The sequence below is a fragment of the Caloenas nicobarica genome, chromosome 25 (assembly GCF_036013445.1).
Source record: "Caloenas nicobarica isolate bCalNic1 chromosome 25, bCalNic1.hap1, whole genome shotgun sequence".
In the NCBI taxonomy this organism is placed as follows: domain Eukaryota; kingdom Metazoa; phylum Chordata; class Aves; order Columbiformes; family Columbidae; genus Caloenas; species Caloenas nicobarica.
In genome coordinates, this window is record NC_088269.1 from 3,817,941 (window position 1) to 3,890,029 (window position 72,089).

General features: G+C 45.5%; 1 protein-coding gene across 2 annotated transcripts; it reads right to left on the minus strand.

Moving 5' to 3' along the window:
• Positions 1–10,159: 10,159 nt before the first annotated feature.
• On the minus strand, positions 10,160–58,168 carry DPYSL2 (dihydropyrimidinase like 2). Of its 2 annotated transcripts, XM_065651508.1 has the most exons (15): positions 58,073–58,168; positions 57,181–57,547; positions 45,413–45,501; positions 43,942–44,126; positions 27,300–27,464; positions 26,186–26,247; positions 25,410–25,490; positions 24,479–24,547; positions 21,357–21,477; positions 18,342–18,498; positions 18,043–18,184; positions 17,651–17,821; positions 15,130–15,309; positions 13,617–13,782; positions 10,160–13,008 (listed from the first exon to the last, which is right to left on the minus strand). In XM_065651508.1, exons 2-15 carry the CDS (start codon positions 57,526–57,528, stop codon positions 12,917–12,919), a joined length of 2,028 nt encoding a protein of 675 aa, XP_065507580.1. In that variant the 5' UTR covers positions 57,529–57,547; positions 58,073–58,168; the 3' UTR covers positions 10,160–12,916. The 2 variants fall into 2 exon arrangements, with proteins under 2 accessions (XP_065507580.1, XP_065507579.1); XM_065651507.1 differs by lacking the exons at positions 57,181–57,547; positions 58,073–58,168 and adding an exon at positions 48,552–48,910.
• Between the last annotated feature and the right edge of the window lie 13,921 nt (positions 58,169–72,089).

The window sequence follows — 72,089 nt, forward strand, 5'->3', positions numbered from 1 at the left end:
GGAGGGAGGGAAAACTTCCAGCGAACACTGTGCACTTCAATAGCATCTTTCACCAGAGAACGTGAAAGGGCTTTATAAACATTATCGGGGATATTTTTTTCTAAGCATTTTGCATTGGCCCAAGCTCTTTTCCCACTGAAGGCAACATACAAGCCCTGCTGCCCTTCCCTGGAGGAGCCCGAGGAGCTGGGCAGTTTTTGAGGTGCTGTCTAAGCCCTATGAAAGGCTTTTAATGTCCATTTTTTCAGCTGTAAAATTAGAAAACATGCCTTTGCCCTGAATCGTACAATGGGTCAGCGAGGGATTTAGTGTGTTGAACCCAGGAGCTTTTTATATTTACACTTTTGGAAAATACAGGTTCAGGAGAAAATTTAATCTAGTTCTTCTCATGTGAGGAGATGCGAATTGTGTGGTTGGGGTCACGTCCATCTCTCCCTTGTTCTTGGGACCGGTCATGGGTGCTCTGCAGAGATCTGGGCTCTGGGATTAGGACTGTGGGTTTTCCTCTGGGAAGAAAATCAGGATTTCAAACCTCAGGCTTCATCAATTCCCACTGCAGTGAGCTGGTACCATGCCTATAGCCAAGCACACGCCAACATACTCTGCTGAATTATGGCCTAAATCTGTCTTATAGGCATTTACTTTTCAATGGGAGCATTAACGAGCACTGATAGCCCCATTATGACACCAATACTTCTCAAAGAAGATTTCAAACAAAAGTTGCAGGGTTTTGGATTACATCCCCTCTGTTGCTGTGGCTTGTTCATAACATGGGTATTTAAGACATAAACTTCTTATAAATAAAGAGGACCATTTAACATCCAAGTGACAAGTTACAGTGAAACCCAAAGAGTATAAATGCCAGGGGCTTTTTTCAGTTTATAAAACCTTGTTTCTAAGTTTATATAGAACATCTTGCTGGTTTTGTTGGGGATTTTTTTTAATACTGAAAGAACTCTAGGACCAAATCCAAAGACCACTGAAATGGCTGGAAGTGCCCTCATTGATTTAAGTGAGTTTGGATCAGCCTGGTTTTAATAGGGGATGGCTGCAGGGAGAGGTTTCTGCAGCGCAGGATGGGGGACTCTTGCCCTCTGGCGGCTGTTGCTCCCTCTAGAAACAAACTACCAGGAAAAACCGCTTTAGAGCTGCATTAGGGAAAGAAAAAGAAAGAAGAAAAAAAAAAAAAAGAAAAAAACCCCCACCAAACAGCAGCCTCACTGTGCTGGGAAGGGTGAAGTCTGCAGCAACAGGGAATGAAGGTCTGTTAACACCAGAGTAGCAAAAAACCGTTTTCTAACTTTTCCCCTCTGACGTTTCCAGAGTTTGTTCCGTTCAGCTGCACGAAGCGGGGCCGGAGGAGGATTTTTCAGAGCTGTGCTGACGAGTTCTCCATTGTTCATCACATCGGAAGGCCGTGCCCAATAAAACTCAGCACCATCCATGTGCGTGTGTTTAATCAAGACTCCTTGCCAGCAAACCACAAAGACGGTGGTTGCCCAAAAGACCGTAGGGCCCCTCTTGCCGCCGGGTTCCTCCCACTGCAGCCCTGGGTTTGCTCAGGGATGCTCCGAGGGTTCATAGACCTCGTCAGGGTTAAGGGAACTGCTCGACTCAGTAATTTCTTAATGTTGGAGAAAGGCGGAGCTGTTTGGTGGTGAAGGCTACAGTCTTGGTTGCTGAAATCAACACTGGACTGTCAGAAGAGAGAGGAAAATGGATCTGAGCTGAAAAATTTCGAGCCCAAGGGTTGGTTGGTTTTTTTTTTTTTGCTTCTGAGAATCTGATTTATTGCTCTGGTATAAGAATAAACCTAAGCATATTGAACTTAATAAAACAGTTTCTGTGTGACAGCTTTAATCGGGGGAACTGCAAGCTGCATACAAAGGTGCTCAGAATTGCATTTCTCTTTTACAGGAGGTAAACTGAGGCACGAAGCCAGCCCCAAAACCAGAAGCAGACATAAGCATGGCACCAATTTCAAGCATCTTCAGTGCAGGCATCCCCAACTGAATTACTTCCCACTCGGTACAGGGAAAGAAGGACTCTTAGGCTTGTTGCAGCTTGTCCTGGGAGAGAAACGTTTCCCCCTTGCCCGGTCCACGGAGGAAAAGGCTTTAAACGATGCTTGAACAGACAGAATCACGAATCTGCCCTAGGGTTCTATTTGAGCTCTAAGTAGCACCTTCGGGGCTGTTTTCCTTATTCTTTCTATTGAGGCAAGAGGATGCTGGCTAAGCCATTTGTAAAATAACGTGAATGCCAAAATATATTCTCTCCACTCCTATAAATGGGACCTGAAGTGGTCCCGTGGGCACTGTAAAATCAGTGCATGTAAAGCAACGCACAAGAAAGGAATGGTCCAAAGCCTGATGCGTGGCTGCAGCGCGGGATGAACTGAAAAGGCCCCTCTGCCATGGCACGTTGTTTCCCTTCGATTTTGTAGCCGCAGCCTGGCACGTTTCTACAAGCACCTATGCTGAAGCTAAGAACAGCTCAGCTCCCATCTGGATCCAGTCCTCAGGAAGGCACGACGTTCCCTCTGTCTCAGCTACTGCGTCGCCTCCCGAGCCGCGGGGCTGCCAGGAACGCGTGCTCCCTCGCCCGGGTGGGTCATTGCTGTCCACCAAACAGGTGATGCTCTGGGTGCTAATGTGGGGATGAGTGAAATCTGGAGGAGGGAAAGTGACGGTTTTAGCAGGGAAAAGATCCATTATTATTCATAGGGGTGTCTCTCTCTCTGTCTGCACTGCCTAACTGAAAAAACAAACTGTTCAGAATTATTTCGAGCTGATCTGTTCTAGCTGAAGTTCCCAGCACAATTGTTTAGCCAGAGCTGGAAGGAGAAGATGCTATAAGCCAGAATCTGATCTCAATTACCAGCCTGTGAAGCTCATTCTAACTCTTTCCATGCGGAGGATGATTTATACACCCAAATCTCAGACCCAAACCCAGTGTGGTTATGCAGGAACACTGGAATCAGAATCTGATATGACTCCCAAGTAGCTCTGCTAAAAGAAAACAGAAAGATTTATACAAATTAAATAGATCTGAACGTAGGCCTTTTGGGCCCAGGTTGGTTACAATACGAAACTTTTTGCATCTAAGCAGTTGGTCAAATCCATAGATTACCCAGTCTATGCTGGTGCAGTCTGGTGATGGTGAAAAACACCTTAATGACATCCCAAGGCCTGGAAAATCCATTACCGCTACTGTATGCACAGCTAAAAAAAAAAGAAAAATAAGCCTGCTCCGGGTTTCCCAGCGCGAGTGCTTCCTAAAATCTTGATTCTAGCACTTTGGGGAACGGTGAAGTCATAAGTCATGTCTTGCGAACATAAGAATCAATCTGCAGTCAGACCTGTGCTTTCCCTGAAGGCCCCTGATGGGCCTGGGCTGGGCTTCCCCAGTAAGGACCAGTCCCCCCAAGGCTGAACCCTGAGCGCAGGCTTAACATTACCAGGCCACAAGTGTCAGAGCAGCGCAAGGGGCAGGTCAGAATAAAGTTTATACTTGTAACTGAAGGACAGTTTCCCGCACAGACGCTTTCCCAGTCCCAGTGTGCAGTCTCAGCAGAGACACCGATGCTCTGTCGTCTCTACCTTCACTGAGCGGTAAAGAGACCCGGTATTTCTGCCATAGCGTTCGTGCCGACCCAAATTACCCCACTGGGAGGCACGGTCGCCCTGTAATGGCAAGGGCATGATATATCCCATTATCTGCAAATTAATAGGGTTGAACCTTTAATTCGAGTGTTGATCCAGGTGTCTCTGAGCTAAACGCATCTCCAGAGCTATGGCCAAGCAATGGGGTGACAAGGAAGCCAGCAAGGCAGTGCTCTGGGGACAGCAGCCCTGACCCCGCGGGACTGCGCTCTGCTGGATTGATAGCGCAAGGCTGACAGCATATGCTGCTTTCAAACACGGGGAAGCGACTTGTGCTGAGACCAGGCAGATAATTCAATATTTACCCAGGATTTCAACAGTAAAAGAATGTTGTCGTGCCTTCAAAGCTTTCGGAGGATGAGATCCAAGATGGCACAGCAGGGCCATGGAACAGCTCCAGACTCTATTTCTTTGGGAATTTGTCAAAACGAGGTGTTGACTCTGTATATTGCCCCAGCGAGGAGATGCTGCCCCATCCACAAGGCCAAAGCTCCCCGTAGCCCTCCAGCCTCGGGCTGCCCCGTGTGCCTTTGACCTTGTGCTTCAGGAGACACAGCAGAGGGACCAGGGTTAGGCCAGGTAGTCAGACCTAAATGTTATAGCAGCCACTCGAGCTGTGCTCGGCAGCCCAGCGCTGGGCTGGGATCAGCACATTGGCTCATCTCCTGGTTCTGATTCCTGCAGAACCTGAGGTGGCTCACTTCATCGCTCTGGACCTCTCTTCTCCGGCTTTTAGACAGAGAGCATCATAGGCAATAACACACTTTCTTTATCCACTTTCAGTATGAATGCTCTGCACGGTCGTGTTTGCCTCAGACAATGCAGAGCCCCCGTTTTGGCAGGATGCTCCTCTACTACCACTGTGGCGCAGCAATAGCATGAAATTATAACAACCAAGTTGTGATTCTTTTCTTACACATGCCGCAGGAGCCCCTTTCTTTATTCCAATCATTGAATCCAGAGGCAGCTACACAAAATCAGTGCTGGAAGATGTTGTATGACAGACCTTTGAAATCTGCCATTAAGCTGCTATTATTCTTGCAAATAGGTTTATGGACTTAAAGAGACAAAAACAAGTGAAGGGTTTTAATCAGCAGCCAAAACCATGGGAAGCAACGCCACTGTCTTTACCTGGCTCTGCAAGCTGAACAGGTACACCGCAGCCTCGCTCTTGCCGTGCTGCTTGGCTCACCAGCTGTGTTTGTCCCCTGGCTTTGCTTTCCCCATCCCTCTCCGCTTGAATTTCAATCAGAAGCAGCAGCTGAACAGAAGGTGCCATTTCCATAGCTACGGAAGAGGCAGCGACAGCGAGAGGTGATGGAGAGGCTCTTACCCAGATGCAGTCATCATTAACATTCACCATAATAACCTCGCCTGCAAGCACAGCCCTACTATGGCAATAAGACGCTTGGGCTGTAAATCCTTGGCCGGGCTCGTCTTTCATCACAGAGAACAATACCTTTTGGGGCCACATTTCTAATCTGCCAATTAATCATTTTTATACGTGGCAATGTTTACATATAAGCAGAGACCACTTAAAACCACACCTTGGCTTAGGCTCGGGTGGACAGTAATTGCCCTTTCTGAGGTATTGTGCAGCATCCACCATCTGTGTCTTGCTCCTCCCATTGGGCTTGTTCTCGCCTCTTGAAACAACACTGTTTAACAAAAACAGTCTCTCTGTATTTCTGGCCGTCCCACTGAGTTATTTTGGGACGCTGGGAGGACCTTTCACCTCCATTGTCACTGTTTAGCTCATGTTTTGCTTGTCTTAAACCTTCTGTTTGCCCTTCTCAAGAGTCTCAATCAGAAATATTCCGTCCCTTCAAGATCTTCCCCAAATCAATACATTGTTCAAGGGGAAAAAAACCAAACCTTGTCATGCCATGGGTTTTCTCCATGGAGTATGACACAGGCCTCTTATGGTTTGTGTTTCATTTCAGGTACAAAACATAGAGGGTGAACTGAGAGGTTGTGGCATCTTTGGGGACATATGACGCGAGGTGAGGAGTCTCTGCAGCGCCGGTTTGTGCCTCTTACACTGGAAATCTCCCCAGCTGAGCTCCAGCCTCGTCCGTTTAGAGATTCCTACCCCAGCTTCCCACACGGCACTGCAGGGTGAGGAACAGAATGAATAAAATTGAATTTGAACGTGAGGGAGGGAATGTGGGTAGGAGAAAATAACCCTCGGAGTAATTTATGAGGCACGCTTATGGCTGTTATTTATAGATCTCTATGGGGGATTTATATTGTTCTCTACCATCTGACATTATTTGGCAGTTTAGTGGTGCCTGCAAAAAAAAAAAATACCCCAAACCCAAAAAAACCTCCTCCTCCAATACCACATTTTTGATTAATAATCTTGAAAGCTCAGGGTGTCAGCAAGTCCTGTCTCCGCTCTCCTCTAATAACTTATGGCTTAAAGGTACAAGGGCTTGATTAAAACTCTCATCACAGTAAATCAATGGTAGCTCAGGGAAAAGAGGTCCTTTCCCTGCCCATTTTCAGATAAAGTTTACTCACTTGTGCTTTTCTGGCATTTGATTTTGCGGGCATGCAAAAATACTCAGTCAATGCCACCGGTAAAGGGCTCACTGGGGGTGCTTAGTCCTGTCCGTGGTGAACTGGAAGCACGTTTTTCATGGAATCATAGAATCACAGAATCATTCCGGTTGGAAGAGACCCTCAGGATCATCGAGTCCAACCATGACCTAAATCTAGCACTAAACCATGTCCCTAATGGGCTTCGGGTAAGAACCTGTAGAAAAAGCCTATGACTGACAGGGGTGTCAGGAAATCACCGGTAAAACTATAGTTTGCCTCAAAAATCACTGGGTGAATTAAAAAACGCAGTGAAAAACCGGTGACGCCCTACCACACTTAGAGCAAATTTTGATTTTAAAAAAATATATGTATTAGAATTTAAAATGCAAAAATATGGCAGTTTTTGGTGTTGAAAAGCATGTAATGGATGTACAAATGCCAAACCCTGGGTACTTCATATTTAAGCAGGTCCATGTCTGCCTGTGGAAGAAGCAATGCAAATAGGAGGGAGAAAAAGCTTCACGAAACTAGGAGAAATTCAGCTTAAACGCGGGTGTCTGGTGCCCTCTTGTGGAAAGGAGCAAATCCTCGGTGGTTTTAACGAGCAGAAAAGTCTCTGGGGTAGGGATTTTCTTTTTGGACTTAGAATACGACTAATAATGACAGAAACAAGAGCTCAGTTAGCAATGTAACCAGTCATTTTCAAAAAACCTACCGTATGATTTTCTGGGCTAAGAGCTGAAAGAGTTCTACATATTATTTGAGTAGCTATAATAAGGACACCCCATTTCTGCATCACTTAATCATTAGTAAAACCAGTTTGTATGGAAATGCTCTGCTCTGCTTGCTCCTATTTTAGGGACTGCCGGAGGACGAGATGTGGCTGTTGCACAAAGACTTTTCAGTGCATGAGCTTAAGTAAATTTTCTGAACATTCGTCTCTGAAATCTGAATGAAGCAAAGCAGGGAAAAAAAAAAAAAAAGGAGTAATAATTTTTGGAATTAAAATTCAGCAAGCAGAACAAGCTGCCATCAGACACAGCTGTCTAGGTAACACTGGTTTGTGATCTACATTATGTAGTCTTGCATTTCCAGCACTTTATATCTCAGGAATGTTTTGCATGACAGATATTAAATATAAATGCACTTAATTGCTGTATAGGGTCTGGCTTGCCTATCAAAGCAGGAATTTGGCAGCAAAAGGCAGAGAAGAAACAGAACCCATCCAGAGGAAGAAAAACCCCTGCCATTTCTTCAAATCTACCTCAGCTCTGGTTTTGAATATCATGCTGTTGTGGATAAAAGCCAAAATCTGCCTTTTTTTTTTTTTTAAGAAGAAAAAAAAAAAAAGCAAAAAACAAAGTTTGGGGTTTTTTTCCTGCAACTAAACTGATAAAGTTCATGGCTTGCTCTGTATTTTATTATAGTAGAGTGTCTTGTTAGGCTTAAACTATAACAGAATACACTCAAATGATTCATATCTTTTAAACACTGAAATACTATCCAATATATTAATATAATAGAGAGGCTATATGTATGTGTCATCTCTCTGTCACAGTAATCATAAGCCCTGTGCATGTTCTACATTTATTACATCCTACATCATTCTTAAAATGATCCATGTGCCTCAAGGGACTTTGGCATTTTCATTTTTACATATCCTGCTGCCACCTAATGGCAGAGCGCTCAATCTTCACCTTTTGTGCTAAAAAAAGGGGTGAAAACCGGTTCTGACGCTTCCATCTGTACAGAGCAAGCAGCTAAAAGTAGGAAATGCTTTAATTTTTAGAGTCATATAAATCTTGGGGAATTTAAGTTAATTAAATTTTGTATTAATTAACAGGTTTTTTGCCATGCGTAACCTATCTAGAGTCATATTTAGTACCTTAGTTAGGGGCGTAATACCGTGTTCCCAGCCCATGCGACGGTGGCAGTTCTGGTAACCCACGCTAAGGGTGACCCAAGTGGGTTCTTTTGAAGTGCAAAGCAACTGGGTCCAAATTGCCCAGGAGCCCTGGGGGTCTGTGCACTCAGACGCCCTCAAATTACCGCAGCGGAAGGAATTAAGCTGCAGAAACGCTGGTTTGAGCTTGTGGGAAATGCAAAACGGTGCAAATTAATCCTTGTCTGCTGCAAAACCGGTTGGGTTGGGCAGAGGCACATGTATATGTGCTTATATATATAATGTAAATATAGATATGGATGAGCCATAGGTCAGAGGAGCCTTGGCTTTTAAAATCCTTACACTAAGGAATAAATCGAGACACGTTGTCCTCAGCTGGTAACCCACCTCTACTCACGAGCTGACAGATACTGTTCCAGGTCACCGAGTCAAATTCGTCGTTGACTTTCTTTGCCTTTTAGCCACTAATCGTGTATCAGCATTAGGGTCAGACTAAATCTATACTGAGTCTTAGAAATGTGGCTGCAGACCAGTCAATGGAAGGCCTGCAGAGAACCAAATCAGCGCAGAACCGACGAGCCACGAGCTGGGCCTTATTGCTGCCAGCGTGAGGAATTACCTGGATTAACGGGTTGATGAAATACAGATATTCCTGTGCTCTTCTGTAGCAGCAGAACAGCACTGCCCCACTGACCTGAACATCTTCCTGACATTTCTCGCTGGCTCCGTTCCTCAGTACATGTTAGATTTAGATCTGGCTGTTATTTCTTTCTGATCTCAAAACCTTCTATGTGCTTCAGTTGTTATTTTTTGGCCTGTTCCAGCACGGACCAGGTTCACGGAGTCCCTGGAACTGATTTCCTGGGGAAGAGGTTTCTTTCTTTCCAATTTAGACACTGGAGGAAGAAATAATGATAAAATAAAGATAAACGGAAGCTCTGCAGAGGTGTGTTAACTAAACCCCAGTGCTTTAGGCTGAATGTATCTTTTGCTGTGACATTGTTGGGACAAGCTAATACATCTTATATACAGCGACCCCCTAACCCTGCTCTATGGGGTTTGATTGCATATATACTAATATCTAATTTAAGCTGCCAGTAGCCAAATAACCACATGTCATTGGTGACAGAGCCAGGATCCCCACATTAACCAGAAATCTTTTAATTAGTGGATGACCGTTGCCCCTTCTGAACAGGGAGAAAGGAGACTCTCTCCAAACTTCCCACTGGATGGGGGTGCCAGGTTTAAAGCTGTGTGGGGCAAGCTAATTGCATTTCACCGAGCACCTAAACATTTGGGCTCGTTCAAATGAGCAACAACAGCTTAACATCTTTGCAAAGCCACCTGCAAACTCCAGCTGTGCTCGGATTTGGGGGCAGATCACGACGGGGGATGCTCTGGAGGACGCAGGGACGCAGCAACCAACGGGCTGAGCAGCCAACAGCGACGCTGCCCCTTCCCGAGCCCTTCCCAAGATCCGCTGCCATCTCACCGCGTCCCTTCCACGCAGTAAAACCCAACCAGCACCACCGCAAACTTCACCGGCAGTTTTCCAGCCAGCTCCAACACTCCCCATTCCGTTATCTGTGCGGGGCTTCTATTTGCGGCTGTACTTTCTCTCCCGTTCTGTGTCGCTGTTAGGAGGATCCAAGTGGAAACACATTGGACAGCTGAGGGCTATACCAATAGTTTTACCTTCTTTTGCTCGCATTTCTTCAGCAATGCAGAGCCCGGAGTTTTTGGGCAGATGTCTCTGCTTTGGCAAATACTGTTTTAAACAGACAACTGCCCTGAGAAGCAGCTCGCTTTTCTCTAAAGGAAATTATGCCTGGACCATTGAATCCTCTTTAGCATCACCATCCTCCAAGGAACCGCGGCTCCCGTACATCTCGCTCCTACACGGCACTACCAGCACCTGCATCAGCACCGAGATCCGAGCTCAGGCAGGTTTTATCTGTCGAAGGCACCGGCCCCGGTACGCGGTTACGCAGAACACGTATCGCCTTGAGACACAGATGCACCTAGTGAAACAACAACATTTTGTCTTTATTAGGAGTTCCCATGGTAATATAACACAGAGTTCTTAAGGAATAAAACACAAGACTTGGGGTTGGGGTGGGGTTTTTTTTGCCATTGAGACAATGGTCAAATATCAGTACTTCTTTTTGTCTACACACATGATCAGCTTTAGCACTTACAGCTCCTCCACTCATGGTTCACAATCACAAATCCAAGGGTTAAATCCAGCTAGTATTAAATCCTACTTTTTTTAGTTTTAGAGCTTCAAGTCACTGCGGTTAATTAATTAATTCATCGTCTTTTTTTTTTTCTTTAAGCATTTACATATGACATTCATTAAACAGACACAAAGCGGACGAGCTCTCACAGGAAAAAACATGCTTACATAGCCTGCAAAAATCTTTTTTTGTGATTTTTTTTTTTCCTTTTGAACAAATTAAAACTTAAAAGTCATCATGAGTCAGTGAAGGAAAAAAAAAAAGGAAGACTTAAGTGAATACTGAAGAGCTGCAAGTGTTTCGTAGAATTGAAACGGATCTGCAATTCTTTTTTTTTTCTCCCCAACTCGTTCAAATTGATTTTAACATAGAGGTGAAAAAAAAATGAAAATAGCTGCAATATATATTAAGTTCACGGACTACTTAACAAACAAAGTGCAAACTCTTTTACGCAAAACTAAAAGACCCAAGAGTTAAACCTAAATGCAAAATGCTTGGATGAATATGGCAATGTTTTTCTTAACTTCTGTATTCAAAAGGGCCTAAAGGAATTAGGTGCAGAAGCTGGGAGGGCTTGGGTACCTACAGAGCTTCCAGATCCTTTGCAAATCCCAGCATTGATACTTCATAACAACAAATTTGGTATTTGTTTCTTAAAAGCCTTCATAATATATAGGTGGTTTTTTTCCCTAAAAGAACCTGTAAACACCATTTAAGAAAATACAAATATGGAAAAACAAGGTCGATGGACATGGCAAAGTACAAATAGAAGAGACAGCAGAAGATGCAGCCAAGCAGCAGGGTGTACAGACAGCGGGTAACGCGGGGCAGAACCCCGGGTAGAAAAGCTCTCTGTGCTAAGGACAGGCCGAGTTCTTGGGACCGCCGAGCCCTCCAGCTCCGGCTGAGCGGGAACCTAATGGCGCAGGTTCATTCATCCATGTCCCGAAAATAATGAACCTAAAGGCTAAAAGACCTTCAGTCCTCGAAGACACTTAAATGCCCAGATCCCACTGATGGTCCCAGAAGCTGGGGCTCCTAAATTCATTTAAAGATCACTCGTGGCCTCTGCTTTCTCAAATCTGAGGAGGGTGGGGAACCACCAGGCGTTCTCACGAATATTTGCACAAAGGCAGATTCCTGAAGGAACGAGCGACTGAAATTCGCGCCATGTACAAGAGATTCTCAGCTGCTGTTGACCCGCGGAGCTGCTCTGAGGCTCCCAGTTCCAACAGCTGGGCATCTGGACTCGAGCTGGAATCGCCACAGATGCTCAGGCACACGCTCAATTGACCGGCCTTTCGATGAGAGCTAAAGATAAACCCTCGTAAAGTTTTAAATAACCATTCATCGATAGCCAGGAAGGGGGAACGTGGCTGCTACAGAAACCTTTCAAGCAACATCTCGCTCTTTGCGCTTGGCCCCCAGCTCATCGATTTCCACCTCCAGGAACGAAAGCCGAACTAACTGCTAAAAACTTCTCGAGAGATTCCGTCCCAGCTCCTCAGCTGGTATCCAGCCCTTTGTTTGCACCAGCTCAAGACCTAGTAGTGAAGTGAAGTGAAGATCATAGCTTATGAACCTGCTCCGCGACCTCCTGTTGCAGTTAAGTGGCAAGCGGTGGCTGGAATGATGCAACCCAGGAACACCCCAAGTACCGGGGGGACAGTGACACGAGCAGGAGTCTGTCACTTGGATGAGGTTTGGGAAGGACCAAGAAGAACAGGGAGATCCCCCAGTTCTGAGATAAGGCTTCGTAAACACAATGATACAAACATATTAAAAACACACACACAAACATGAAGGAAAAAAAAAAATTTCCTCAAGGACCTAATTTGCAGCAAAATCCAGAAGGAAATAAAAAAAAAATTAAAAAAAAAAAAAAAAAAAAAAGGAAAAACAAACCAACAGAACCGAAGTCCCCAAGGATTCTAGCTCACCCGGCGGCTTTGTCAGTTCCTAGTGCTGGGTCCTGTTCCTCTCCTGGCAGCACAGCTACTCAGCGACCTCAAAGGCAGCGCTGGGGATGGTGACACCCAGGCCGGGATGGGCGTCCCTCTGCGCTTCTCTAGCTATTCTGCTGGAACACAGAACCCTACGGAATATCCAGTTTTAAACCCTTGAACTACTCTTCTGCTTGACATTTAAAAAAAAAAAAAAAAAAAAAAAAAAAGCTATTTTTAACATTTATTATTTATTTATTCCTTTTTTGTGTGTGTCTTAAAGGCAGCTCCCGGGAAATTCACTTTGTCCTTCCTTTATTAAAAGAAAGATGCTGAATGGGACAGAGGCCACATATCTCAAACATCCTCTTTACATTTACTTTTGCATGTCAGAGGTGTCAAAACGGGGTTTATTTCCTTAAATGTGTAGTGGCTGAGGGGGGAAAGTGAGAGGGGTTGGTGAAGATGAGGAGGGAATCTGAGGGGACTGAAAGAGGCGCCTTACTTCAGCCCCCCCTCACTGGTTGCCCGCAGTAACTGTCACAGGCTCTAAAAGAATCAAAAAAGGGTCTCCCGGTGCCCCCGTCCCCTGGTCCGCTAGGCGGGCACAGAAGGGGTCGGTCCTTAGCCCAAGCTGGTGATGTTGGCACGTCCGCCCGGCGGCGCCACGATGCGCTGGGTCGTGCGGCGGGGGATGTTGTCATCGATCTGTGCCCCTGCGGGAGGGAAAAGCAACGTCAGGTCCGTCCCATACACTGAGAGTTTGACATGAATGAGTCAGGAAGGATGGCTGCACTGAAACCCACCGAGTCCTCTTAGGCCAGGCTTAATGGTGTGCATCAAAATGCAGCGTCTTGGGAGGAAAAGGCCTCGCGGCCCTTCGCAGTGCTTTAATTCTGCTGAAACCTGTTCTGCACGAATAGCTCCGCACCAAACATCTGAGCCACCCAGCCCTGCGCAGACAACAGCTGGCTAAATGGTTTTCCCTTGACGATTCTTTTTATTCTTTTTTTATAGTTCTATTGCACTGAAATGGCACGCTGAGAAATCAAATCTGCCGCATACCAGAGCCACGGCTGGGCTGAGCTGGCAAAGCTCTGCTGAAGCTGGTGCCAGCTGCCCTCTGCAGACACCGGCCCGAGGACTTTATGATAGCTCCTATACTGCTTTTCTTCCTTTCTAAATGGATAACCTCCCAGCTAAAGCACGCACCACAGTCTCTCTCATTGCCTTGCAATTTCGGCAGAATTAATTCAGAGCATGGGAGCATAAACAAGCTATGATTTCAAAGCACTACATAATTTAGCCCCATAAAAATGCGTACCAGACAAGCTGAACCCAGACTGGTGCAGGTTCCTCACGGGCGGCGCCTGCTGTTTGGCAGGAGACGTCTTAGCTGAAGATGCTGGTGTGACCGTCTTGGGTGTCACCGACACTTCGCAGACGGGTCCATCGTAGAGGCCTCGAGGCACACCCCGCAGCTCGGCCAGCTGCAAAACACACACAGGGAGCCTTCAAAACAGGCCAAAACAGCTGGCCAGATGTCGCTAAGCCAAAGAGACTCATTTCTGTGCTGATCCCGGGGCGGTCGCTGCTCTCTGAAGCAGCACGGATAAAAGGAAAGACACTGTGGGCTGCTGCGGATCCAGCTCTTTGCTGGCTGGTGTGAGCAGCCTGGAGAAAACAGACGGTCTGGCCCCTGCACCGCAAGTTCTGTCCTTTAATGATCTCAACCCACTCGTTGTAGACTCCTGACAACTCTCAAATAAACTTATTACTCATCCCCAAAAAGCAAAACAACACCAAGACAGAGGTAGGGCTACTTAAAGTGGAGCCGGGCGAGCTTCACAGCGCCAGCTTGGGAGCTTCAGACTGGGTTAAATGCAATTATTCCAGTTGAGATGCTGCCCAATTGGATTTATAGGTCAGACATATTTCTGTGTTAACACCAGAACACGACAGAAACCACAGATCTGTCCTCCACGGTCCTAAACTATTTGAGGCTGTAATTTTGATAGCTTGCAATTTCTTCAAATGAACAATTGAGGGAAGATCATTTGCAAGGAACGTGAAGATTACCTGTGGCCAGCAGAACCAACACAGCTCTGTTTTTATCTGGGAGAAGGCAGCACTTCAAACATGAAGATGCTTTTCTTCTCAGAAATCTGACTTCATCTAGGAATAAACTTCTTAAAGTCTCAGCAACTAAGTTTCAGCAGAGTTCAGTGTCATCTTCTCTGTCAGTTTTTACCAACTAAAGGCATATCAAAAGGCAGTTTCTGTTTTGCATGGGTGTATTGTACAAAAACACTTTCCCAGCAATTTTAGCCTCTTAAAAATAGAAAATTCTCACTTTTAAGCAGTCAGTAGGCTGTGCCTGTGACTCACCAGTCACCAGACAAGAGCATCTGATCATGTAACAATAAATTAGAAATCTAAACTGTTGCTGGAAGGTTTGATATATAAATGCTATCAATAACTTCTCTTGGTACTCCTGTGACAGGAGAAGCCCGCCGGGTTATTTGCAGACTGACTCGTGTCCAAACTGGACAGTCCTTGGACATACGTCCTGTCTAGGTGTCCCGAAACAGAGAACTAAAGAGCAGAAAAACAAAATTTGCAGAAAATCTAAGCTCAAGCCAAAGCATATTCCTGTAATGACTCAAGTGACGAGCAAAAATGAAAGAGGAATGAGATAACTGTGGCTCCTATCCAGGGAACGCTTGCTGCTGCAGAATTGTGTGTCTGTGAGCCAGGGGACAGCATCTGTTTTCCACCCACTTTAACTCGGGAGGTTCGGTCGGAGAACAAATGTGCATCCAGCCGTTTCTACCCACCCTGCTCCTGGCTTTGATGCGCTTGTAAACGAAGTCAGGGAAGGGTTTCCTGGGGATATACCGTCCGGATCCCTCGGTGACGTGGAGATTCCCGTCCTCCAGCACGATCTTGCCCTGGCTGATCACCACCAGCGGAGACCCACGGCACTCCATGCCTTCAAAGATATTGTACTCCAGAGACTACGACAAACAAAAAGACAATGTGAAGCAAATATTTTCATCCCAGCAACGCCTGCTGGGCTTTAATTAGCTTTTGCTAATTGCCAAAGTTTTCAGGACAGGCGGAAACAAACTCGACAGCATTTACCTGCGTAGTATATGCTGTGGTTTAATAGAAAGGCTGGTCTTTACTATCAATCTAAATTTATTGAGGATTTGAGGAAATACAGTTTCAAATGAGAATATCTCAAAGCCTACCTGCTTAAATGCATTTAGGCACCTCTCTCTTCTGAATTATTTGGCTCTTAAATCCCTCACAAAGTTTTATCTGAGTTTCATACTAAAAGTAATGTTAATTTTGGAAAGCTATATTTCAAACCAGTGTTTTGGTTGATGGGTGAGGGACCAGGGCAATCTTGTTTCACTCTTAATGGGATTGCTCATCCTCAATTAACAGGATTGGAAACATTACACCATGGAAAAAAGACAAGTTTGAAAGGAATTACTGGGAAATGTCCCACCCATGAAACCTCCTGAAACGAGAGGCACTACAACCATGTTATTTGGGGACTGTTACTCTAGTGACCATCTCTGAGACAAATCCAAGTCTTTTTTACCGAGTTGATAACAGAGTTTGCTCCTGAAGTGTGTTATAAGTATGGGTAGGCTTGACTGCAGATGTACAATTAGCTAGAACGGCGGTTAAACCAACACTGAACTGGGTCCAGTCTGAAAAAGAGCCGTGGGGGCAAAGAAGGAGGCTGGTTTAGAAGCTTGTGAATTAGGTTGGTTCCAAGAACAACATCATCTCCCTCTCCAGCTCCTCATGTTTCCTTGCCAGACAGTGGCAAGAGCAGTGTGAATTCTTGGAAAAACATCTGTGTGTTGCTCTAGCATTTAAAAATGTAGCGATCATCTGATGCCACATAATCACTACATCTCCCTGTGTCGCAGCAACTGTTCTGCCTGACTTTCAAAGGGCCTTTTGTTTTATACTTGACCAAACTAGGATGCCTTGGCTCTAAAGGCATCACTCGTATCCACGAGGAAATTTAAAGAGTCCAATTAATTTCCTAAGGACAACAGCCATTAAATGGCAGTAAGTGTCAAATACCCAATCCAGCAAGCTGCTTTCAGCTCTTTGGACACTCATAAGCACAAACTGAGGTTCAGACCACCAAATTCAGCACCTAACAGTGGTACATCCCTGGGGTCCCTGCTCTAAGTCATTCCCCTCCAGACTGGAGGTGTGATGTGTCTGGAAGCACCTCTAAGGCGATTGAAGCGATTGATCCAGACTTCTGAGTCTGGATGCCTCTGTTGGACATCCAAGGAGAGGCAGGATGAATCCAGGCCATCTGTGACCAATTCTGACACAGAGTGAAGTCACGGGGAAGTGAACCAAACCTTTCAAAAAAGTTTCTTTGTGAATGTGCCCAGGGATCCAAGCGTGGAAGAAAATTTTGCTCCTTCAGCTCCAGAGTGAATGAAAGCATTCACGGAAAAAAAGAACAAGGAGTTTTTTTCCAGGGAAACATTCCATAGGTTCATCGCCAGCAGTGAAATAAATCATCAACAAACGCAAACAGTGGTTGCTTTCTCTGAGACAGTGCTCAAATGTCACAGGGAGACTCCAACCAGCCCTTTGCACTGGGACCAGTTCTGCAGTTTCCCACAGGGTGGGACAGCTTTTTCACTGTAGGAGCCAGGTGTAAGATACAGGACACAGCTGTGGGACACGGGTAAACAGTGTCCCTAATGGTGCCACCACAAAGAAACGGGAGGAAGGTTTGGTTAGTCTGGGTGCTACCTTATGCTTCCCTGTGCCAGTTAACATTGGGATGATCCCCAGTAAAATCACGTCTGACTCCACACACATGTGCCAGATCAGTACGTGGTGTAAATCCACTCAGATTCATAGATCTGGATCAGACCTCCAAGCTGTCCACAAGTTGATGAGCTTCACTGACCCCAACTAGAAAAGGGGCAGTTCACATTCCCACTGCTAGCGAGCCAGGTGGTCATAAATGACACACTGTGATAAGAGACCTTTTGATATTTTAGAGGACTTCAAGAGCTTTCTGTGCACTCAGATCCAAGCATCCAGCACTCAGAAAGAGCAGACAATCTCTCTGCTCCAAGGGGAGTCTCTGGGTATTCATGTGATTTCAGATTTGGACTCAGTCATCTTCCCTTCTGCTCACACAACTGAGCTGTACTGGGTGTAAGACAGAGAGGGCTTGGGGCATGGAGAAAAAGCCCTGAGTTGTCATGAGCTCTAGCTCTTGGCAGCACAGTCTGGAGTTACAGGAAGAGAGAAGGAAATGAGCAGCAGAGCTCACATTGTAGAAAATATCCTTACTATGTTATGAGTCTTGGCAGAGATTGTCTTGACGCTGTCAGGATCCCAGATAACCAGATCAGCATCCGAGCCCACTGCAATACGGCCCTTCCGCGGGTACAGGTTGAAGATTTTAGCTGCGTTTGTGCTGGTCACGGCCACAAACTGGTTCTCATCCATCTTGCCAGTCACCTGCGGAAAGACAAAAGGAGTCACTGCATTAGCCAGGTGGGGAATACTTCAAACAGCAAAGAGCTGACAGCACAGCAGGCTCCAAATGATCTCTACAGGGGCAAAAACCTCAAGTGGAAGGACCATAACAAGTGTCTGGGAGGAGATGATAATATAATGCTGCAGCTCTTCCAGCTCTGAATGTCTAGTTGCAGCCTAAGCCTAGGACATGTGTGACATACCACAGCCTTATCCCAGATGATGGACATTCTCTCTTCAGTCCCGTTGGTTCCTTCAGGGATCAGGGTAAAGTTGTCCTTCCCAACAGCTTTCTGAGCAGTGTTGAAGGTGCAGTGGGCACTGCCAGTAACTTGGAGGTCTCCACTGGAAAAGACAATGATAAGTATTTAAGATATTTTATTGTCACAGGTTCACTCCTAAAGGTAAAACAGCCTTTTGCTTGCTGACAAAACCAGCTATTAATCATCCACTTGTCTCGTGATAAAGCACGCGGTGTATGAACACGAAGAGCTCTACTCACCAGGCCAATAGCGAGTTGAGAAAATCAGGAGTGGTTGGGTCAGGACTCAGCGGTGGGGAAGTAACAAAAGCTGCTGCCTTGGCCCAGTTCTTGCTCCAGTAGTGAGATCCATCGGTACCCAAGCTGGCTGTGATGGGCTCTCCATACACCACGGTGCCTACAGGACAGGGATAAAGACAAATCCTGTTCAACACTCCGCAGAAATCGTGTTATGTTACTAGGGGCATGTTTTCACATGCAAGCTCTTAATTTTACGTGCCTATCTAGAGATATCTAAAGAAACACTGAGGATTTTCCAAAAAATCAGTCTCTCAGACTAAGTATCCAAACAACTAAATACCTGATTTAATAATAAAGATATTGTTACTGATAAGAGCTTGGAGCAGCAAAATGTGCACGATGCCTTTTCACAATTGCTGAGGTCAGTGCTGATTAATTGTGTTTGAAAGGGTTACTGTAAAGATTCATTGTATTATATCCTGGGCTAAGAACCTTAGGAAGGACGGTGAGGGGAACTGTAAGAGTAGGAGGAGATCCAGTCTGATCCAGAAGAGATGTCGAAGAAAAAGAACGAAAAAAATAGCGCCTGCAATATTTTTATAGATATGTATGTATTAAAGATCTAACAAGGCTGGGTTTCTTGGAGCAGGCTCTGTGCATAGACCAGATAAGAGAAAACTCCAGTCAGGAAGGTTTCCTGCCAACAGAAAAGCCCATCACAGATCAAGTATTTCTGGTTGACAAATGCAGTGATTCCCCCAAGCGTACACAGCAAATCTGCGGCAGAACTAGGAAATTAAACTGGATCTTCTGCCTCTCTGTCCAGCGCACTAACCACCAGTGCATCCTTCCTCCTCATTGACATTTTTGGAATGACATGAAGGAACAGCAGATCCTTAAGGCCACGATACTTTGCAAGCTGGAATGCACCAGCAACATCTGCACACCAAGCAGATGCAAGATGCTGCGACTTCAAAAGCGCTGCAGGCCGGTAGCCCCACAGATCTGCTCACCAAATGCAACCTTCCCGAAATCTCTGTGCCTATCCATCTGGTTTCCGAGCCCAGACACTTCATGTATTTGTATCTGCCTGCAAAAGATGTGGGTAGCTAAAATATTAACCCTGAACACTTCAGTCAGAAAAGACTGGCAAAGGCAACATGAGAACTGGTCAGAGGGTCTTACGGACCTCACCGTGCAGATTACAAAAAAAATGATATTATTTGAGCTACTGTTACGTCTATAGGCTCTCAAGCTAGCTGGGAAAGAGTGCATTAGCTGAGGCAGAACGACACATTAACTGGGTAAAAGCTGCTTCCAGGACCACACTGGAACAGGGGGTGTAGGAACAGCCTTTGTCGGGGGGATCCACCAGCAGAGGAAGCGGCCGGCTGACATCACTTGCCACAAATAGGGTTACAAAATCAGAACAAGACAAAACACACGCTGGCTATTAATGGGAGGCCTGTTGTGGGCCAATACATTGGGAGGATTGTTCTGCAGGGAGCGATGTTTTGAGCTCCCCGATCTGCCAGCGACAGGGTCTGCAGGGAATCTCCTCCATACAAATGCCACTGGGAACATCTGGCTTTAAATGACATTCGTTCTTTTCCATTTAGCAAATCAATTCTGTTTTGTTTTTGCCTTGGATAGTCTTCAGTTGTGTTTCCTCTGTTGCTTGGGAGGGCAAGGCTAATGCGTGTGGCCCTCCTGGGTTACCCAGTTGGGTAACTGCACATCATTTAAATCGAATTATTTAAATTAAGGAACAGAGAACGGCGTGCCATTTATACCCCAAATTCTCCTTATAAGGAGAAAACGCAATCTCAATGAAAACCGTGTAGGCTGGTTCACTCAGGAGGCCCAGTAAAGTGAGTTCTGTGGATCATTCATTTGGGACAATCCGAGCACCTTTCACACGCAGAGTAACAGCCAGCCAAGTCAGGGTGTGTTTTACAGCTCCTGCAATATAAGCATATGGTTCCTCACCCCAATGCTCCTGTCTACTTGCCAGCTAGTGGTCAAGGGGACAGCGAGCGTGGCAAGAAGGTGGTTTTCTTGCTGTTGCATCTCTCTGGTGTGTATGTCTCCAGTACTTCACCTAGAAAAAGGAAGGGATGCTTCCCTGCCTTATAGGATTGAGTTGGGCAGCCACATCAAGTTGTTTTCTGGGGTAACGCGACATGTAGCCAATTCTGCACGTCAACACATCTTCTCATTTCAGCATCATCTCCACTAATGGAGCTAGAGGAGGAAGGTTCATCCCAAACAGCTGGAGCTGCTTCCATACCACGAACAGGAAGAGATGCCTTGAAAATCAGTCCTCCTCACCAACTCTGAACTCATTTAACAAGAATCACGGGACCAAAACACTTCTGAGCCAATACACAAATCTGTTTGCTGCGGTAGGAAATTAGCTCTTCTCGCACCGAACGCCCAGATGGAAAGTGATGTCATTTGTATATCCATTCAGGTTTATTTAGACTGCATAGAATTAAATCCAACCAGGAAAGAAGGAGGAAAATCATCCCTCCTGCTTATTCATCCACCCAGAACCGCTTTAAATAGAAATGAAGGGTTTAGTCACAGAATAAAGCAGGGAGCCAGGCGCTTGTAACCCTTGCTCCTTGGGGGCAAGATAGCAGGGTGAGGAGTCGGCAGAAGCTACCGCATCTCTGAGAGTAGCTCGGTTCCCTCACAGACCTCAGATTAATTAAACGGAGACAGCATGGAATTACTCTGTGATAACATGAAGGCATGTGGTTTAATGTGGTAGGATAAGTGTGGAGAAAGAGGCTCCAGGCTGAACAGAAGAAACATCTTCTGGCACTGATACGACCCCTGAATACTTGTCTGCAGGAGATGAGATACTAGCAGTTGCTTGGGACATTTTAAAAAAGAGCCTGGACAATAACACTGGAAAAAGAACCTTTCCTGTAGAGATGAAGCTGATGCTGGCAAGGAGTTGAACTGCATGAGCTAATAGGGTGCTGCTATCCAAGGGAAATAACTTACCCTTTTTCCTGGCTTGAGCAATGACATCAGCGGCACTTTTACTCATCACCTTGGTGATATACAGGGGGCAGTTGGTTTGGTTGGCGATGGTTATTGCCCGGTTCACAGCCTCTGCCTCCACCTGAGAAATAAAGTCAGCAGCAAGTTAGTACAGTAACATCCCCGTGTGCCAGCATATCCCGTTCACCTTTGGAGGGTCGCAGCCTCTGCTTTCACAGCAAAACAGGCTGTGCAGGGACAACATAAGAGACTTTCCACCTCTCCGATTGTGAGCCAGAAAAATGCACACCGTAATCATGATAATTAAAACGTCATCAAGCTGTAGCCTCCTCTCGTTACGACGTTTTCTCCTAGGCTGCTTCAAAGTTTCTCTGCAAGTAGACTAAGTCCTGAAATAACACTCCAGGTGCTCAAGGTCAGAGTGATTAAGCCCCTCCTTTAACCTAGACAAAAATAACCAACTAAACGTTGACTCAACAAAACTATTCATGTTCCAGCCCACGCAGAAGAGAGATGCTGAAGCCACATACCCTGGTAAGCCACGTTTGCAAAGCATCCTCCTAAATTGTACCCTCCACTACAATATCTGGCTTGGGATCTGACAGAGCGTGAACCACCCCAGAAATCAAGTACTTTTTCTTGCATGCGTGGAGAGAGAACCTCAGCAAGACGAAGGGTCACTTTATCACGACAGCCTTAGGATGAACATCATCACTCTGCAGACTTTTACAGATCACACATCTTTATCAAAGCCGTCCAGATGACAGATATAACAACAGGGCAATGCTCACAGTGCCTACCACGCTGTACCTGAGCTTTCCCACTTGCAAAGCAGGGATAAAACAACACATATCACCAGATTTTTGACCAAAACACCTTCGAGCAACTGCTAAGCAGGAGGAGAATATTTTCTGCACAAGGCTGCTGAATTCCTGCCTTGTGTCCAGATGCTATGGTGACAGGCACATAACAATAACCCAACGACTAGTCCAAAGGGGAATGTTTGCAATTACCAGTATGTATTAGAAGCCCTAGCACAGCAGTTCTCTTGGAAAAAAATAAGACAGACATTTCCTGGAGCACTTGGACTGCTCGTGCTTTTGGCGTTTTTGTGGCTAAAAGAAAAACAAAAAGTGATGGATTGCTCTGAAAAGTCATCACAGAATGATCTGAGCTGTGAGGGGGAGCTTTCTAGAAAGTGATGGGTGATGCTGACTTGGCATGGCGGTGTCTTAATTAAGGATCCCTTTGTTGGCTGGAACAACATGCTGAATAGCATCACCTTGGCTTAGCCCAGGTTATTGAGGTTAACAAGTTAAAGCCACAAGTCAGCGGTGAAATTCATGCCTTCTGCTCAGCCTGGGAATTGAGAAGACATGGATGCTCTGAGCAAGACACAAATGCACATGGCCAGACCCTGAATGCTTCACTCTGAGGCACGTCTCACTGAATTGAGTGGGAGCTCTGATTTAACAAATATTTTAGCCTTGTCCAACAACTCCTGTTAGTCTGTTGTAGATGGAGGTCTGAATTAAGCGGCTCTTCAGTAAGATGACAACCATCGTAAGTCCTTAGGGCAGGTTTTACACTCTGTAAGGGGCTGTGTGAAAAGCCAGTTTTAGTGTTAACAGCACCCCAGAGGGACACCAAGAAACATCCACTCCTACTGAATTCAACAGAGGTTACAGATCTGCCGCCCCGCTCCGAATCTGGCCTTTGTCATCAGCCAGCTCAAAGGGAGTTGTGTGTTTTTAAAAACACTAAGTTACTCCCGCGCTGGAGAAAAGGAGGGGAGGGAACCAGATGACACCGTTTCCTGCTCTGTTTCCTATGACTTTCAGGGAGGAAAATTTTGGACCAAATGCTTCCGCCTCAGGCAGACAGCACAGCTGAGCTCAGCTGCACGAAGGCTGCCCAGCGGCGCTGGGAAAAGGCTTCACTGGTCCCCATTTGAGTCAGGCACGTGTCCTCAGGCAGCCTTCCTTGCTGTACTGAGAAAGACCACATTTCTGCACGGATGTAACAAACCACCCAAGCCAGGGAGCCACGGAGTTCACACTTTAAAGCTGCTGCTCCACTAAGGCTGAGCTTTGAAGTAGCCAGACAAGACTTGGCCAGTTTGACGGCCAGACCCTTCGAGGTAAGGAGCAGCCTTCCTTTGAAGGCAACACAAGTTTAGAGGTGCTCCGCAGATGAGCCCCAAGTGTCATGTCGGCATCTGTTCCCGCTCTCCTGATGCAAGCCAAAAAATATGTACAAAAAACCCAAAAATGCAGGAGTGAGTGGGCGGAAAGCTCAGTGCAAGTGTTTGCTCACAACTTGCAGGAAGCAAAAAATCCCAGCTCCCGGAGCCAAACACAAATTCTGCGAGGATTCACATACTGCCCAAGTCAAGCATTTTGTTTTCCCCTTCTGGATTAAGCAACTGAGTGATTTATGTTCCTACTGAAATGTCTCTGGATGCTGCTTGTCTGAACCAAGGGGAGGAAACAGAGAGGGAGCGCGAGGAGCACGTGTGGATGATCTCACACCCCCAGCTCCCAGCTGCCACATCTGGCAGTCAGCAAAGCCCCAATATCTTTCTTGCAGGAACAAAAAGAACGGCTTGTACGTAACGGATGGACTTCTCGAACCCAGAACGCCATGGTGAGATGTCCAGCGTACAGACGCTGAAAGACTGGAAATGAAGAATGCAATGGGAACCAACCTGAAAAGCAAAATTTTAAGGTTCTTTCTTTAGATTCTCACTTTAGATATCTGATATTTGGGCAGAGACTTGATAGACTAACTCGGATAATCAACAGAAAGAGATGAACTTTATCAGAGGGCGAATCAAGTCTTAGGCTGGGTTAATTAGTCTCTGGAGATGTCCCCTTCTCCAGTACAGAAGATGAGGGGGCTCCTCAATTCCTCATAAGTACCCATAGCAGTTAGTTTCTAGAAGGGACTAGTTACTAGTTAGTTCCTAGAAGCGTCTTAGCCTCTTCCCATGCAGCAATAATGTTTTGAGCCAGGATGAAATCGCGTTTCTGGCCACATTCATCCCAATATGAAAGTACTTGATGGCAACACAGAAACGTTATAAACTGGGGGACTAAATGCAGAAGCAGTAAAGTCCTCACCTCTTCGGGTCTGCTCAACACATGCCCTTCAGGACCCGTGATCCCCAGTTCCAGGATCCTTTGCTGCTCCTAAGGCCGAGAGAATAAAAGAGCAGGAAAAGGATTTAAAGCAACATGCATTTTTCTTGCAAACACAGCTGTTTGAAAGAGGTACAAGTGAGATCCTAGGCATCCATGCAAGCTAATCATCACACGGGGCTTTACAGAAGGGCCCTACAACCAGAGTCCCGTCCAACATCCTCTGCTGAGAATAACCAGAGCTCACAAAACCCTTGCTGATTTGTTCACAGGAGGTCAGGGAAACTTTTCATTTTGATTTGCTTCCCACTAGGTTCATAACCCCTCAACATTCACTACTCGTTCGTGTCTATAAAATCATCTCTAAGATGTGGCAAAAGGGTATCTCATGAAAAAAACATCCTGCAACTGCAGCCAACTGGGCTCAAAGACTCAGGTGGGCTCTTCCCCAGTCAGGCAATGCAGAAATCCACTGCAATGCCAAGTTTTGCATGTATAAAGAGAGCTGGAGATGAGATTAAATCCCAATACTTTATTATTTCTTCTTTGTTGCTGTTTAAAGGATGTACAGATCCCAAACGTCAGCATCCCAAGTACTGTATGAAGCGATTTCCTTTCCTTTCCCTGCTCTCAAGTTATCACTGAACATTTTACTGGACACAGTGACAGTCCTACCCAGACACAGTCTTATGGGGAAAAAGGCAAAGATGGCCATGAAAGCCACCACGAAAACCTGCTTTATCAGTGGCAATGAAGGGGATAAGATTTGACGTACAAGTCTGCTTGCGTCCTTGATACAGCTATGCCATACTTGTAAAACTCTTGGTGATTTTCTGTTTGCAGTGAAGGAATTAGTGTTGAAATCCCTCCCAGCATTTTGAAGTTAATAATCCACAGAATAAACATAACATACCTCAGCAATAATGTCACCATTTTCAGCGTGCACTTGAGCTGTCGCGCCAATATCCCGGATTACGCTCAGGACCTCGTATATCTGGAAGACAGAAAACACACGTTACAACATACCCTGAGTGGACACTCAGGTACACACACCTATTATATAGTATATGCTCCGGTCTCCTTCAGCACCCAGAATTTTGCAGAATGGCGATAACTGCCATACGCCACTGCCTCCCACACTGTTCCAAATGACTCCCAGGCATTCCTCTCCTCCCACCACATACAAACCGCCCATCCCAACAATTAAATGTACCCAAACATCTCCACCAGAATAGCAAATGGGAGGGCAATTCCTTTTTAAGGTCCCAAAGCCAGAAACCCACTTCTGGATCAGGATCCGCTTGAGCTGATGAACACAGAGAAGAGTTATGCCAGAGATCTCACTGCCCTGCCCTAAGCAGAAAGTGGCAATTTATAAAACTGCCACTGCTTCCACACCAAAGGAGCTGGAATAAAACCTTAGATCTCTCAAAATGAGGGCTTTGCCACTGCTTTCCCCAGCCAAGCATTTCAGGGTTTGTTGTTGGTTGTTGTTTTTTTTTTTTTTTTAATTTAAAAAAAATATCTTCAGAGCTCTGGATACTGTTGCAGATCTTGGGTACTGTTACACATAAAAAGATTGAAACCAGAAGAGAATGTCAGATCCAAGCATATTAAAATTAAACCCTTACAAGAGACTAACACACAGCTTGCAGTGACAAAAGCACGTGAACAATCAAGCCTTCCTACCTGAGAATCAGTTAGCTGAAAGCGATCTTTGAAAGCCATGTAAACCAAGAAGGAGTTCACACCTGGCAGAAAGAAAGCAAAGGGATTATCTTTGACATACCAACTGCACGCACAGACAAAGCTACGAAACACACCGTTCCTCATAGAGAGATATCCCCCTCAATCAGCCCCCCAGCACTAACGACGGGTGGACACATAAATTACTTTAATCTGCTGTGAAATGTGTACACGCAAGTGCGTGCACACGGGCACACGCACTTTCTACAGACCACAGCGTAAAGCCGGGATCTCCTCAGCCATGTGGCATTTATTAACACAACTGACGAGAACGGAGGAGCCCGCGCTCCAGCCGTGGGGACAGCTAAAGCCCTCGGCTCCCACTTCACAGTGAAATTAAGAATAATTCTGTGGATTCAGCACGGCAGGAGGTTGAGTGAAAAAATAAGCAAAATGCATCACACACAAAAGCAGAGACTGGGCCTGGCTGCCCGATCCTCGCTCCCTCCTGCGAGGGCGATGGGAAATCTGTGTCTGTCTGCGTGTCCTCCTGCACCGTGTCTGTACTGACCAAGACACAGGGAGGTCTCCTAACTCAGCCTTCCCTCTCCTGCCTTCTGAACTAACTACCCAGCACGTACAGGAAAACACTCATTAGGATGTAAAAGGTTGGGTTTTTAACATTACAAACAGGATGGAAAACTGCTCTAGTTTAAGGATGAAACGTCAAGGAAATTAAAAGCGGGGAAAAACCTATGAGTTCATTTTATTCAGCTCGTCTCCACTTTTAGCAACTAGTGCTGCATTGTTTCTTCTAGGTCCGATTCTTCCCTTGTTTGCAACAGTATAATGGTCAAATCTACCACCTACCTGCACTAATAAAAATAAAAGGACCTCCGCTGAACCTCACACATTGCAACGACATCAGTGACACCGTCCCCCTGAGCCCTCTACAACAGCGACTGGCCAAACCTCCGCAAGAAGCCAGAATGGACCAAGTTAATGTCAGCAACAAGAACAGCTTTATTGAGATGTAAAAGTAAAAATTTCCACAAGAGCCAGCCCTAAAAAATAAAGAGGGGAAAGGCTTCTTTGAGTTTTCACTAACTGAACTTACCATGGTCTTTAACCAGAGCTTCCATCTCCTCCTGGACACCTTTATGCCACTCGGTGATATCCACGTGCAGAGAGTAGTCGCAGCAGGATTTGCTGTCTGCCCATTCTCGCCACTGGTCGAACGCAGTCAGCAAACTGGTCCCTGGCTCAGGAACTACGTGATCAACTGGGAAAGACAACCAAAGCATTGGTCAATGGTTAGCGCTGTAGCTTTCCTGGATGTCCAAGACAGAAAGCACGTTTTGCAGGGGCTGCCGCAAAAATAAGACATCACCTTCTCCTTAAAATATTTGGGTTTGAAAGACCTGGCTTCTGAAGCCCCACATCTGATTACGGAGCAGAAGCTGAAGGAAATACTTCAATTACTACAGCAGGTTTACCGCAATTGTTTGCGAACGAAGCAAATGCAATTCCTGGAGCAGCAAAACCAAACCACTGCAGAGAGCTCTATAAACACCGCCCTCCTGTTTGGTGACAAATAAACAACATCACAGGCAGGATCCCCTGGGAGCATCAGTCCGCAGCTTTCAGTGCTCAGCACCTCGTGCCTTTGTGCCTCTGGACACGCTAGAAATGTGTCCAAAGAGTGTAAAGACGTTATTACTGCTGGCACGTACGCGGTGACAACCAAGCACTCCGTGCATGGATCAGAGCTGCTTTGTGCTGCACATCCCAACCAAGAGAACCCTCCAGAGACATCTGCTCAGTCTGATCCTCCTCCTAACCTAACGCGTTAGGTCCAGCAGCAACTGGGTTCCCAGGCAGCTACAGGACATTCCACCAGTGCTGGAGATGCAGAACAGCCTCAAAGGGTAACAGAGAGATTTGGATCTGAAGGTCTAGCGTTCCTCTCAGCAATCTGAATAGCATTCCATTTTTTATTTGAACGCGCGGCATCTCTAAGATCTTCGCTAGGCACACTGAAATTAAAGAAGCAAGCCAGCATCTCAGAAACCGAACTGGTGCTGAGAGAGCAGGAAAAGCCTGTGGGACTTCAGGGGTCACAAACTCGGCAGGCACTGTTGGGGAGGAGGAGAGAGCCATGGCTTGATCTTACATCAGATCACACACACACACAAAAGTTGCTTCAATTATCAGCAGATAAATTCAAGCGGTTTATTTTTAACTTCGCTGGTGAGTATCTGGGCTGCCATCAGCTCAGCAGTGAGCTCTAAATCACAGCTGGGATAAGAGACAAAGTCCTTGGGCCCGACTCACTCTCAGTGAAGTACAAAGCTTTGCTTCACCCCCCCAGACACAGCAGCCTAGATTTACTGCTTTTGCACTGCCTTAAGAACTAGATTTACACCAGCAGCTCTCGACCCGCTGCAAAAGCAATACTGCTCTCCTGAACAACACCCGAGTCAGCAATGACATCCCCAACGTCTGAGATGTGCAAACGCTGCAAAAAGCCAAGAGGTTTTACCCAAAACGACGTCGTTTCTGCAAAGCTGTGCTCACCCCCTCTCCCTTCGGCAAAGGTGGCTATGGGATAGATACCAAAACGGCAGTTAAAATGTTTGTACTTTTCCAAAAGGTTTGTGTTTGCCCCTCAAAGGATGAGGCCAGCAGAGGCTGTGGGGCTCAGGAGGGGCTGGTGGCTGCTCCGATTGCCGTGTCCTGCCCACGAGAGCAATCCACACTATGAGAGAAAGCTCTGAAATCTGCCCAGTGGCTGGAGTCTGAGCAAGGACCTGCTTTTCACCACCCTCGGGAAAGGCAACCCAAACTTCATCAGCTGAAAAACTGCCCTGTTTTTTCAAAAAAATCATCCAATTTCTGTTCCACGAGTGGTCAGCAACCTACCACTAATTTCCAGACTGAATTGTTTCTTGGCCAGTACGTAGTCCCGTGTCACTCTGCCAAAGTGAATCTTTAGCTTAAGTAGTATGAACAACAAGGAGGAAAATAACATTCTCTCTGCATTACCAATGGGATACGGAGGTTTTCACAAATGGCCAGCGCCTTAACACAAGAGTTGTCTTCCTCAGCCTACTAATTAAAAAGCCAAATAAGCCCATTTAATCTCTTACACATCACCGTAATAAATCCATCTCTACTTAGACCAAAGGTGCCCTAAGAGCTCTACCCACCCTGAGATGATACGTGGCTTACGGGCATTAGGAAATTCTGCCTGGAGGCACCAAGGAGTTAACACAGCAGAGTGTTCGCAGCCCAGCACGGAGCCCCCAGCAATGACTCTGGTGTCTCGGATCGGAGCTTTATCACCACCTTATTTCACACGCTGCCCAAGTCTGACTAATGGAGTTTGTGGAGGGAGTGGGAGAGGGGGCAAGGGAGCTCGATCAGATCATTGACAAAGCCAAACCACAGCTGGTTGCAATAAGGATGAGGGATGGAGGTAGCGGTGCATATGCGCATGAAAATCAGCTCTGGAGATTAGGGTTCTCTCACATGGAAGCTGTGCTGCTGACACATCTCGTAGCAGCTCCCCTGAGCTCACCTACAGCCAAATCGCCCATCACCCCCACCAAAACAGAACAGCTTGTTTCCATAGCAGCGCTCTGCCAGGCAAATATTCCTGACCACCGACTTTGTTATATTCACGTGGAAGAAGACGGCAAGTAGGCGGTGTCAATGTGCAAGGCAAGCCAAAAGCCTTCAAAAGCTGGTGATTTAACCATTCCAAAGAGAATCAGTGAAGGAGCAACATGGCAGAACATCCCATGGGATGCCTGACATGTGGCATCCCGGAGTGGGTAGGAAGCTGTGCAGCCACAGCTGAGGCAGCAGAAGCAGTAGATGCTGCACATAAGGAAGGTGGATGTAACCCTAAGTGCTAGTCTAGAGGTAATTCAGACACAAATGCAAATGTCTCTTCAATTCTACAATCCCTTGTTACAATGGAAGGGGCCAACTACATGGCAAGATCACGGCCTACATCCCTACCTGCTAGGGCTCATGAAAGTGTTGGGGTTTCTGGTTGTTATTGCAGTGTTTTAAGTAAAAACATAAGTGAGAAGGAGCCTAGATCCTTTAAAGGAGAAGATCCAAGATTGATTCTTTGCCTGATGTTAGAAAAACTGAGCATTGCAACTACTGCCTATTGCTATGGACAGGAATTGCCCACACGCAGCTCCAGAGAAGTTCTTCCAGCCCTCTGGCACAGCTCAAGAGCTCAGAATAAAACAACGAGCTCTTTCTTTAAGGTCCCTGTGCTTCAGAGCGGCCCAAAGCAGCTGATGAAAGCTCCAGCCGCTGCGTTCCCACAGCCCTGGCTTCCCAAGATGACCCTTGGGTATGATGTGCCGCAGGACCGCAGACACAAGGTCTTCTGACCCACCGGAGCACGCAGCAAAGCCAACCGTGGAGGCTTCCCACGCGAAAAGCAGCGTCCTGACCTCAATGAACCACGGCTCTCTAGGGAACCCGACAGCTTACGGCTCCATCTTCCGTTCCTTCATCTCAGAAATCAGGAATGTTCGGTTCCTGCAGCCGCTGGAGCGGCCTCACGCCCACAGGACGCGCTCAGGACAAACTGTTGCAATGCCGACTGTTGTCACCCCTTCGTTCTCTAGACCACGACAGCCTTGATCTCTTTGTGCTTCCAAGCCTAGATGTTTTCTTCCTGCTGCTGATCACTGCTGTAGAAATCATGTCAGCTGCTGAGGTCTGCAAAGGAAGTTGCCAGCTCAATTTAAGCTCAAAGCTTGCTCCAAAAACAGAAACAAAAGGAAAAGGAAAAAATCATTAAAGTATCACTTCATCAGTACTGAAACCTTCAAAGGAGGAATTAAATAGCTTGTGGTCCTTGTAGTGGCTCCCTGAATCAGAGTGAATTTCAGGCCTAATCCTAATGTTTCTCTTTATTTAATACACACTCTCAGCAAGTTCCACGGCAAAGCCAAGGTTAGGATTACAGTGGTTTCTCAGTTATGAGCAGAAAACATTCTGTAGATTTATCTGTCAACCTTCTGAGATGCAGAACCCAAAAACATAGCAGCCTATGGCTTAGAAGCAAGCAAGCTGCTTTACAATAGCCAAGTAGCTGCTTTTTAAAAAGAAATATTTTAAAAGGATTTTGTATGATACAAATCATCTAATTTTTCCCTTGATAAAATACTGATGAGATTCCAAAATGACTGGATAGTCTGCTTGTCTTTTTCCCAGACAAACGGAGCGTTCACCTCCCTCAGGAGGGCAGTCGGATTGCAGCACCTGCGCACCCACATGCCACGAGTGTTCCAGCCACCACCACTAAGACTCTCGCTTACCCCTCCGACGTGCCTGCTTCTGCTCTCCCGTCATTACACGCAGTTTTACGTCGCTTACAAGGTGCATCTGCTCTTTCTTCCGAGTATTTCGGCTCCCTCCTACCCACCGGCCAGGGCTGGTTTTCTGCCTGTCTCGTTTGTGATCCTTCGCTCCTCCTTGGACAGATTAATCGGCTCAAGATTAAAGGCAGACAATAAGCCGGAGTGAGACAACAACACTAACCACTGTGAGCTTATCTGTGCGGCTTTAATATAACAGAGCTGGCCCTCGGCCACCCTGAAATGTTACGTGTCCTGTTAGCTGAGATGGTTGAATGCTGCGGGGGAGAGATACCACCCATCAGTGCATCAGCGTTAAACGAAAGGGGAAGGCAAAAACTTAGAGGAATTGATTTTAAGGCAACTTTCCAAGTATGGAGGAAGATAAAGTAGTATTGTTTTAACACAAGCATGAAAAATATCTAAGCAGGGCAGGAGAAGTGACAGCACCAGCTTATAAAGCACCAGCATTTACCTATCACGTTGCTGATCAGTGCATATATTAAGGGTTGGCTTTGAGCATCTCTTGGTTCTCCGTTCAGCCGCTCTATCTTCTCCCATATTTCAAATGCACACGGACCTGCTGGCTGCACAGTCCACTCGAAATGGTGCCAATCTCAGCTCTAAACAGCGGCTTGGTAAAGCCTTGTATCACATCTTGGCTCCCTCTTAAAACCCAGCCACGCCGTGCCCTTCTGGTCCTCAGGAGCTTTTCTGCAGCCGGGTGATATCTGCAGCTCTCGCTCAGGCTCTGAACAAGTGCCCGGTTTGAGAAGGGAGCAAGTTATTCTGCATGGGCACGAGGGAACACACGCAGGAGGCTGGGGAATTTAACTTTGAGACTGAAACCATAAAAAATCCCATCTAATCTCTCCCTGGCACTTCGAAGTTCTCAAAAAAATGCACTTGAAGAGCCATGCCTTCATATTTTTGACCTCTCACTAAGCTCAAGAGAAATTATTGCTGCAGTGGGAGAGCTGAATTCAGCTCTCGGCCTTGCCTTGAAAACAAAACTTGGCTTTTTGGATGGATGTCCTCGTGGGTGGGGATTAATGGGTTTTATAGCTTCCCGGTATTGTGGCATGTTCCATTTTTTTCTTTTTTGCATCCTGCCTCCTTTGAGCAGGCTCTGCCTTGCTAACAACCCCTTCCTGGCTTTTCTAGAAATAGCCCTTGGTTCCAGCTTTCCTCTGTATAGGTTTAATTACGTATTGCCTAAAGCACGAATTTTTTCTTGGTCTTCAGCTGATGAACACCACTAGCAGGAAAGAGAAAAACTATTTGGTATGGACAATACAAACGTGAATTGGGGTCAGATGTTACCAAAATTGTGTATGTAATAAAACCATGGATGAAGGGTTCCAGTTGCTATTACAAACTGCAGTTTTAGACATTATTTCCTGCTCCTACGAGCATTAAATGTGCCTATTGTTTGAGTTTATAAGGTGAAAATCCTTAACGTTTTGGCTTAACTGCTAGCAGGCAGATCTCTCCTACCCCAAACTTTAAATAGCAGCTCGATCACTATAAACACATCTGCCTTTTTAACACTACTTAATCTTCACAGCAACTGCACGTGATGAAATCTGGTGAATTTATTGAGTTGTACATTCTGTCACAAGCCATTTTATTGAAAGGTTGTAATTAAATTCAGCCCTGGTAATTGCACAGCTCCCTCCTTAGAAGGCTGGAGTTGCTGCTGGTCTATGGCTGCAGCAGGATTCTCCGGGCACTGGTCTGAACTGGGAGTAATGCTGGGAAAGTGAGTGGAATAAAATCGATATACGTGAACTGAAAGTCAGGCCCTTGACTCACCCAAGAAGTTTCACAGCAGATTATCCCATAGTCACAGCCCTTATTTCATCCAGAACCTTCAAACTCTCAGCTAGTAAAATACCACAATCCCTTTTACTATTGGTTATATCTCATTATGACCCTTTTACGTGTCAAGAAATTAAACTACCAAAAGCTGCCTTGCCCAGTAACAAAGTTTTGCAAAAGTCAGGCCTTCCAGCAACAAGATTTCTCCTTGAATATTGAATCACAACTGCCAGCTCACTGGCTCTGCAGCAATTTAGGCAAGAAAGGGACCTCGGCAATTCTTCTGACCTCAATAATCCCAAATCAAGTCACCTAAAAGAGGCTCACACCTCCCATGTTCCGATTTCATACCCAGTTCTTCCTCTAAACCACACTCCAGGTCATGTTTTTGATCTAGGACAAGAAAGGATAATGACAAGATGGCTTTTAAGGTCACCGTTTCATATATATCAGCTTAGGTATGTCAGATACTTGAAGGTAACGAAAAGTCAAATGAAGAATTTTCTTAACAGTCTGGATCCAGCCATCAAATTTTAGCTTTGCGTATTTGTGGGAATTCATTCCCACATTGTTTTATCATTGTTTGTGTTTCTCCTCCAAGATACCGAAATAAAGAGATTATTCTGACGAGTAACAACATTTTGCACAGAATAGTATTTACAGAGCTAATACAACTACGCAAGGACTGTTTGCTTGCCTGTGGCTGCCAAACCAGCGGAAGAAAAGGCTGAACGACACCGCATGTTGTTTAGACCCAGCTTATTGGACTCTGTGCAGAGAATCAGAAGTTGGACCAGGCTCAGAAGAATTAGCCACATCCATGCTCCACTGATTACATTTGCAGCCTGCAATGTTCTGTTATTTCCCCACTGATGTCATACAGATATTTCACTTGTCTTTTGAGCCGATTACATCCAAAATATGATTAATAATTTCATGCCAGCTGGACACAAATGTAAAGAATAGCGATCTGTATGTCCAAATTAATTAATAACCCCCTTCAACAGCTGGAATGGCTACATGTTTAGATCAGATCAAAAGAGGCTCAATTTCTTTACAGAACAGGTTTATTGTACATCCAAGCTGCGCTTGTGTCTCAGGTCACCATGATAGAGGAGGTAGGAGCCAAGTTCAAAAGAGATATTTGAGCGATTCCAAGATTTATTCTTCCTTTTAGGCATACTCCACACTTGAAGCCCGTGAGGAAAGTACACAGGACTTCAAAGACTTCCATATAAATTGACCTGTAAACCTTGAGGGAATAGGGCTGGGAAAAATCTCAACTCGTAGCCATGGATTTCAAGTCAAAGCAAAACACAACTACAACAACAAGTCCAAGGGGCAAAAGTTTGATCAGAATCAAGAGGACAAAAGATGAAGCACCGTAAGCCGGTTGTGTCCCTCTCGGGTCAGTGGAGATGTCCCCTGCCTGTCAGGCTTTTTCCACTAGCCGGGAAGCTGGAACAATTCTAGATTTGCATCATTGTCGCCAAGACCAGACTTTGGCTTCTCAGCCTCACTTCGTTGCCCATGGTCATCTCAGGGGGGAGCTGGAGATGAAGAAGAACAGAACTGCAGAACGGGAACTTTTACGATGGAAATTTGTGATGGTTCTGGGAGGGCTTTATGTTTTCAGGACCCGAAAGATGAATTTTTCATCTGTGTATTTGCCATACAACCATCTCTCCTCGCTGGACAAGGACCAGAGGCTTTGAGGAAGACGTTTCCATCAATCACCGTCATCCCACTTCCACTCTGCTAAGACTAAGAGTCCCCATTCTGCTCTCAGTTAAACCACTGGCTTTGACGACTGTCAGACAGAACTACAGACAAGGAAGCAAGGACTAAATCTGACCCAAATGTGCACGTGTCCACAGAGAAAACTGTGGTGGGATCTGATGCGAAGGTGCAGCAAAACCGATTTTCTAACAAACCTATTGCAGGACAGAGATCAAGCAGCACATGTCCATTTTCTGACTACACTGATCCTTCTGCTAGTTTTCCATCAACTTTGTAAGGCTAATATTGCCTGCAAAAATAGCTATTGAAATTGCTGCAATAATAACCTGTAGCAGGTCCTAACTGGATTAGTTTAAAAAAGAATTCTGTGGCACAAACCCCACGGTGCTGAATTTCCTTCCTCCAGGTCTGAAATAGCTCTGGTCCAGCCTCCCGAGCGCTCTGGTATCTCCTCAGGCCCATGAGACCCCACAAAGCACCACGTTTGAGGGAGAAAAGGATGCGCTCCTAGGCATCACTTGATCTGGCCAACCCAAAGATGGACACTAAGCCTGGGGCTCTTCCAACCCAGGAATTGCTTAGGAAAACTCGTACATACAAGACACCGCCTTTTACAAAGATTTTACAAAACTTTTTCAGTTCCCAGTGGATAACGAGTCTCTGCACATCAGTCTGAAAAGTCCTTTGTACCCCATCAGTTGCTGAACTCTTCAAACACTGACACAAATCTTATCCGAAATAAAGAAAAGTCTGTTGGGGAGGTATCGTTAACTGACAGGTATTTCTGGAATGAGATTTTTGATGCAATATTGGGTTACATTATCTCTTGCTGTGCAACGCTTTGGGAACTTTCCTCCTTCTCCTCTGCACAAAAGCAGCGCTGTGTAATAATACAGGACGGTTCTCAAGGAACTCCTGTACCCGCTCACGTTGCCTGCAGGCTGCGCCAGGGAATTTCATTCATATGTAAAACAACACAGAGTCCCCCAGATTCCAAAAATACACACACTGCACATATGTAACTGCTTCCAGGAACAAAGCAATCTGGAAAAAATCTGCCCTGCAAGCGGTCAGGAAGGGAAACTTCCAAAAGCGTGGCCCTTTTTGATGGGCTTTGAAAATTCACCGAGAGATCTCCCAGTTAACATTTGCATGCTAAAGTCTAACAGTTCCTCCTGTTACTTAAAATCGCCTTCAGGATCCAGGAAGCCAAAATCACTTTACGCACAGAGGGCTCACCTCTTCCTCCATCATGCAGGGTTTTTCCTTTTATTCCTGTCCTGGCAGTAACCAGAGCATTGTGAGCTGTAGGGACGAGCATCCGTGGCACCCCATGTTCCACTTATGAGGGTCTAGGTGAACTTAACTAATTCAAATTAAAGCTCACAACCCCTCAGCAACAAAGTCACCCCCCATTATGGACAGCTAGCAACTAGCATGGAGAAATTAAATGACATATCTATTGCGACAGAGGTAGTCCTGACACTAACTGCCGTGTATCAAGGGAAGAAAAGAGTTTTAGGAGAAGCCGTAACTCTGAAGTGCCCATCGCCGCGTTCCCTTCAATGGGAGTTGGGGTTGTGCAAAGACACAGGCACAGCCCCAAGCTGGTAACAACTGGCAATTTATAAGCATGATTAAAGTATGCTAGACAGGAGGGGCTAATTGGTATTCCTTAAACACTTCTCCCTCTCACCAGAAAGATTAAAAAAAAAAAATCCTGTTTCTAAGGAACAGATGGGATCTAGGAGCTGAAGGCATAGTGGCTGAGGGAAAGATGAAAAAGCCTCCACTGACCCAAGACGCCAACAGACGGCACTCACCGGAATCCAGAGCGGGAAATACTGCGTTTAGTTTTAGCCGTCACTTCTTTCAGGCACCACTTGCTTCCTTCCCCTGACACGCAACGCTAATTCCCAACGTGGAAAGTTAAGGGTTCCTGTCTGACAAGGATGCTTTTGCTGTGTCAAGCTCATGGGAAGGTAAAAGAAGCCAAGCGACTGAACACTGGTAGGAAGACAAAAATCCATGCCCAGAAAAATAAGCCAAGAAAAGAGCTGGAGGCATCATTTCCTGCTGGTTCTTTTAAGACCTTGTCTCAACTTGAAGGTGATTAAGACAGGTTATCTAGCAAGACTTAACACACATGCCCTGAAAACCTATCACAGGCAGCAAGCGATATTACATTAACAGAGCTTGATAATTGTGTTTTATTTGTTAAGAGTGCTTTCCAATCTACAGCAGACAGGCTTTAGCTGGAGGAACCAACTTTTATATCTGCACACTTCAAAGCATCCCATGCATTTTCCATTGATGCAAGGGGCTGTGTAAGACACAACATATTGGTGATATTTGTTAGCTCTTTACTTCTGTGTGTCATCCATAAGGCAGGGGATTGGGGCACATGAAAGTAAGAAAAGCATTTAAAAGCCGCTCTTCAAACAAAAGAACATGAACTCTCCTCCATTCAGCGGGAAAGCAGCACTACTGATCCCAACCATTACATGGAACAAGAGGGATTAAGTGCTATTGCCTAAACTGACAACATTGCTTATTTCTCCTGAGCGGGTGCCAAATCCCTCTTTTTGGATGCATGGAAAAATCTAGGTCAGCCACATCTGCAGGAAGACGGCTGCTCTGTCGGTGGCGTTGCCGTTTCAACATCCATTTGTTCACAACTAAATCAGAGTCTCCAGGCTCCATCCGCTCCTTCCTCGCAGTGATGGGGTGGAACGGGTCCAGAGCAGAGCTGGGCAAAACAGAAACGGAGCAAGGGCCCCGCTCACCTGCTCTTTATTTAATCAGTGCTGCCAAGGAGGCAGAAGAGCGAGGGCCGGGATCCAGAGCAGCTCTGGGGAAGGCAGAAGATGGGAAAATAGGGAAGAAAAAAAATAATCTACTGACTTACAAACAAGCCGCAGTGGACTGCAGCAGTTTCACAAGGCTCCAGCCCAAAACCAGACACTGCGGATTCCACCTTTCGGCACTAAGGAGGAAAAATGGTCCATCTGGTAGGCAGTCATTAGCCTGAATATCTGACAGCCAGGGTTAAAGACACTATCACACCACCGGCCTCCTGCATAACCTCAGGCAAAGCTACACAACCCCTCATTTGCTCCTCACAGGAGCCTCTTGCCTCAGCAGCAAAGGGATGAGAAACAATAGTCACAGCCCAAAGGGGAAAAAAAAAAATAAAATAAAACACACACAATAAAACACAACGTGTGCTGAGGACTGAACAGCTGTTTCCTTCTGTGCTAACTGGCAAGAGACACGGAGGGCTTGGCAGATCCGCTGCGTTCGCTTCCAAGGAGACCCCTTTGGAAACGCCATCAGAACAATAGCGGGGATCCCGTCCAGCAGAACGTCGGCATCGTGAGGACGGCTGGAAGCGCAGCGAGGCTGCCGTCCCCGCGGTAGCTGCAGACACCACCGCAGGGAGAGATTCCTAATGGACTTAGAGGGGTTTAAAAGCTTGAGAAGAGTCGCTCGCAACGGGGGAGTGCCCATCGCTGTTTACGGACCGACTTTCTCATTAAGGATTTTAAGCCCGCTCTGAATGAAAGCAACAAACACATCAGCAGGAAGCTGGGAGTCAGTGAAGCGAACAAGATTTAGCGTGAATCGGTGCAGAGGCTGAAGAGAGATGGGGTATAAAAGGCACCGAGGGGAGCTGGGGAGAGGAGAGAAGGGGCCGGAGGGACTCGGCACTCCTGTGTGGTAATGTCATTATCTTCAGAACACAGTTCAAGGAAGCCTCTGCCCATATAAATCACCCATAATCTTTTATACAAGCAGGCGGACATTTTTATTACATTTCTAGAGAATTAAACATTTCTTTGCTGCAGAAGCATCACCGCCAGCTGCCAGAAAGCGAAACAAGCCCTAGAGCCCAGCGCAGGCTCTCTGAAGTGCCGGTGCCCAGCTGCACAGCTCTTCTTTCATCTCTGCGACTGGGTGCAGAAAGAAACCAAATCCAGGCTGGTGTCTGCGGAACAATGCAGAGCTGTGTACACACAGCCACGGAGACTTGGTGAGACACTGCAGCTCTGTGCTCACTGCCCTCGGACTCACTACGCTTGGGTTTATCCTTCTAGCTCCGCCACGAGTTACTGCGTGACCAGTGCTGTCACCTCCTTCCTTGGCTCCCTTTCCAGCCTCCTCCTTTGCTCACCATGTAGACTCTTGCTAACCTAGAGGGCTAAACCTTGGAATACAAAATAGCAGCACCCAGGAGGGTAGAATGTGATGTTGTCTTCGCTGCTGGGTCTAAATATCACCCCATGCCCCACAACACTGCCTGGCCTTTTCTAAACCTCACTCTAAGCTCACGCTGTTGTGGTTTTGACTCTGGTCACCTTTGGGGCAGCTCCATTTTCTCAAGACACGCTTGCTTCAAAAACTGAGAAGGAAGCATGCTAGACTGGAAACATTTCCTTCTAGCACGGTGGTGATCTCCAGGATGATCTGGGAGACCCGGTGTCAACGCATTACAAATTTCGGTGTAGCTGAGCAGCTAACGCACTCCCAAAAAGCCCTGCCAGCCTGCACACAAGCTCTTTAATGGCAGGGAAAGCATTAGGAAGCAGACTGCAGCCCATGGGAAGCTCCCTTTTATTTTCTGAACCTCCCAAGATCCCCAGCGTACACTCTCCATGTTATTAGGATAACTGCTAGTCAAGTTCAAAAGGCAGCTAGCTTCCAAGTCACCAAAGAGCTATAATTTCTCTCACTGTAATTTCTCTCTATGATTATAACCGTGGTTAACTGAGTCAACACAGTCAATATCCACAAGCCATCTCACTCCAGGACAGCAGATACCCAGGAAGAAGCAGAGTCTTTGGGAGGGGGGGTTAAATGTGTGTGGGAGCTGGTCCGGATAGACGTTAAAACAGGCTAGAGGATCAGAGAGCCAGTAAATATTAATATACACAGCTTAGCTTTGTCTTTTCTGAAGGGTTAGGAGCAGAGAAAGGTTATCCTGCCTCTACTGAAATCAGGAGGAGTTTTACCATTGATTTTGATGGGGATTTCACCCATCACAGTTAATAAGAGACCAAAACATCGCCAGACTTGGAGAGACCACCCTGTTCTTAGCAGCGATGTCTTCCCTCTCTAATAGCTCCAGGGACTGTTCGAGGGCATCAGACTGCCTCAAGCTGGGCAACAGGGGTGCAAAAATGCCATCTGTAGCTCAACAAAACTGTGGCTCCATAGGTGAGAAAACGCCCCTCGTAAAGGGCAACTTCACACCAAGTCCTTTTCCGAAACTCCGGAAGGACTGTTTTCTTTCCGTGGGGTACAGGGGATTTTAAGGAAGCTAAACTGAACGAGCTGGAGCCGACCTAATACTCCTCTCTCCTCCAAAGTCTTCTGCGGATCATCCCAGAATCCTCCCTTCAACTTAATGCCCAAACACTGCATTCTGACATTTTCAAAGGGCGATAATCCAAGTTTTTTCCAGAGCGATGTTATCATCAAACATGTGCAGCGCTGTCTGCCCTTGGCTGACATACCCACACTAATATTGTTTTGAGGTAGGGACAGAGAAAGGATCATTTCAGAAAAACGATCACATCACAACCCCTCATTTCACCTCTCAGTTCTGCGCTGCAAAACCAACCACATTTTTGTCATACGTTCGCAGAGTCAGCTGGAGTCTTGCCTTTGGCACTGGAGAAGGTAGAGACAGAAGGATCATAGCTGGAATTCCTGTCCCGATGGCCTCTGAGGAACAAATAGCTAGAAAAAGAAATCAGCCCTAACTCCTGGGTGTAGGAACCCAGAGGAAAGCTTGGGAAAGCAAGGGCTGGAGAGCCGTGTGGGTGATGCAAAGCAGAAAGGGGCTAATTCAGATCATCACCGCTCTCCCTCATTCCAGCTGGCCAGGGGATAAACTGGGAAGCACTGGACTGGAGCCACATCTGCTTCCCACCAGGATAAATCATTGTGCCCGCACAGAAAAGAGGCTGCTGCATTTGGTACCAGTTGAGAGCCGGATTCTCCTCTCCCTGATGCTGCAGTCACGAATTTAACTTTAAAGAGGAACGGAAATAAATGAGAACAGGGCTTGGAAACAATAGGTTACATTCTTGAACTCCTGTGTGCTTCCCTTGGATGGGTTTGCCATGAGAATTAAAGGAACAACATTGAATTTGAGCTGAGCTGAAAATGAAGTTCGCTGAAACCAAACCAGACATACAGGGTGAATTCCTGGCACTGCTGAGGTCAAAGGCAAAACCCTCCGTTCCTTTGCCAAAGCCAGGATTTCATCTACTGTTTTTATAAAACCAACAATCAATAGAAACCTATGCAAGATTTTTGTTTTAATTTCACTGAAGAATGTACATAAACCAAATATTTCCCTACAATGATTGTAAAGTGAACAGCCTTAAAGTGCCATCCTGCATGAAAATACGAACAAATTGAAGTACGAAGCAAACTAAACCATTTCTTGCCCCAAATGAGGGCTATGTATAAAAGAAAAAAAACCAGATGAAGGTATTTGTAAATATATAATGCAAAGCTTAAAGCACAGATGAAGAAACATGTTTTTTTCCACAAACTCCCATCCATGAGGCTAGCTTTTCCAAAGAAGCCTGAAGAATGGAGGCACATAGCTAGGCACATTTTTCAAAAAGTCCCAGGCACAGTATTCAAAAAATATGGCTACAAACATGACTGTGTCATTTTCAGGCTGCAATTTGTTTGTGATATTATTAATCTAGTTCACCAAACGTTGTCCTATTTATCATAAAAGAAAAAAATGCTGCAATCAACCACGACTCCCACCTGCTTAGGGAAAAACCAAAGGCCACCCACCAAGCATATGTTCCTGAGGGCAGTTTTGCACGCTTCCTTGTGGAAAAACATCTTCGCAAACAGTATAATTTTGCTAAGAGAACAGCTGAGCTGACACAGAGCAGAGTCTCCAAAGCTTTGAAGTCTAGTTGGATTATTTATCCTGCTTTCCACCGTTCAGTTGCTGATAGCCGCCCATCAGAAACGTCTCTCCATCATCCTAAGCAGTTTACTTACTGTCCTTGCTGCTGCGCATTAGGAAGACGGTTTTTGTTCAAAGATGATAGTGTATTTTTATCCTAACATGAGACACTCGGGAAGGCAGTAACGTCAAGTTCAGCCATTGGCCTCCTCTACATGGTTTGCCCACATTGTGCCATTTTTTCACATCTGTAAAATGAGATGTTATAAAATGGGGGACTCTCCAGTTTTCCTAACTCAAAGGTGTGTTATGAACACCATTAGTGAGATATTCAGGTACTAGAGTCATAAAGGCCATATACATCTACAAACATACAGAGAGGTCGAAGCGCTTCTAAGTATAAGGCTCTGCATAGGTAGAATTCGGCAACTATGGTAAAGAGCCACCTTAGAAAATGTTGCCTTAGCAATCTCCACTTAAAATGTTTTGAAAAGTGTCATTGGGGGAAATAAAGCTGCTAAAAGCTCAGTGCAGATGACAAAGAACGTTATTTTCATCTAATTCAACAAGCAAGAACAAACTGGTAATTCAAGTGTGAACTAGGTGTACTAGTAACAAAGGAACAACCAATGAAACAAAGTCAATGAACGGAAGCTGAAAAGAAAATACTGTTTCAGTGTAACTAATTTAAATTGAAGCAAAGACTGGAAGAAAAACTGGATATTAGTACACACAATGAGACCATCCACAGTTACTTTACATTCTCTACACGTGTGAGGTTATCTTCATACTGTAAAGTGATAACATGATGAAAAATAATTTCCCAGGTTATTTATTTGAAGCATTAGACCAAGTTCATAGGCCAGACCCAACGTCTTGGCAAGGTCCAGACCCAGAAAAAGATTTGTTTCAGAAACGCTGGCTCCTAGTCCCAACCTCCATGTCAATGAGTCCACCAGGCCAGGGATCAAAGCCAGCTCAGAACCAGCCTCTAAGAGACGAGGATGTTCCAGTCTGGAAGCAGCAGCTTCGAACTGAGGTTGATTCCTGGCTGTGCCTAAGATCTCTTTATATCCATGGATGGGACAATAGACACCAGTACCTGTTCTGAACCACGCTCTTTATTTCTCTGTACTTATGTCCCCTCCTGTGAAATGGCAGCACCTCGCAGTACATGAAAGAATGTAAGATGCTCAGAGACTGTATCACCTGACACCTTTCTCCTTGATTCCCACATGCGGCAACAGACTCCAGGACTAGTTTACACGTGATCAGCTGCACCGCAACTGAGGTTTTTATTTTTTCTCTCTAGCTCAAACCAGGTTAACAACGAGGAATCACAGATTTTTAAGGTCCTGGCTCTGACAAGCCCAGCATCTGTAGCCAACATAAGCAGACACAGATAGCTGGAAGTCATTCATGAGGCTTTTCAGAGCCTGAGGGGAACACCATGAGTGTCTAATCCTGGTGTCAGCACAACAGTCAGTCCGTCTGCCTTTTTATTTTGAGATATTTTCATTTCCCGATTTCTCTCTTCCTCCAAAAGAGGATGTGAGTACAAAACGAACAACGCTAATAAAAACCCTGGTGCTAAAGCTGCGCACGTAAGTGGGCATGCGCAAATCCTTCAGTTTAAGTGGCCCAGTTTTCAAAGACACGTAGTACACTGGCACCAAGCTTCTGGGTGCCTGTTCCCACCCCTGCACAAGCTTTTCTCAGCAACCCAGGCAGACATCAGAAATCCCCCACTGCTGGTACCTGGTCCAAAATACCAGTGGTGTGACTTACACAGCCCACAGTTTCTGTACTTATCTGAGAAAGAGAAAAGCAAAACTTTCTTGGAAGAGAAAAACCAGGCAGCTTACTGATCATGGTGGTGCCCCCAGCCAGCGCAGCCTTGGTCCCTTGGAAGAAGTCGTCTGCAGATGTCATCCCCTGCTCCGGCATCTGGAAGCGGGTGTGAACGTCAATCCCTCCCGGAATCACCATCCTGCCGTGGGCTTCAATAGTTTTCACTCCCCCTGGCACAATCAGATTCTCTCCTATTTGCCTGGGTAAAGGGGTTTCAAACAGCAAGTCAGACACAAGTAACAGACAAGGCAAACAGCCTGTAAACACACGCCCTTGTGCCATTTAACCTGGCTAGCGTGTTCTTTTTCCATAGAAAGCAACGTATAGGATCAGCGCACACAGCTGGTAATATTTTATGCTTCCCCTCGAAGCAGTAGCGCAATCGAGAACAAAGTGTGCAATTGCTTCAGGGCGATATTAGGCTGAAGAGGAAGGAAACGAAGGAGCCACGGTGGCAGACAGATGGAGAAGGGACCGGCCGATCATCAGATGGTGGATGCAGCAAACAGTAAGAGCCTTGTGAGCAGCGGTACTGGGACTGGACCGGGGCTGCCAAGCGGCAGTGCAACACTAACAGCGTTTTTTGCCTCTACATTGTCTACTTTCCTTTCATACATAAATTTTATGTAGTCCCTGCACAAATAGAAGCCTAAGCAGATCGTGGTTACCAAATTCCTGGTGAGACCCTCCAAGGTCTGTCCAGTCCAGCTCTTCACAGGCATATTTTTAGAAGCGCAATAGTGGCTGACACATTGCAATTAATTAGCTGTCTTTGGCTGACTCCTTTAACTTTTAACCTTGATTAACAAAGCACATGTGCTGAATGTTTAGCCAGAACAGGAAGATTCCTTGTTTGTAATCTCTGGCTTGTTCATTTTTTCCTAAGAGTAATTTTCCGAAGAAATCTTTAATATATTTAACATGCCAGAAATGCGCATTTCAGGACCGAAAACACAAAAAAGTGCTGGAAAGAGGGGTGAACCCCAATCCTTAAATGACAGGATCATTATTAACTTTAAGTGGGTTTAGACTGGTCCTTGCATCACAGAATCATAGCAGACAGTGCTGCAAGAGACCTCAAGAGGTCACTTAAGTCCAGCCTCCCATCCTAGACCAGAATTAACTGTATTAGAATGCTGAACTCTGGATTCAAAGTATCTTAAGTCATGACTCAGTAAGACGTTACAACACTGATAACTTCAAACATATGTGTCATCTCAGCATGGGGCTGTTCACATGGCTAAAATTAAGCACATGTAAGTACCTCCCTTGACCAATGCTTTAATAACAATGGGGTTTTGGCCCACTTGTTTATCTAATTTAACATCTTGTTTTTAAAGCTCCTCCATCAAACACCAAGATATACAAGAAATATTCATTTTTTCATTGCAATCGAATACAGCTCACTGATCAAGTTATTCCTTGCTAATCTGCAGTACTTTTCTGCACATTTCCAATCGTAACATGGTATCAGGTTTCACTTACTTTATCAACCCATCTTCCATATAAATGTCTGCATAGAAAGACTGGTCGTCATTAACTATTTTACCACCTTTGATCAAGAGACGATCACTCTGCAAGAAAGAAGGATACAACGCCACATCATTATTCAGAAAGCTGACAGTCTGCAGTGTCACTTCGGAGATAAAAGAGACCGAAACAACCTCTGCATTATTCAAAAGCGCGCATCAAAACACAAGTCAATCGCCGCACTTTCAACTGGAAAGATAAAGTATTTTATTTCATCTGCAAGTCCTTTCATCACGCTAATGATCCAAAAAAATCAGAAGTTGAGTTCCAGCGGGCTTGTCTACTTGGCAGCTTCACTCATACCTGCCATCCGCCACCATCACCTACAACAAAAGCATTAAATAATACTTTGATGGATGCGTAATAGCCACAACTTTATTTTTTTCTGCCTTGGCCGTATGTAAAATTTCCTACGTGCGCCCACGCACTGGAGCCACGACTTGGCCAAGCGTGAGTCAACTGCTGTCAGGGAAATGGAGCAAAAGTCTGTTGCCAGGGGCTACACAACACAAACAAACTCATTTTGTCCAACTTAGCGATGTTTTGATGCAGTGGATACTTCTACCGCCTTTCCAGAGCACTACCGCATAATCAGATGGAAATTAGCACGTATTAGCAAATTAAGTTTAAGAGAAGGATTTAAAAACGGTTATTAAAATTTCTTCAAATTAGAAGACACTTTGGCAGGAACAGAACAGTAATTATAACAAGGCAGCTATCAGGCCACGTGTTTTTATCGCAGACCAGGTTACATTTTGTTTTTGTGAGATTTTTAGGCCAAATTTATCTTTTTTTTGCAGTAGCCATAAATGAGTGAAACACACTGCAGTGCTCTAGATTGGAAGTTAAAAGTGACTACATTCCTCTGGTTTCTTCATTCCCTACATTACAGATACGTATATTTAAAGCAAAGCACACGCACGTTATGCAGCGTTCAGTTTAAAATACACCTTGGCCCTTATGTCTGCGCTTGTACTCACCCCGATTCTCTTTCCCCCTCCCCAAATTGTCTTTGTAAGAGAACAAAGCACAGCCAAGGACTGGCGAAACCAAAAGCCACCTTCAAGAAGGGGTAGAAAACAGGACTTGAACTTGGTGGTGCCTTGAAGTTACAGTAAAGACATAAAAGCCAGAAACAGTGATGCTCAGGGCCCTTATTTCCAGCTGGAGCTTCACTGGTCAAACCGAAGAACAGAATCAGGCATTTTCCCAAAGGGCTTATAGTCAAACTGAAGATTCTCAACTGACACAAGCTGACATGGCTCTTTCAACACCAAACCAGCTACATTAATTGCATCAGCCACTGATTTATACCATTATATCCATCTTTTATATAACTGCTAAAGATCTACGAGATGTTAAGTGTCTCTCATTCCCCCTCCTTTTTTCCTTCTCCTTCCTCCTACTGCTGCAATGGAGAGTTTCCCCGAACAACGCCACCAATTTAAAAAACAAAGAAAGAAAACCCCAAGATTTAAATTTAGGATCTGCTGTGAATGCCAATAAGCCTGGATGAATTAACCTGGGGCATGAAAAACCCACTTGTCTTCCAATGCCGGGCTCTACAGCAAACTGTCCTACATGTTTACCGTGTCCAGAAACACTGCGGTATTTATGGCCACCTCTAGTGCAGACGCCTTGTGCTATTAAAAAGGCCGGCGACTACTGAAATCCGCTAGTTTGGCCATCGATGCCACTGACAGCCCAAGTCCAAACGCGTTGGGCATCAATTAGGAAAGAAGGAAAAAAAAATATACATATAGCGACCAACAAAAATGCAGCCTGGACCATTTTAATGATGCTCTGAACGCTTTGAGAATCCTTCTGCTGATTTCAACCACCTTGAAGACAAAAGCACACACAGTTTGCAGCCGTGCGGGGGCCTGCCACTAAATCTGGATATATTTACCCTACTAATGCAGACAAAACAGGACAGCTAGACATTGATCATCTTTTTTTTCAAGCGTTCGTCTCAGTAGATCAATTCTGGGTTTATACAACAGCAAATAAGACCAGGAACTGATTTGTTCTATTCCTTTACAGGAGAATTGCATTGGATGCAGACAATATAAATCAGAGCATTCAGTCATAAGAAAAATGCGTCATCCTACTTTCAGCCCATGACAGCGGTTCAGCAGTAACCTGAATCGTTATTAAATCGTAGGTATGTTTTTAAACTCTCTACCACTGGACTCTTAGAGGGCAACTGTTCCCCCCGCCAAAAAACCGGAGGATGCTCCATTTATCACATACCAATTTTGTGCATCCCCTGCATTTCCTAAATATCTTTTAAAACGTAACTGTACAGCCCAGCGGCTCCTGCACAAATGGCACAGTTCAAAGCTCCATTGCAGAGCACACTTTTCTGCCTCCGAGGCTGAGGAAAGACTAGGATGGGTGTGTCCGTGGGGCTGGGAGAAAGAGCCGCTGCCAATAATGAAAAACTGTGTCAAAAAAAATTAAATAAATGGCTAGAACAGTCCGTTAGATGCGAATATCTTGCCTTACGTAACGAAAAGTTAGAATCCTCGGATCTGCAATACCTGCCCTAAATCGGCTCCCACAAGAACGACATCAAGGGAGGGGTTTATATAACGGCTCCTTCCCTTTTCCCCCAGGATCGCATCGAGGAGCGGGGACCGAAACGTGCGCGTTGCGAGAAGCTTCTCGGGGAAGAAAAGGAACCACTGCTCCATCCCCAGCCCGCCGGGCAGGGGGCTCCGGCCGATCCCCGAGCCGGGCCGGGGCAGGAGGGCGGCGGGGGCTCCATCCCCAGCCCCCCCGGGCGGAGGTACCGCTGTCCCCGCTGCTCTGCCGGGGTTGGGGGGGTGACACCGCGGCTCCGCTCCCCGAACGATGCTGCTGGAACCCGCGCAGCATCCCGCAGATCTCCGACCCCGCTTAAACCACCGCGCACCCCCCCCGTAGCCCCCCCCGGGCGTCCAGCCGCGCTGCAGCGCAGGAAGCGCCGCATTAGACCCTGATCTTATTATCCTGCCACAACCCCCGGCCATCGCTCTCCCAGCACACAAAGGGCTTAATCCCCGCGCACCCCGCCCCCTTCCCCGCTTTTATTCCCGTGCACTCCACTCACCGTGATCCGTGGAATATTTTTCTTCCCCTGATAAGACATCTTGGGAAATCACTCCCCAATTTATTTATATAATAATGTATTTAAAAAAAAAAAAAAAAAAAAAAAAGAGAAGCGGTGCGGCTGCTGTATCGCTATTGTCTCCCGTGCAGCAACTGCTCCCCGACCTCCCCTCCACCGGAAAAAAAAAATAATAAACCAGAATATAAATAAATCCCCCAAGCCCAAATCAATGCGATCACTAGGAGGGACGGCCAAGGGGGGGGTCCGCCGGGGAGGGCGCGGCGGGGAGGCGAGCCCTGCTCTCCGCAATGGCAGGAAAAGGAGAAGCAGCCACCCCTGCGCGTTTCCCTTTCTTCCCTCTGCCCGGAGCCCAGCCCAGCCCGGCGCAGCCCAGCCCAGCCTAAGCCTAAACCCAGCCCAGCCCAACCCCGGCCGCGCAGGGGAGGGGGGGCGAGCGCCGCCAGCAACAGCGGCCGGACACAGCGGCGCATGCGCCCCGGGCTGCTCCCGTCCCTCCCCCCGGCGGGGGGCCGCGCAAGTCGGGGCGCCATTGGCTGAGCGCCTGGCGGGGATGCAAATGAGCCGCGGCCGCCGCCCAATGGGGAGAGGGGAAGGGACTGATATGCAAAGTGGCGCAATGGGGACGTCAGTGCGCGCTCCCGGAGGCGGGAGGGACGGGGCGCCGCCCCCGGCCCGTCGCACCCGCCCGGGTTTTGCCCCCCCGGTTGTTCCCGAACCGCCGCCCGTTCCCCCCCGGGCCAGGCTGCTGCAAAGCGGCGGGTTAGCGGAGCTGCTGCAGCGGCCGGGAGCGGGGACGCGGCGGGCGCCGCCCAGCACCTGCGGGGCGCTGCGAAACGAGCCCCGGCGGGGGCTGCGGTCACCCGTCTGTCGCCCAGGGGAGGGGAGGAGGCTGCCCAGGAGCCGGTGCGGCAGAAAACGCTTCGCCGCCCTCCATCTTTGTCCCACCCCGCCCTTCTTGGCGCTACCGGAGCGGAAAGCTGTTGGGAAGCATTAGCAAATTGGGGGAGAAAAAAAAAAGAAAAAAAAAAAAATCAGGTTGAAGCCACTCCCGGCCCTTTGCATGCCCAGCATGTCTGCTGTGCTTTCCGCATGCCTTCTCCCACACCTCGGCTGGAAAATCCAGCCCGGGTTCAAGCCCCCCCTCCTGCGGCCACTAACCTGGAGCTTTAGTGCGATCTGGAATCAGAGCAACGCGCTCAGCCAGGGTTGTCCTCTCCAGCCACTCTGGCCATTCCTCACTACTCCAGTGTTGCAAACTCCATGTTCAATGCTTCAGTCACAATTGGAGACTTAAATTTCTCAGTCCCTGAACTCCATAAGCTGGTACTTCAAGGGAAGAAATGTATTAAATGGCATAAATATTTCCTCGTTATTTAGAGCGCACTTGCCCCAGTGCAATGCGGAGATTCGCGGCCAGAGTATAGATGACCATCCAAAATAATCTGTTTAGACCAGTTCCTCTTACACATCAGTTGCTCTGGGGGAAGGTACAAGACACCTTTTGGACAACTCAAAATACCACAAGTCCACTTCCACTTGAAGGTTGTAACAGACAATTAACAACCGACAACGACTTACCTCCTTCTCTAAGTCACCAGTGAATCCTGCGTCACACAAAGCCAACTACAAGCTTCTCCTATCACAAAATATATAGGGAAATATTTACATACCCAAGTAGTTCGTGAAACGCAATGTGCCCAACCCCTGAGAAATTAAAACCTTCAGTATTTTACTGCAGTAAATCATTATAAAGGCAACTTCTGTTCAAACAGGTGACTACGAGGACCTTTTATGTACATTAGTTCACAGGAGGCGATAAGGAAAGAGTAAAAGAGCTTTTCCTGGGTATTGGTAGGGCATCAGGCAACATTTAAGTGATTAATATGCCCATCAGTTAATATCCAATTAGTAACAAATGGAAAAGTGGCTGATTATGACAGTAGCAAAATGATTAATTTGTTAGCCTGTAGGGTTTTATTTTGATTTCATGATTAAAATAGGCAATACCAAATGAGTTATCCTGCCCCTCTCTGATCTGGGCTGGAAGAAGTTTTGAAACCTCAGCATATTTTTGCTCAGAACATGGAAGAAAGCATCTACACCGGATTTCTAAATTTAGACAGCGCCACTGTTCCTTTTTTTCTCTCTAATGCCAGCTTTCCTGCTCAATTGTAGATCTGAATAGTTTCTTGCCTTTGCTTGCCAGGTAAAAGAGTGCCTGGAGCTACCAAAGGGGAAAGAAGCAAACACAGCCTAAGGGTTTGGGAGACGCGTCAGGCCCTGGGGCAGCTGATCTGATCTGTGCTTAGGCCAGTCACCATTTCAAGATCCTGCCCTGGCAACAGCAACGCAATTAAGGAGGAAAGACGACAAACAGGGGCGTGGGAAACCATCTCCAGCACTGACTCGCCTCCCTGACCTTGGGCAGGTCGTTTCTCCACATTAGCATCAACGCTGTGGAACAGCAGTGTTGGTATAGAAGAAATAGAAGCACCTTTAATGAGGTGGTGTCATCAGCACACTCATATTTTTAAAGCTATTCTCACCTGCTCAAAGATAGCTATTTAAAATATTTTTTAAAAGGCAATCCTTACTGCACATGGGCCTAACTCAGAACAGCAGTTCTTGAACTTGGAATACATTCCATAACTTGAATCCGATAGTGACTAGGTTCAGAAAGTAAGAACGAATCTTCAGACGACACTTAGCTTTTCCTTCCCATCATCATGTTGCAAGAACCTGAGTAGTACAGAATAAAATAAATGAAGAGATTAAAGGGTTGAAAAGCACGGTCGTTCAATATTCAACATCTATAGAGCACCAAATTTTAAAAACTTCCGTATGATTTAGCGCATATCCTAAGGACCAGAACTGAGCTCCCGGGTGTAGCTCCCTTATAACAACTGCTAATACGGCCCAATTTTCTTTTCTTGTAATGATGAGCTAAAAACTTGTCCAAAGAAATAATTTAAAAATGATTAATGTAGTTGCAAACTGGCTTATTTAGCCTTGCTAAACAAAGGCAAGGAATGGCTATTATCTGTTGTACAAACACACATGAGGGGAAGTGATCAGGAGGGAAGGAGAAGAGCTATTGAAGCTAAAGGACAATGTTGGGATGAGAACAAGTGGGGAACAGAGCCAGAAAATACTGAGATGTACACCTGCATGTTTGCGTTTTTTTACAAAACCTGGTTCATTCCCCAGTTAAAGCTACAGTTTACGTATAAATTTCCCCTTTAAGTTAAATGAAGAAAGACAACTCAGGGGCAGGAGTCAGGTCACAGGTTAAAAGAAGCGAGTCGAACGTGCTTCTTAAATCCTTGCAGGTTTGTCCCCAGTCCAGGTGTCGTACAGCGGTGCCGTTACCTGCCAAGGGATTGCGGGAAGTGATGGGATTTCTAGATCGTGTCGATGCACTTTGTCTTCCACAGGTCTAGTAATGCACGCAGCAGGCTGAGCCAGCTAAAATTAGAAGGTGCTATAGAGAACGAGCACTGCCAAGGCTTCCTTGCCAAACGTTAACGAAGGGAAGTGATGAAGGACGGGTTGGCCAGCGCAGCCCAGCACCCGACCGCAGTGACTACGGCAGGACCAGCGAGGTTGCTGCGGCCGAGTCACATCGGTGGTAGAGGGACAGCAAAACAACAGAAATATCTTCAATTATGCTACAACAGCACTTCTCAGGGCCTTGACGACATTCCCCAAATGGCAAAATGGGAGGAAATGCACAAAACTGAGAATTACACCCATATTTGCACACACGCAGAGCTGGCCAGGGGATACACAGAGTTACCGTGAGCCGCTCCTGCACAGGTATCAGCTGCTCTAGGACATCTTGTGCAGGCTCTTTGCAGCAGAAACACATTTCACGTTAAAGGGATGTCTATGTCTAAATTTGTCTTTCGGAAAGGTCTAGAGGGAAAATGGCACAAGAATATGAGAATCTGTGTACAGCGATAAGCTGTGCTAAAATAAATCATCACAGGCATCAGTGGAAATCCGTTTACATCAGCTCAGAATTGTAACTTTACAGATTCTGTGGACTACCACAATGCACTTAGCAAGGAATTTTATTCCCACTGTGGAGTTACTGGATGGTTGGGAAAAAAAAAACTATTAAAAGAGTCTCTTTCTCTGTGGAATTTTAGTTTAATTGAAGCAAACCCCACAGAATTTCTACAACACCCAATTGATTTTACTCCTACTGAATTCTTAAAGGTTTATCCACAAGGACATCCGGCTATGAAATTATAAAACCTGCAAATGGAAATATACATTTTAAAATGCAATGAAAAGAGGGATCAGAGATGAAGTTCTGTCACGATTCTGCTCATGGCAATTGCTGCATTGGCTCCGAGTCTCAATGAGTCGAGTTTCCCATGGATTCAGCAAGCCCCTGCACCTTATGGAGCGTTGGGAGGATTAAATACAAGCTGATACATGGCAGAAGGAATTCATCTGTCCTTCCCAAAAGGTGATGAAAGAACTGTTCATTATTAATCACTATAAATTAAATTACAGAGGGGAACTGTACCTGCCAAAGGGCATCTTTGGTTTGTTTTCTTATCTTACAGGAGAAAATTAAAATTAAGTGTCATTATATGGAAATGACCATGGAGGTCAAATGTGAGGAAGTAAAATCATAGAACTTCTCTGAGAAGTAGCCTAAGTTCTGAACACAGACTGAGATCATGAAGGAGGAGAGTGACTTTCTAGCCGCACAAACAGGTCGATAAAAATGTACGTTTGATCTGCAAATTAAAATTAACCTTCCAATTGATTTTGTTTCCTTTAAAATCTCAGGAAACCTTTATTACATTCAGAAATAACCTTCTAAGACGACTGTTACTCTTGTAGTGTGTTTCTCAGAGGAAATGTCCTGACCATTTCAGGTGCATCACAATCTTAACTGTCCTTCAACAAGCCCAAGCTGCTGTTCCACTGTTAATTTACTATCGTGGCATTTTATCAGGAAAGAGACAGCCTCCTTCAGGGTTCTAGACAGGGATCACTCTGTCATGGGCAGTACAATACACAGCAAAAATGTGCTCTCCTCTCTTAACAGCTTACAGCCTCCACTGTGACCTTCACTACAGTCAAACACAGCATTTCTGGAACACAGACAAGGGACATTTGGGCATCCTTATCATTGCTCCTCCCTTTCATCCAGTGGAGAGAGTTTAGCATCTCATAGGAACCATGGGTAGGGTCTAAGAAATGGCTGCTTTCAGCGATTTGCACTGTTTCTTAATATTATAATCCCTGTTCCTTCCCAAGAACCTACAGGGCAAAGCGTCGGGCTCTCAGCAATCGTCCAGCTTCGTTGTTTTAGACCAGTAGTTCACACTTAGTGCTCTGCGCTTTCCAAAGGCCCATGAATTGTTTCTAAGGGATGCAAAAGAGGTATATAAAGGTGAGTGCTTGTTGCACAGGTGGAGGAACCACCTGAATCACTGGAGCAATGACAAGAATAGCAATGGGAACTGAACTTGTCGGTCCACAGCGACGGCCCAGCGGTGGTCAGGGCCTCCAAGCACTAAGCCGTGCTCAGACATCGAACAAGGAGCTCCAGGACCAGGCAATCCACAGTCTAAACAGGGAAGATGACAAAGTTTAAGATGGGAAATTTAATTCTCCAAGGCCTGGCAGCTGGGAAGCAGCAGAGCTTGCCTTAAATCTGCTGAGTTGCAGACCTGTTGAATAGGTCATGCTGCCTCCAGAGGCTTCGCTGTAAAGAGCTGCTTAAACGGAGACAGAGAACCTTCCTGGTGCCTCTAGAGATGATCTTAACCCTGAATTATGAGGCAGCATGGCCCAGAGGCAATAAAGCAAGGCCATGATAAATGCCTATAGAATACCCTAGACAGGACAGACACAAAGAGATTTGATTACCCTCATCTTTGCCTGCAGAACAATATATTGCAATTTAATGTGGAATAATTACATGCCTTTTTTATCCTCTGGACAGTGAAGACCTCAGAAAAATAAAAAAGAGCTTGTCCATCTTGGTTTTTTAATTATTTCAGTGGAGATTAATACAAGATCTTTCTATACAGTGACAGAAAGGACGAGTGTTTTAAAGCCACTTTGGAGACAGTCACTGGCTAAAATACTTCCACCTATCTCCATTTCTGCAGTTGACGGGCACCCATTCCCACCAGCTCACCATACGGTCCTTTGATTGCTGAAACAGAGCATGGACCGTGCTGTACATTGTTACACCTTTTGATAAAAGTTGCAACTATTCTCAGCCTCAAGCTAAAGAAAAAGAAGCAGCAAGACTTCTGGCCTATCGTGAAATAATTTATGCAACTTATAAATTCGAGATCATATAAATTAGCGTACTGTTCCTTTGCACTATAATTTAGATTCCTCTCACATGGAAACAGTGTACGGTCTATCCAGGGAAAACCTATTTCAGATGTGTTACTAAGGCAGAGGTTTGAAAATAATGGGCCAAATTCAGTTGCAAAACATCAGAAGCCTTTTAACTCGTATCTGGAATTATTTTAATGCACTGTTTCCTTTAATGCCACTTCCTGCAACATTCTTTTTCTTTACCTTTTTTTTTTTTTTTAAATACATTGAGCTTTGATTATCATCATAAATGCATTTCTATTAACTACACTGAAGTAAAGCCACTTTTACCTGCTGAGGATCTAACCATTGATCCAAGCTATAGACGCAGTCAGCCGGAAAACCATCAAAGCTGAAACACTCCCACAATAAAGTGCCAATCCATAGCAAGACATTTATAATAAAAGACTGCACTTACCGAAATGCTCACAACCCCTTACAACACAATCCATTGGCACCAGTGTTATGTAAAGCTAATGAGAAATAACTCAAATGGTTTGCACTATCCCATTATTTCATACCCTCAGTTAACATTTATATAAGAACCTTTAAAAATAGAATGAAAAACCACACCCTTTAAAAAATGTGATTACTATTCAGTGTGGACTTCTGATTTTTCACCAATTGTACTTACGTTTTTTTATTATATTGGTACCCTGCAAACACAAAATAATTCATCTTTTCAGAATTACTATATCCCCCATTTATACTTGTCTTCTGCAGGACATCACCACATCAAAGTGTCTGAAATTAGTCCAGAAAATGTCTTGAATTGCAAAGCCTTTGCCTCCCCAAGCTGAAAAGCTGTGTGCTCTTTACTCTTGAGATGCACCTTAGTTAGTACAACAAGACTAATCAGTCACAGAATGCTACTCAATTAGTAGGCACTTCAACATGGTCAAATCAAACCACAGGCATTTGTAGTGGCAAACTTTTGTTTGGGTTTGGCAAATGAGGTTTGAAGCAGCGTGGAGCATATCCCACTCCTAATTAAAGGCTGGTGTGTAGCACTTCCAAAAATCAGGGCCTACCTTTGTGTTCTCACCATAAACAGCAGTTGTTCTCATGTGTAAGTACGGCTGGATGGAGCTCTTAGGTTACTGTCGTAGGAAAAAGCCGAGTAAGGTCTGATTTGGGGAGGATGAGCCCCCAGTAACACTCCTAGTAATATTTCACATTTCTCAAAGCAGGAGAAAGTAGTGAGTAAGCCCATATTATAAATTCCAAGCAGACTTCTGCCTCGTATATGCAATTCATACCACTGGTAAAGATCAGGAGGCACATCCTAGAAACAGCTTCCCAAAGCAAGGATTGCTCTGTAAACTCGCTGGGGGATTACTCGCAGGAACTCCTTCCCAGTATCCTAGAAGTTTATCAGTTTGCTGGTTGGTGCTTCACTCATTTCTGCTCTTCCAGCCTACACATAGGAGCCAGCATTGTCAGACGAGCACCCAGAGCATTCTGTGGCTCAGATCTGAATAAAGTTTGCTTAAATCTATTTATCGAGGGAAGTAAATGTGCATGGTCAGCTAGACCTATGGGTTGAATGGGTTTTGCCTCAGGAAGAGGATAGGCTTTATTACACCGTGACACATACAGAGAGTAAACAGCTTAGAAGACTGGGAGCAGTTCAGTGGGTTTTTAAGAGAATGCCACATTTCTGTGAAAGTCCTAGATCTTCCTGAGGCAAAAATTCCCGCTGTAGCCAAAGGCCTTGATCCAAATTGGTATTAATACAGCTCCCGGGGCACTCTGGTCTGTCCTCCCCTGGGAGGAGCGGGTAGGAATTTCTCCTAGAAGAAGCCTGCAGGGATTTGATCCCTGTAGGTGGAGGCTCATTGATGCTCTTTTGCTAACAATTGCATTTCTGTTCCCGTGAGCTGCATTCACGAACTGGGTGGGGCATTTTGCTACGGTTGTGCTGGGGGGAATCGTCTAAGAAACAAAAAAGTCTCTATCACCAAACAGGAAGGCAGGGTGGGGAAAGGGAGGGTGTTTGTGGGTGCGGGGGCTCCTTTCTTCTTCTGCCCTCCCTGTGCACATACATACACCTGCAGAGAGCACGCAGATAACATCAGAGGTCTGGCAAGAAGGCTCTAGCAGAGATGCTGCTGCTTAGAGGAAGACAGTGTCTGCCACATACATGCAAGTGACATAAAAGCAAGAAACTGCTGGGTGGAAAGGATACATCCCTTCTGCAGCCTGTTCACGCTGGATCTCTCAGACACACACATAGATATGCACCCACCTTGTCATTCAGATTCTGCAGCGCCTCCTTCCCAGTGGCAGTCCTGATCTCCACCTTTCTCCCGAAATCAACAGATGGTTCCCCTCCCTTTGCGCTCTGCCTGGAATAGACGGATTGAGCATCCGGACCCAGGTGGGCAACATCCTTCTGCTTTGCCACGACTTTGTTAGATCCGCGGCCCACTGAGAGGGAGTCGAAGTCGATGGTCTTGTTCTCCAGGGAGCCTTCCACCGGGCAGAACATGCCACAGAATTTCTGCCGGGGTTTGGGACTGCCCGAGCCCAGGTTTTTGAAGAAGGCTGGCACTTCTTCCTCGCCTTGCTGGCCAGACTGCTTCCTCTCAGCCATGGCTTGTGTGGTCTCCCTGCTAAGGGAAAATAACAGCGGTAACCAGGAGGACCCTTCACACACTCACACACACACAAAAAGAGAGAGGGGAAAAAAAAAAAAGAAAAAAAAAAAAAAAAGGAGAGATTGCTCTGGGTCCTAGAGATACGGCAACATCAGTTGCAAAGGGCTGTGCCTGGCAAAGCCCCTGCCCCCATCGGTACAATATAGCCTGTGGCTCGCTCTGTTTTCTTTGATGCAGTGCAAAGTTGAGGGAAGGTTGGGGCAGATCCTGCTGCAACCAAGGGAGGAGGTTTCAAGTTCCCAGCATCCAGATGGGGAGGGAGGGAAAAGGACAGAAAAAAAAAAAAAAAAATCCTCACTCTGCAGCAGAAACTGAGGACTGATCCGGAAGTGATGTGAGTGGTGAATTGGCAAATGGACTCGATCAGGTTGGAGCAACAGCCCCCATCACACACACACCCTTTCCCCCCTCCCCTTCCCCAGCATGCTGCTATTGCTACAAGTTGCAGAGAGGCTGATGGGGACCAAGCACCCTCCTCACCTCCGGCTGCTCTGGAGGCGCGTTCCGAAGGCAGGGCAGAAAGGATCCTTCCTCCCCTAGCCCCGCAATGGTGGAGTCAGGGAGTGCTCTGGGAATCCTATTGTTCCTCACTTTTCTCCAAGCAGCAGAGACGGAGGGCGGAGAGCAGATGAGATCGCGGTTGGGTTAGTGGGGCAAGTGGGTGGCAAAATGCTGACTCATGTTTCTGGGTTTTAGGGCATCGCTGGTGCCGTGACTCGGGTAGACCCTCTTCAGGGGGGGAAAGGGTTGATAGATGGCACTGGAGAGAGAATGAGAAAGAGAGACAGATGGGAGAGGGGTGTGGGAACCAAGGGAGAGTGGAAAATGAGCCGTTCACCAGGACTTACCTCCAGGAGCCGAAATTAGTGACCTTGCTAGTCAATTAAGCCTGTGCAATGCCAGAAGCCCCCAGTCTCTCCCTGCGGGGGATCAGGGAGGCAGCCAAAGGCGGCTCCGGCTGAATGCGGGTTTCTAGAGGAGGAGACAGAGCAGCAGCCCTTCGTCTCTCCGCTCTTCCCCGTGCTCACAGCGTACCTGCGCTGGCAGATGAGACAAGGCGGCAGAGAGTGAGGGGCTGGGGGATCCCCCGGGGTGGGATGGAGGAGCCGGGACCGGGAACCCCCCCGGGCTGGGACAGAGGAGCCGGGGACCCCCCCGGGTTGGGACAGAGGAGCCGGCGCTGTCCCTTCAGCACCACCCGCCGCCCGGCCCGGGGGGTCACAGCAAACCCCAGGGGGGTCAGAGCCAACCCCGAGTGGGGTCAGAGCCACATCCAGGCACTCACACCCCACCCCGACCCCCCGCTTCCGCCAGCCAGGTCCTTGCAAGAGCTGCTGTGCTCTAACACACCCTCCTGCTCCTCGTGGCTGGTATGGCTGCGGCAGGGATCCTTTCTACTGATTCTCTTGGGTTTGTACCTAAAAAAATCCACTCCAGCAGGGCAGAGGGAGGGTTGCCTTGCTCATTCCCCAAGGGCTTGTTTCTGCGAGTCTGGCTGAGGCTGCGTACATGGGAGGAGAGACATTTTTATCACAAAGGTAAGCGGTGCAGCACACAATAGGTGTAGCTTGGCTGTCTCCACCTGATACACGTTATTACCACCATTGATCTGGGTCCTTAAGGCTAATCCATATGCAATATCGCTCTGAACCAAACCAAATCACCAAGCTGTTTATTGCCATGCATTATTCATTGATGCGCATCTTTGCGCACGCATACATTAAATGTTAATTTGGCGGCATCTGTGTCTGAATGGCTACCAAGCACCTTCATAAGACTCAGGCCAAAAAAACCCAAACCAAAACAAAAAAGCCCCATTAAAAGCAATAAGTGATAATAATAATAATAATAATAATTATTATTATTTTAAAAATCTCAGAGCTGTCTCTCCCTGCAAACCACACCCAAATCAATGCATTTTCACTCAAAGGTGGAAAACAACCAAACCCAAGGTCACAGCCAAGCAAATCCCTGTAATAAATGCACAGCGCAGTGATAAAAGACTCCAGACTAAAAAGAAAAGAAATAAGCCTGCGGCTTGGCCCTGAAGGATGAAGATGATGTGCTCTGGTAACTAATGAAGGAGAAACAAACCCAAAGAGAGGTTCTCCAGGGGAAAAGCTCCACCTCCTTCCCCTTCTGGGACCGTAAGGGTGGATCAGCCAGGGCTGTAGCCACACTGATCTCAGGTGCTTTCTTGGGGGTTGGAGGCCAACATACCGTCTCCCAGGTACACTGAAGTCCTGTATTATTAAAGGTTTATAAATATTAATAGTCATTGCTGATCAGGCAGCCCACAGAAGCTGCAGAGCGCTGACGGAGGCTCCAGCAAGCTGAAAGCCTCAAAACGATTGCGTTGACACATTCTGCAGTTTGCCGGAGTGTAATGCAGTGGCTTTCAGGGATAGCCTTAAATAAAGCTCATTCGTCACTTGGCAGGAAGATGCTCAGATGGCCACGGACACAGGCCTCTGTGGAGGGATGGAAAGAGAACAATCTGCCAATACGCTAGTGTAGAGTCTGTGACCTGAGTGAGACAAGAATGAAATCCTGCAGACAAGAATGCAACTCCAAATATTTCACACCTGCTAAAGGGCACTCCCAAAGGATGAGGTTTCCTACCATACGGATCTGACTCTCTCTTCCAATAAACCCTCAAAACAGAGACACCAAACACGTATTGAACAGCCATCTCCAAGTATCTCCCCTTCCCACAGGCACTTGAGGACATGCTCGGCATCGTCTTCAGTTGTTTTGTGTTTGTATTTCCAGTTGTGCTCACGGGAAGTCTATTAAAGACACTGACCACAGGCTGAGCTGTTGAGTGTCTGACTGGCCTCATGTATCAAATCAAAGATAATTCCAATCACCCATGCGGAAATTCAGCCACTCCAAAAGAATCACGGAACTACTAACTGGCATCATCCTTTGACTATATTCTCCTTTTTGGATATTTCACAGGGTGTTTGTATAGTAGTCCCTCTGTCTTTATGGTCCTTTTATAGGCACTGAAAAGAAATGGGGTCATTTCAAAAGTTTTTATTCCCACCTGTGGAACTCAAGTATGAGATCTTGAGAAATGCCCACACTGTAGCAAATTCTAGTAATTCTTTTTTGTTATACTTGCGCTGAAACATTTTTACGAGCCTACCTAACTCCACAGCTTTATTCCTAAGATACTCATGTTCCTACAGAAAGAGTACGATCATGAATAAAGCTCAACCAGCCACTGCACTGGGAATTTAGGCCTCCCAAATCACTCTGACTTTGGGACCAGGCATAGAAACTTATTGTCTACACGAGTCCACTTGGGCCTCTATATCTGACACACAGGTCTTGTTTAAGATCCCAGAATTCCCAGCCAGCCAGATCAGATTCCTTACCAACTTCATCATAAAAAGAGTAAAAGCTGATGCAACTTACATTTCAGTTTCAGTTTGATATTCCCTTGCTTTAAGCATGGAAATAACCAAATTTTGGTCAAAAATCACTGGGAGCTGATAATCCGTGTGCTTAATAATCCCATAGGGTATCTATTTTCACTTAGAACCACATAAATTACTTTGAAAATGACAATGACCCTCACCTGAATTTCATAAACCTGGCATCAATAAGAAGAATTCCTCAGATAACAGCTCATATTTAGCCTTACCAACAACAGAGGTGGAGAAACACAGAACAGTGACATAAACACAACCTGAGAAAGGAATCAGGGCAGTGGGAGTTACACGGGCAGCCTTCAATCTCCACACAGCACGTTTCATATTCTGATCCTTTAATGAGTGTTAACTGGTCCTTGCAAGAGCACAGGGATACAGGTGGGCAGGCGAGAATAACTAAATTGAACACTTATTTGCAGATAGACTATTTAGCAATACATGAAAAAAACAGTTAATTTTATCAGTTAATATTATCCACACACCATGTAATAAAAGGAACGAAAGAGGGAAACTGAGTGGAATCAAACCATTAGGTTTTCTTAACATCATAATGCTCTGGACACTTCTGGGTGAGTGACTTTAGTAATAATATCTCAACACTGCAAAGAAGTCTAGTGATGAATAGAGAGCTTGCACAGCCTGCCAGAATCTGCAGAGGAAAGCAGTGGCAGAACTGGCTTAATTTAAGATTTCTTTTATGCTAGTGGACAAAAGTCCTAAGCGACATCAGTACTCACTACCTTAAGCACTGCAGCACCACAAGACAAAAGACAATCCCTGCCGGGGGATTTGCCCTGGCAAAGACAAGAAAAAAGGCCGCATGAAGAGCATGAGGATTTCACAGGGATCCTTTTGCAAAAAAAAAAAAAAAAAAAAAAAAAAAAGTGACAATAATCTAGAGGGGAAAATGTGAGCACAAAGATATGAAGTAGGCAGGTTCCTCGTCAAACAAGTGGAAAATTTGGTCTTTTTAGTTACATACTAAAACTCCCTCTGGGCTACAGTGCTCTGGTATCCGTGGCCTGCCTAGAAAAACTCGGGAGCACAGGACTCCTCTGTAAACGGTAAGGCTGAACGATCAAACTTAAATTGCATTATTTCTAACTCAAATCAAGCTCTGTGTTGCTTTATTTGCCCACCATCCTTAGGTGAGACAATTGCTGCAAAGCTACAGTTTTCTTCTTTATTTCAAGATAAGAACCCAGCCAGAAATTACAGCGGTATGTTCCGCCATTAAAATGCCATTATTAAAATAAATGACAGCAACTACTTCCAAATCTGAAGCTCTTCCTATTGCAAATAATTAATTATTAATACTTCCAGTGGGTGCAAAATTTATCACCCAAGGCAGGATCCCACTCAAATGTGGATATTTGCAAAAATAGAACTCCACAACACCTACATTCTCTAGTGAAAATGAGCAAAGCAAGAGATCGGTATGAGGCACCGTGCCATCTTAAGGCCTGGCTTACAGAGCTCTAGCCTGAATCCTCCACAGGACCCCGTCATTGTCATTTTCTGAGGTGCAGGCTCAGTATCAAGAGGTGGCAGTGAATAACTGTATTTCCAGAATATTCCTCGAACATTAGGAATCAAACCAAATCCTAAGATGTTTTGTTGGGTTGGAACTGTTCTGGCATAGCACAAAAACTAAAAGACCAAGTTGTCTACAGAGAAATCATTAACCAGCTCCCCTTGGGGATATGATAATTGCTGGAGTGGTTGACAGCTTTTCTTGGCATTGAGCACTCAAAGACGAGACACATTATTTCAGAAACATTAAAGACCAGAAGGAAGTCTTTTGATAAATGAGTGAAGTCCATTCAAATGCTGAAACAAAGCTCATTTATTTCCATGGACCTTTTTATTTCTCCTTATCCTATGCCTCTCTTTTCCTTTCTGGTTTTGTCCTCAGCAACCTCAACTCATGTAAACCAGCCCTGGCAACTTTCTGCCAGTCGAGGTTTATTGCCAGTGGGTTTTAGTCCATGAAAACAGATGGTTTGAAAGCCACATTGTGCCACCCTGCCCACAGCCAATAGTACAAATATTTAGTCAATTAGAAGGGGATTTTCCAAAGGCACAAATGGAAATCATGCACACAACTCCCATGGACTTCCAGAGGGAGCGGAGAGCCTCACTGCCCTCCAAATCTCTGCTTACTAATTCAGTCTTCATAAAATAAATGGATGTGAAAGGTACCCGCCTGTTCTGAAATCAGACATTCTTCAGCTATTCCCAGGATGCTAATCATGGAGAGAAGCAATAGGAATCTCTCAGAAGTGTTCAGACAAAAGTTCCAGCAAACCTGCTGATTTCATTAAGGTCTGTAAATGTCCTGTGACATTTTGAAGGCCTGCAATAGGTTGTGTGGATTGATTACGGCTGAGGACTGAGGTGTGCTTCTTCCAGACAGTGTCATTAAGAGAACTCACCCATCTTAACCACAAAAAGGCATCATTAAATATTAACATTTCCTCTGAACACCTCTCTAAGAATATGACAGCTACTTGCTTACCACCGTTCAAAATCTGTACGGAACTGGGACTCAACAGGAAATAGTTATTGATTTTTGAACTGGAAGTTATTGAAAATTTTGCCAGCATTTTCCCAAAAGGACCCAAAATGGACAATGACAATCTTTACTATTGCAACATGGCTTAAAATAGAGACCTTGCAAGTCAGGGAGCTCTGGTCAAAAAGCAAAAGAGAAGAACGGGTGAATATTACCGTTAATGTCCTGTCACTGGGATCTCTCGCACTGCTCTCCATCTCTCCAGGTAAGATCTTTCCATTGCAAACATGCCGGAGCTGTGATCCACACTGCTTCACACACCTTCTAAGCACTGTGCTAATAAATAACGATGACAACAATAACAGTAAGGTCATAAAGCATATCGTGCTCTATGAATGATTCACTCATTTGACTTTGAGTGTTACAGCTCTCTGGCTTATTTTAAGACAGGACACAGCAGCACTAAAAATAACAGTCAGCAGTAAACTTGACATGAGAATTATCTCAGACTCACGATAAACAAATACTTCTTGGCCTAACATGCTGCTATAATATCAAAAGATGCAGTCCAGCTTCACCTTCCCTTTCGACTGCTCTAGAATTGCACTCTCCTGTCCTTGCTATTTCATGGCAATTCCTGCAGCACTTCCCGCTAAGTGCAACTGTCTCCCCTTGGAGATTGGAATGGAAACAATTCTACAGAATGTCCTGGGACATCATCTGCTTTGTTGCACTCATAATATAGGACAATGGGCTCAGAAAAGGCTTCCTTGGACAATGAAACCAGTTTTCTGCACTCACAGGCAGTGATGTAACCAACGCTTGGATCAGAACTGTGCTTAGAATATTCATCATGCATCCACACACGCATGTCCCGCGAGCACAGAAATGTTTCCCCTGTCCCTTACCAGAGACTCAAGACTGTTCACTAGAGAGATCTGAGCTTTGCAAGTGAAAAGAGAAGAGAGGGAGGGCACATCCAGGGTCCTGGTAAAGAAGAGAAGCTGAAGGAAAATGTCCAGGCGAGTTTAGAAGAAAATGTTACTTATGCTGATGGTTCTGTTTAGCAACATCACGGGATGAAAGCTCTGCCTGCTCATAGCACAAAAGCATCTTACCCTTAAGCTGCACTAAGCAGCTTCACCTCATGGGCTCTGTGTTTGGTGATGGCTTTGGAGCCTATTTTAAACACATCGCACCAGTTTGCATAGGTAGGCATTCAGAATACAGCTCTGAAGACACTGTTAATCATGTTTACACACACACAATGACTTACTTGGCGAACCCACAGAGAGAGAAAAGGGAAAGTATCTTGACTCCATTGGTAAAGGTAAATTATTCTGCAATAAAAATGCCAACCAGAGGCAATAATACAGAAAAGACAATCACTACACTGGAGAGCTAATGAACATTATGGCTTAGCTGGGCCATCGTACCAGATGGATACCATTTCCAGCTGCAAAACCAGGGAAGAACCCTACTAAAGCAAACAGATTTCCAATTAGTACAACACTTCAAATGCAACAGATAGAACTAAAGCTTTCCAATATGTTCCATGTTACTGTTGCAGCATGTCACGTGCTATATTATAAACATACGTAAAAGACACAGTCTTTTCCAAAGGTCTCAAGCAAAGATTTTCTTGATGGCCAGTGTTTGCAGGGATATGCTGAACTGGGATTTGGTTCAATAACAGAAAGAAGAATGTGAAAGACAAATAGTTGAATAAAAATTTCATGCTGGAAATTTCAAAGCAAAAATCAAATAATTAAACCCCATAATCTGGAAAGCAAGAAAAAGAGAAACCACTTTTCTTCCTTATTTTTACAAGCGTTTCTCTTCTCTCCAAGCTTAATGTCTAGGAGAACAAATCTAACTGTTAAGACACATTGGTGTTGCTGAATTTAGAAGTGAAGCTAAGAAGAAAAAGCTTCAAGCAGAAACCTGCACTGGACTGTCTCTGTACTGCTCAGTTTCTTCTTTTTGCTGACACAGCTTGAAAACCTCACCAGGCCACACCGCCCAGCAGGAGAGTTCAGTCACATCTGAAGACGCCTTCAGCTCAGTGCTCATACGAGGCACCGAAAAACATTTGTCATTTTTGAAAATCTCGTCTCATTACATTATAAATAGACAGGACAGACAAAGGCAGCATTATTAGCCTCACCGTACACATGGGAAATGAGGCATAGAAATTCAAACAGCCCACCTCACACCGCAGAAGCAGCCTGTCACACGGGGCGATGGCAAGACGCTGGACCAGGCTCTTGTCTGTCTGTAGTCAGCCTCATTGGGGGATCCTCCAACCACCCCCACTGCTCTGTTCGCTCTGTCTCCAGAGTTTTCAGCCCTTCTTTCTAGGCAGGGACAGAAGCAGGCAAAAATAACTGTAGTAGTAAGAAAGAAGCAATGGCAAAACCAGAGTTCTTTGTGCTGCTCTGTAGAACCCATTAAGCGTGGGGGCATTGCAGCTGCTGCTAACATGAACTAACATCCTCATGTTGCACTTATTAAATAAATCTAATCTCATTAAACTGCATTACAAGCTTTTATTTCATAAATCTGCGTGCCTCCCAGATCACCCAGAGAATTAACTCCTGAGTGGACGATGCCTTTCCTCCCCACAGCTTGCAGAACGCACTCCTGACCAAACCGTCATCCCTGCCCATCACATCACTCCCGAGGGCCAGAGCCGGCTCTGATCTCTTTGCAGGTATCACAGCCTCAAGCCCTACACACGGCTCTTTGATTTGCAGCTGCAACTGTCAGGACGGGGAAACCCCAGCAAGCAGCAGTGGGTTCCCCTGAATCAGGGAGGTAACAGCATGGAGGGTGCTCTGGTGAGGGGACACGAGAGCCCTTTGCCTCTTCTGCCATCTGTAGCATAATCGGAGGGCTGCCAGCTGCTGCTTTTGGAAGGAACAGTGATGTGTCACCAGCACAGACCCCTCATCCTGTGCCAGGGTACCCCTGCACAGCCAGGGACTTGTGCCAGTGTCACACCTCCCTTGCCCTGGGCAGGATGAGGAGTGACACACAGGGCGATTGTTTTCCCCACCAGTGAAATATATACTCAATTTTAAACAGTAAGGGAGGATGGGAGCATCTAAGATGCTGCTGCAACATCCACGTAAATTTAGTATCAGCGTTTCAGAAAGAGTACAAGTTGCATACCTTTCAATATGGGCTGTGTACATGGGAATTTTTGTTTTAAATAACCCAAAGAGCCAGTTGTGATTGAGAGAAAATGCAGGGTATTCCTAACTCTTCCAGAAGAGCAGTACAAGAGGTCAGGCCCTGTGCTACATTCTGTGCAAAACAGCCTTTCCTCCCCCTTGTAGGCTGGGAGTTTGTTTTAATGATCTGAGGTCAACACGAAACAATTTGTTAAACAAACTTCAGTGAATCAAAATGTAACATTTCAGACTGACCTGCCTTCCATCTGATACGAAATATCTCATTTAGGGGCTACAATTTTTTTTTAAGACTTAGTGGTACTTTCGGCAGGATCAAAGCAAATGTTTGCATAGAAAGACATTCTAACTTCAAAAAGAAGCGGCTCAGTTTTTCAAGAACTAGCATGAGTATTTTAACCCTTTAAAGAGGAAAAGACAAAAATAGGAAAGAAATTCTCTCTCAAACAATTTGATGCAATATTTGAATCCACATGGCTCAACAGATTTGATAAGGCAGAGCTCCCCGCAGGTCCAACAGTGCCCAATTAGTTTTTAATCTGGATCAGTTTTTCCAGTCTTACAGAGGAAAAACAAACAAACAATCTCCCTCAAATTACTCACCATTTTCTTTCCTAAACAGAAGCCAACAAATTAGCATTACAGTGGGAAATATGCACTGGCTGCTCTACAGTTTCCTATTTGCTTTGCTAATGTGTGCAAATGTAGGAGTGAGGCAGAGGACTCTAATCTGCAAGGCTTCTTCTGCGAGGTACCCAGTGAAATAAATACACATATGTGAGTCTTTACAAGCAAACCAGCCTACTTTAGCAGGGTTACTTCTCTGTTCTACACCGTGTACCAAAACCTGCATTGCCAGTTACCTGCTAGGCCAAGGGAAAATGAAAACTCAGGCTCCTCACTTGGCTCTGCAGCTGCCTCACTTTGTAACCTTCGGCATGTCACTGCATTCACCTGGCTCTGGGAAGTGGCAATAATACTAATTATCTGCAAAGATGATAGATTAGTTCTTCGGTGAGTAGAAAATTCTTTCAGTAACAAAAATAAATTACCTAAGAGGTCCACTATATTATATACTAATTAACTAGCATCTCAAAAATCAGGTTTGAGAAATGTTAGTGTTCAAGTAAGCAATTATTTTCTAATGAGAATATCTGCACAACTCAACACCAACAGTATACCCATCACCTGAACATCCATGAAAGTCCTGTCATTTTGGAGGAGCAGGATTTTAAGGCACATCATTTTTCAAAGGATCTCTCTCTTTCAATTCAAAGTAGGACAGACTCTGTGAGCCTAAAATATATTCGCACTCTATAACATCAGCAAGCAGCAGCAAAATTCAAGTTAAGGCAAATCTTGAAAACTGTTTCAACAGCATCGTGGGCAGCATAAGGGGATAAACTTCTTGGTCATGCAGAAAAGACACTCTAACTGAAGATAAATTGCAGGGTGCTGGGAGGAAATGCTTACCACTATCTCTAAGAACAATAAATAAGTTGGAAACTGGGTTTGATTCCTGTATGAGAACACAAGGAACTCTCCCTCTAGAAACCTGGCTCCTCGTTGGAGATAATGATTCAGTCTTTCATCTATGCCTGTGTCCTGCATCATCCTTTTCTTGGTAGCCACCTGTACTTGTACAGTCTCTAGCACTAGGCCATTTTCAAGGTCACATCATTTCAGTACTGTTCTTAAAAAAAAAAAAAAGTTAATGTGCCAGAAAAACCAAATTCCTGAACTCTTTCCCCAGGTCTGATGTTCATTCTTTTGACCTGAGCAAGCCACATCCCTTCTGTGGGATTCATCTACACATTAGTTATTTGGCAGTGATAATACTGACCTGCTGCTCACAACTGGTTAAATAATAGAGTCACCCGTGCTTTATGCTGTTTGCCATGGTAGCAGCAGGTCTCAGAGGGAGAGCGTGCTGGCAGGGGGAAAAGAGCTGCATTGTGTCTGGAAAGGGGATGCCTGGATCGTGATAAAGACAAAAATCAGCCTTCAGAACTCAGCACTGGTAGCTGCTGCACCCAACTGGCTCTTGTTCATCTGCAAGAATACCACTATAAACCACCATCTCCCAAAAATGCCCACCACGCACTCCTCCAAATATCTAGCCTGTATAAAGCTGCTCACTCCAAATTTCGCCTCTTTATGTGCAATGGACATATGGCGTGTTGTTGAATGCACAGAGACAAAAGGAAGAAAACGCAGGCTCACAAAGGAACCGCCAGCTAAAAAGCACCATCCGTTCACGGGTTAAAAACGAAAGCAAGCCTTGAGGATGTCTGAAACAGCAGGGTATCAGCTGGAGCTTGCATGGAGGCTTTTCCCATTGCCATTCATAACAAAATCAGGAGGCAGAAAGTTACTATAGCAATGGCAACAGAATGCAGAACGGGTGCTCTTCAGAGGGCAGAAGAGCTCCCAAAGAAACACACAGGTCTGTTCCTCTTCATGCTGCAGGGCTGCCCAACACAGATCAGCTCCATTTCACCAATACAGCCCCCTCTCTATATAATGTTTATTGTAGATCACTGAATTTTAGCTTCAACAGCTTAAACAACACTGGACTCGGTGACTGCCTGAAACCCTACAACAGGATTGAACACAACTATGGCTTAAGCAGCACATGAGTCCTGGATGTGGCTCATCAGAAATGAAGATAATATTGTTGGTTCAGCTCTAAGGATCAAAGTTTTCGTTTGTGCTCAGGCAAAACTAAGCTCATCTCTTAGCAGATCCAATCGTCCAGAGACAAATACGGGAAAGCCCTGGGGAATACCGGACCAGGAGCACTGACCGGGACAGAGACCAGCCCCTGCAATCACAAGCAAGAGGTCTGGTTCACACGCATCCACCCAAGATCCTCTCCCTGCACCACAGATCATTTCCTAAAGGACTAAAATCACAACTTTAATATTGACCAGGAGACATGCAGGGCATGCTGAAGGGCTATTAAGTGAAAAGAAAGAGACTATCAGCAGAAGAACATTACATTATGAATGTAAATTGAAGCAGCCATAATACCTGTTAACCCCTGGGTCTTTTAGCAGATGATGGGAGCACAAAAGTGGCTTAAAACAGTCACTTGTGTCTGCCTCCCATTTATCCCCATGTCAAATCGAGCAATTAAAATCAGACCTGTAAGAATTTGCCCATTCAGTGAAGGCTTTGGGCTATATTCGCACCCCCTGTTACAACAGTTGCAGTCCAAGTTCTGTCACAGATTTACAATGTAAAAAAAAAAAAAAAAAAGAAAAAAAAAAAAGAAAAAGCAGACTGCTGCCGCTTTTACATGAAAACTTTTCCTTACAATCTATATTTTCATTTCTCGATTAGCAGTACCAGCCTCTTTAATCATTCGCAAGGCAGTGAACATTTGTCTCCACGTGGTGCCTGCTTTAATTTAGTCGGCTCGATGGCAGGCACTTCTGATTGCCCATCTGACGCCTTTGTTTGCCTAATGGATCTTACCTTGTCTTCTCTAATTTTTAATGCTGACCAGTTCTCTGCACAAAATGGGGGTCTGCAGCAAGCACTTATTTCAAAAGAGGCCTCGTTGCCGTGGTTACGAATCATCAAGCCCAGGCCTCTGCAAGCGCTCTCGAAATCCACCTTTGCCTTGGTTTTGTCCTGGTTCTCATACTACTGAGAAATTTCTGCTCCCAGTCCAGGAAGCTGAACTTAAATGAATAAACTAAATAAATAAAAAAACCCGAGGGAATGCCCTCAGATGCACATCCTTCTTGTATAAATCACAAGGTCAGGGAGAAACACAAACAGCAGCAGAAGACGCACCACGGTATTAGCACCAGATCCACAAATCAGCCTCCCGCTCTGAGCAGCCTCCTCTTCCTCAACAGGTAACTGCTGACATGCCACTTCTGTTCTCTCCAGAAGGGCCAACTTTAGGTCAACACATTGCACCCTACTCGAAAAAGCTTGTAAGTCAGATTTGAAGGATACTCGCAGGCTCCAGGCAAGGGGGAACGTGTGTTTATTTGGCCTGTGTGCTCAAACCAGCTGGGATGAAAGGTGCTGAACGCTCATCAACGCAGCGCAGCCCAAAATTTACAGAGAGAGAAATCAGTGGATGCTTTTCATAAACAGAGACGTTGAGAAAAAACTTCAATGCGTCAGTGGATAAATCCCAAGAAGAAAATGAAGCCAAATCCAATGAAAACAAGGCTTACTGTTTCTGTTAATGATCCTCCTGTTCCTAGACACTAGCTATTTTCTACACAGTTAAAAATAACATCTGATTTTATTTTTTAGCCCTGGCTGGGAGAATTGATTCAGAGCCCACTAAAATGTTAATAGATACTGAGAAAGGTCTCTGCAATCTTCTGCATAGAGAGCAAGTTATATTCGGTTAATCCCATTTTTGGGAAGTACAGGCCCCATTCTCAGCACTGTAAACCAATGTGACTCCATTAAACAATCATTCCTATCTCTGTTTATGGTATTTCAAGTTGTCACATCAAGTGCAAATTATATAAGAACATTAAATAAATACCATGCAGCTCTCATGCTCCACCTATATTGAATTGAAAAGGCCATGTCTAACTCTTTACCGTCTCTTTCAGCGTTGCAGGCTTAATTAGATCTTCCAGATAGAAACAATCCACTCTATACACAGGAGTGCCAGAAAGAAAAAAGAAAAAGGACAAGGAATTTTAATTGCACTGTAATCCTTTCAGCTAGGTTTCTTGCAAACACTACATTTCAAGGACCTAACAGACTAGAACCAAAAGCAAAATTCACTATGAACCTTTAAAAAGAAAACACATTAAAACAAATGTGATCGTCAAGATCCACAGACTGTATGAATCTCCAGGCGGTTGGCCATGCTGTAGTTTAATGTAAGGAAGTAAGGTAAATTAAAGCATTTGTCAGTCCTAACTGGAAGGAAAAAAGGAAATGGCCCATTTGCCAGCGGACTTTGCCTCCATCGTAATTGCTGTATCCATCTTTCCTGCCCCTCTGTCCCTCACCAGCACCGGCCGCAGTCCAAGCCGTCAACAGTTCTCACACGATTCCTCAGATCATTGCTGAGAAACTTTTTATTCTATAGTTCATATATCTTTATAAGAGGCCTATAAATAGACACTATTTTCTACCCTTGTTACTGTGCTGTGTTCATCACCATAACAGCAAAATAACCTTTCAGCACTGCATTAAGTCAACGGTTCTCTAGCTACAAAGCACAAATGTCTATGAGGCCACGGTAAATGGTCCACTGAGCCACACTGCACACTAAAATAAAGTACATTTTCATTACAAGTTCCATTATGATAACAAAAGAGGTCTCATTCTCCACAAAACGTTCAAGGTTGACAATA

Coding starts and splice junctions, on each gene's coding strand:
- DPYSL2 (XM_065651508.1), bottom strand. CDS start 57,528: ATGGCTGAGAGGAAGCAGTCTGGCCAGCAAGGCGAGGAAGAAGTGCCA. Junction 45,502..57,180: donor TGCAGAATCTGAATGACAAG/GTGGGTGCATAT, acceptor TCTTTCTTGCAG/AGTGATCGTCTCTTGATCAA. Junction 25,491..26,185: donor TTCAGCTAACTGATTCTCAG/GTAGGAAGGCTT, acceptor TCTGTCTTCCAG/ATATACGAGGTCCTGAGCGT.